This window comes from Scyliorhinus canicula, chromosome 16 (genome assembly GCF_902713615.1).
Source record: "Scyliorhinus canicula chromosome 16, sScyCan1.1, whole genome shotgun sequence".
Taxonomy (NCBI): Eukaryota; Metazoa; Chordata; class Chondrichthyes; order Carcharhiniformes; family Scyliorhinidae; genus Scyliorhinus; species Scyliorhinus canicula.
Window position 1 is genome coordinate 71,284,749 of NC_052161.1, and position 72,089 is coordinate 71,356,837.

A 72,089-nucleotide genomic window follows, 5' to 3' on the forward strand; every position below is an offset into this window, starting at 1 on the left:
CTGCAACAATTAATTGAGAGCGAGAGAAGTTTTGTAACATTCCTTGCAAAATTCAGAAAGAAACAGGCTGAGCTCAGGGTTACCTTGTTTGAAAGGGCAGAAAAGAAGTGAGGTAGTGCTAAAAACCTTGTGGCACACATTTGTGCTTATTCAAGTTTTCCCACAGTAAAACAGTGGGAGTTTTGGCACCATGGGACCGTATGATGAAAGCACCAAGCACTGGACTCATACACTAAAACATTCAAATACTTTTTCCAGGCGAACAAAATTTTGATGGGGGAAAGCTTTCACCCTCCTGCGAAGTTTGCTGCAACCAGAAAAACCAGGCTCGCAAACCTGTGGAGATATTGCAGGGCTATTTCTCACTGAAATCCTTGGTCACCGCCAAAAGAATCAGGTTCCATAAACATAACCAGCAGGAAGGTGAATCGTTCTTACTTTAAAGAAATTTGCTGAATTCTGTGAATTTAAAGATGTCTTAAATGACACCATTAGAGACAGGTATGTGCGTGGGCTAATAATCGAAGTTATCCAAAAAGGCTATTAACAGAGATACTTTGACCTAAAGGACAATTTAGAAGTCACAATCTCTATGGAACTAACAGCTAAGGAAGTGCAACAATTAAGCTCAAGCACTAAAATCCATAAAATATCAGCTGAGACCCAAAATACCAACACTGGTTCAAAATTGCCATCGCTGTGCAGAAACTGGGCACACAGCAACTGATTGCTGGAGTAAAGATGCAAAATGCAAGAATTTTGGTAAAAAGGAGCACAACGAACATGCTTGTTGGAGAAAGAAACAAGTTTCAAACAAGAATTCTAAAAAGGAAGACCCAAATACCTAAATTGAAAATCGAACAGACTGAAAAGTACCCATGTGAAATGAAAAAGCACCAAAACGGACTAGAGTCACAGTCAGATAATGAACTGTCGTTGAATGTACTGGCCATTACGGGCACAACAAACCATTACTGGGTCACTCATTTACTGGATTGACAACCAGTGAAAATAGAGGTGGACACTGGCGCAGCCGTTTATTGGTCCCAGAAACTGTTTATCAAGAGAAATTATGACATATTGCCTTGAAATCCTCAATGATAATACTAAAAACCTATATTGGAGAAGTGGTTCCTTTGACGGGCTGTATCGATGTAAATGTGCAGATAGATGGACAGACCACAGACTTGTCCCTGCACCTTGTTAAAAGTAATTATTGTGGTGAATGTATAAGCACTATTAATTCACCAGTATACTGTGTTGCATTATGCCATGCCATTAACCCTGTGGGCTCCATCTATGGGCCACTGTGTGGCTTCACCCACAGGGGGAGATGTGGAGCATGTACAGGCTCCGCCCATGGCTCCACCCCTTCTAGGAAGAACAACAGCAGCTGACCTGTGGGACCGCCTTCAGTAATGTACCAGTCGCAGGCAGGCAAAGTTGTAAGCTGATTAAAACCACTGTTTACTTCGACTCGAGTCTCCGAGTGAATTGATGATCGCATCAATTATCCAGCCCGAATGGGGAGAACCTGGCTGGAGAGAATCAAGCCAGACTGGGATGAGGTGAATCTCATGTCAGACTCCAAAGCAGGCCCAACTAAAAGCCTAAAGCAACAGAAGGTAGCAGTTGCTGAAAATGCTCTAACAGCGGCTGTAGTCAAGGCTCAGGTTCGCAGTGCTGGGACCAAAACAACAAAGGCTCAGTCTGCTGTAACAAATGTGGGTCAGGGCCGAGAAACAAAGGGTGAAGAGCTTATGGAAGATGAAGATGAATACTTTGTCAAAAATGAAAGACAAAGGTATACTGAAAAACGCAGCGAGGATATCCAGAATTAATTTGTTTTCCCTTTGTGTAGAATTTGCTAAAGCAGCACACATGGATCAGCCAGGTAGAAAACCAAGATTCTGTTTATTCACAATATTACACTCTCCATTCTCCCCAAAGGGCTTCATCCCTGACCTGCTCCCATACTAGAATGCTGAGCTCTCAGTGAAGGGGGAAATCCTGCCCCCTCGTTACCGGGGGAACTCATATTCAGAGGAGGTCACCTGAAATCTAATTGTCCTTATCTTGTGATCTCCCTGAGAGTTATAACAGCCCCCCCCACCAAGTCCAGAGATATGTCCATGCCTGTGACGTTAATGAGCAACAGCTTCAATTAGATAGTTTAGAAGCTGTTGATCCAAAAACAATACCCAAAACACGAGGGTGAATGCAGCAAGAATGAAACCTCGAGGGGTGAGACACAGGGTCTGATGGAAGCACATCACAATTTGGAGAAGGCATGGCAGAGGCTGCGCCACAAGATTTAGAGGGGCAGCAATTGGCAACGAAAGAACAGTCTCCAAAGAGACTGGAAACGGAGCTTGAGCAAAGTCAAAGAATGCCAACGCTCTCAGAATGCCAACTACAGCTTACTCCAGCTCAGGTTCATCCTGGGTGTGACACGCTCAGCAGTCTGAATGAAAGTTTAAAATGGAATGAACTGCAAAGGAATACAGACGGGAGGTAGAGAAGAAGAGGCTAATCTCTGAAGTGAAAGCACGAGAAAGCAGACGTCAGAGGTTGACCGACAACCACACAGGAATCGACGTCCTCCAAAATGTCCAAGTTATTGACTGCTGCGTTTGTTCATTGTTCATCGTGTAAGTTTTGATTGCGAATGTTATATTGTGTTTCATTGCAGGAACCTCTCTGATGTAAAGGGGGGACAGAAAGTGTTGTCTATTCATGTTTGTTCCAAGTTGGAACAAGGTCACTTTAAAAGTTCATTCACATGATGTACTGATGATGTCATTGGTAATTTGGGCAGGCGAAACCGTCAGTCTGGAGAGTAAACACCTTTCTAATAAAGCTCTTGTTTGGGTTGTGTCTTTGTGGTCTGCAAGTCTGTATTTTAAAATTACCACAGAGATCGATAGTACACACTACTGCCACTGGTGGTGGAGAAAGTGACTGAGGTGATGGTGGATGAGGAGAGTATTCCATCACGCTACTGACTTGTGCTTTGTAGACGGCGGACAGGCTTTGAGGATTCAGGAGATGAGGTACTCATTACAGAATGACCAGCCTCTGACCTGCTCTTGAAGCCACAGTATTTACATGGAGAGAATGGGGAAACTGGGAATGTGGGGCGGGATTCTCCACCCCGCCGCGCCACATTTGTTCCCCGACCCGCCGCCGGGATTCTCCATTACACCGGCCAGTCAATGGGGTTTCCCATTGTGGGGCATCCCGCGCCTTCGGGAAATCCCAGAGCGCCGGCAAAACGGAGAATCCCACCGGCGGAGAATCCTGCCCGTGCTCTATAGGGACGAAATTTAACGGAAAAGTGTCAAAATGTCGTCGCGAGCAAGAACTGCCTCAAGCCTCCAGACGCTTGACCTGGCGTTATCAAACATTAATTGGACCACTTAACAAAGCTCCATGGGCTTCACGCCACAAACGATGGTCCCGCCACTGGCTGATTTGCTGGGATTGTGCCCGCCAGCTCCTGGCCAACAAGGGGGAGCAGCACTTAAACCGATCCTGCAGAGCCAACCCCACACAGTTCGCAGCCATGCCACCGAGGAGACCAGCTCCACAATTTGGGGATGTTGACCTGGCCAGATTGTTGGACGTGGTTGAGTCGCGACGGGATGTCCTGTTTCCCCAAGGGGCTCGGAAGGTCAGGCATAGGGCATGAGTGTCGCCTGGGAGGAGGTAGCAGTGACAGTCAGCTCTCGGAGCATCACCAGGAGGACCAGCACCCAGTGTCGTAAGTAGATCAATGGCCTCCATCAGGCCACAGAGATGCCCATGCTGGCTCCCATCCCCCCATCCCCACCCCCTTATCCCCCTCTCCACCTGCGACAAACAAAGCATGCTGCTCACGATGCCCCCTCTGTGTCCGCACAGGAGAAGATGGCCCACAACAGACGGGAGAGGTCCCAGATGGGCGGAGAGTGCCAGACATCAGAGTCCTCACCCCTGTAAAGAATGGGTCCTGGAGGCCATGAGGGTGGCGAGGGCCGATCTGTCACCTATGTAGAGGTTGGCATACATTGCAGAGGCAAGGATCCACCGGCCCACACCCAGATAACCTGTCAAACCTGAGTTTTTAATGTCATACAGACTGAGCCATCCATCCCACTGACCTTATGTCCATTATCCCACAGAATCTCCATCCGACAGTGCCGGCCCATCCGGGGTGTTGTCCCTTCCCCCACTTCCCATGAGAACACCTCGGAGGGGAGCACCGAGGAGGCCACCATTTTCGCGGCACAGCTACCATCCTCACCCTCCACCAACGCAGAGGCACACACTGTGGCAACAGTCGTGGTCAGGCTTCTGGGGTACATTCTGGTGAGCACCTCACAGTTGCTGATGCATATTAGGTGCAAGCAGGAACACCCAGACGAGACAGCAGTCTGCTGGATCCCTCAGATGCTGAGCCTCTGGACCAGGTTTACCCAGAGCTGCTGCCCAAACTACCAATGCTGCAGTCGGGTGCTGCCGGCATTTTCTGAGGGGGATGTCAGCGATATTCCAGCAGGTAGGGTGCTGACCGCAGTGCAGAGCCTGGTTCAATGATGTCAGCAGCATGAGTGGAGGTGTCCAAGGTGTGGCTCAGTCAGTGACGGCCATGGCTGAGCGCCTCGACAGCATGTCCCAGTCGCCGGGCGACGTGTCCCAGTCCCAAGTGGACCTGTGTGACGTGCTGCAGACCATATCCCATTCTCAGGTGGGTATTGACAAAGCACTCCAAAGCATGTCCCAGTCGCAGGTGGGCATTGCCAGGGCGCTCTAGAGCATGTCCCAGTCACTGAGGAGCATCACCGAGCGCATCGACACTTTGCTGCAAATATCGGGGAGCTGCCAGGCTGGCAGATCTTTTGTTACTCTTTCAGAGTGTGTTTGCTTACACTACTGAACGTTGTCATAATATCCACTCATGTATATCATGAGATGCAGACAGGCAGTGATTGACACACAGGATAACCAATGAACACACACGACACAGAACAACCAATCACCAGACAGGACACAACCACTATAAAGCCCACAGGGCATTAAGGCTCTCCCTCTCTCACAGGACACGGCTGGGGAGATAGTCACAGGGCACAGGCCAATAAACATCATCACCATGTGATAGAGAGCTTGTCTGGTCAAGCAACAGCAGATTATGTACAGAAATCAACAGGTTCAGTGTGAGAGTCCTGGCCAGTGTTGGACCATGTCCTGTGTCGGACGCCTGTTTCTCGTTTTATTGCATCCAGTTGTAGTCCAGCACAGATAACACATCAAACGTAACATGTGTTACTCAATCCAGTTGCTGATGTGGTTTTCTGTATCTTGATGAAAAAGACTCGAAGTCATCCAGAAGTAATGAAAGGTTTATTGAGTAACTAAATTAACAATTGCGTGCGTTCTTTACTTTAAGATCAATATTAGTAGTAAGGTTACAAGATCTAAATACAGTACGTTTGTTTGACTACACTCATCACTCTGAGCTAAGTCTGTGTGCTCCTGCTCTCATTACAGGCCAAGCAAAAGAAGGGCGAGGAACAGCCTGCGCCTGGATTTTATACCCGTTAGTACTGCTCTCTCGTGATCTTCTGATTATACATTAACCCCTTATGTACATGCACATACAAAGATCACTACAGCAGAGAAAATGATGCAGGGGCAGCTGGGCTCGATCCAGCTGCTTCTCCATCCCGAGGTGACCCCAGAGTCCTATGGGCACCGACCGGCAGGATGCCAACCCAGAGCCACCTTATGGAGTGGCGACGACAGCCACCAGCTCCCTCGAATGGCATCCTCCTGACAATGACGCATCTCGGAGTTATGAAATGAAATGAAATGAAAATTGCTTATTGTCATGAGTCGGCTTCAAATGAAGTTACTGTGAAAAGCCCCTAGTCGCCACATTCAGGCACCTGTTCGGGGAGGCTGTTACGGGAATCGAACCGTGCTGCTGGCCTGCTTGGTCTGCTTTCAAAGCCAGCGATTTAGCACCCAGAACAGCAAGGCATGTGCCCCCAACAAGTCGGCCGGGGCCCTCCGCCCTCAGGGCCCCCCAGAGGATGCCTGCCAGGGGCATCGAAGGCCATAGGACGCGGTGTGCAGCAGGCTGCTTCCACCTCAGACGTGCATCCTGGGGTCACACTTAGATGCAGCGGTAAAGTACGGAAGGATAAGCAGGTCAATGATCCCGGGTGGCAGACCTCCGGTGGCAGCTCCTGCTTGAAGGTGTAGAAAGGAGCACTTTTTACCCAAAATTGGGTGTAACTTCAACAGAAAAGTTTAACTGAAGGTCGGAGATGTTCCCCTTGGGTGTGGCATGTCTGCTGGTTACTAAATCCGGCAGAAGAAGGTGAGAGTCCTGGCTAAAAAGAGTTGGAAGAGACCTATAGAACATAGAACATAGAACATAGAACATAGAACATAGAACAGTACAGCACAGAACAGGCCCTTCGGCCCTCAATGTTGTGCCGAGCCATGATCACCCTACTCAAACCCACGTATCCACCTATACCCGTAACCCAACAACCCCCCCCCCCAACCTTACTTTTATTAGGACACTACGGGCAATTTAGCATGGCCAATCCACCTAACCCGCACATCTTTGGACCTATGGTGCAGCAGTTAGTGGAAAGATGACAGAGGGGGAAGGGTCAGTGCAAGTTGGAAGGCCCCAGACGGAACAGTTGATGGCCTTCATCACGGAAGTGTTCAGTCATCAGCGGAAGGAGAAGCAGGAGGATCAATCGAAGGCCATCGTAGGGGCTGTGGCACCCCTGAAAGTCTCAATGGAGAGGGAGGAAAAATGTCTGGAGGCTCAGGGGTCCCAGATCCGAGAGAAGGAGAGGGTGATGTCGGAACACAGCGATAGAGTGGTGGCACTGGAGGCGGAGGTTGGGCTCTTGGGAGACCTTTGCAAGATGTTGAGAGCAAAGGTGGAGGAGCAGGAAAACAGGTTGAGAATGCAAAATCTGCGAATGGTTGGACTGCTTGAAGGAGTGAAAGGTGCGAGTGCCATGAGATATATTTCAAGGATGCTGGCGGGGCTGGAGGCGGAGTGGGTGCTGGACAAGGCCCCCCCGAGGTGGACAAAACGTACAGGTCTCTGAGGCAGAAGCTTAGAGCAGGGAAGCCACTGCGGGCGATCATCATGAGATTCCACAAGTTCGCAGAGAAAGAGAAGATCTGCAGTGGGCCAGGAAGAAATGGAACTGTGAATGGGAGGGGAACAAGGTCCGAATATACCAGAACATTGGAGCTGAACTGGCAAAACGGTGTGCGGGGTTCAACGGTGCCACAGCAGGGCTGTATCAATGGCAGACCAGGTGTCAGGTGCTCTGCCCGGAAAAGCTATGGGTGACCTATTAAAACTGGGAATATTATTTTGAGACCACAGAAGAGCCAATGACTTTATCAAGGAACATAAACTGGGGGAGAACTGAACAATTTTGAGAGATGGCGATGATGGCACTCTGGAGTAATGGAGAATACGGGTAGAGCGGCGGTTGGAAGGAGGGGGGGTTCTTTTCCTCCAACGTGAAGGGGTCTTCTTCTTTATTCCGTTGGGTTGACAAAGCAGGGGTGAAAAGTTTGTAAGGGGGCACCCACCCCACTCCCTCCTCTGCCTGTGGCTATGTTTTTTTCTTTTTGTTTGTCTTTGGGGGAGGTGACCTTGGTTTGAGATGAGCATTTGTTTGGATGGGGGAGGGGGAGGTCCATGGGCCGACTTCATCACAGAACAAAGGGGTGAGGGTGGAGGAGGGGTGGCCAGGTTGCTAGGAGAAGCCTTTGGGCAGGAGTTGCCGCGCTGGCAGGTAATGCTGATGATCGGAAGTGAGATGGAGGAGCAGGCCGAGAGAGGTGGCCATGGAGGCACGGTCGGGTTTGGGGGGGGGGGGGGGGGGGGGAGAATAGATGCGACGCAGCGAGGTTGGACAAGAAACATGGTCAGGGGCGGAGATAGGGGACATCTTGGATGGGCCAGGAACTTGGTGAAATAAACGAGGGTAGAGCTGAAATGGTGAGGAAGGCGGACGGTAGCGGGGAATGGAGGCATAAGTCCGGTATGGCTGATAACATAGAACGTGCGAGGGCTCAATGGACTGCTGAAAAGATCTCCGGGCTTTGCGTACCTAAAGAGTTTAAAAGCGGGGGTGGTCTTTCCGCAGGAGACACACATCCGCATGAAGGACCTGGTTAGGCTGAGAATCAGATAGGTGGGTCAGGTTTTCCATTCGGGGTTTGATTAAAAATCATGGGGTGTTCATTTTGATGAGCAAGAAAACAGGGTTTGTGAGCACAAAGGTAGTGAGGGACCCAGGTGGGAGATATTAATGGTGAGTGGGGGTATTAGAGGGGATGCCGAATTGGGACGATGTAGGTTTTATCAGGGGGCTGCTGGCAACGATCTCAGACTTGGACATGCACCAGTTGATTATGGGAGGAGATAGGGTGGCACGGTGGCGCAGTGGTCAGCACTGGTGCCTCACAACGCCGAGGTCCCAGGTTTGATCCCGGCTCTGGGTCACTCTCCATGTGGAGTTTCCACATTTTCCCCGTGTTTGCGTGGGCTTCGCCCCCACAACCCAAAGGTGTGCAGGCTAAATGGATTGGCCACGCTAAATTGCCCCTTAATTGGAAAAATTGAATTGGGAAGGGATTTTAATTGTGTTCTAGAGCCAAAGATAGATAGATTGAGCCCCAGGTCAATGGTGAAGATACAAATGGCAAAGGAGCTGGGTGGGTTTATGGAAAAGATGTGTATGGTGGACCCTTGGCACTTCAAGAACCCAGGGGGAAGGGAGTATTCCTTTTTATCACATATTTACAGCGTATATTCAAGAATCAACTTTTTTGTGATGAACCAGAAGGTTTTGGTTGGAATGGAGGGGGCAGAATACACAGGGATAGTTATCTCGGACCATGCATCCCACTGGCTGGAGATTCGGCTTAGATCAGGATGGGAGGAGGGGCCGGGGTGGAGGCTTGATTCAGGGTTGTTGGCAGATAGAGGGTTTTGTGACAAAGTGCGGGCTGTGATTAAAGATTATGTAGAATTGAAACAAAACGGGGAGGTGTCAGCAGCCACATTTTGGGAAGTATTCAAAGCTCATGCAGATAAGGAAAGGAGGGAGGAATATGAATGGCTAATGAATGAGATAGTTAAGGTAGATAGGGAGCGCTCGGGGGCGCCCCCATGAAGGGATCGGCGAGGAGGAAAAATTTGCAGGGGTAATTCGATAGGCTGACGAGGGGGAGGGTGGTAGGACAGCTACATAGGGCAAGGGGGGTGCAGTACAAATACAGGGATAAAACGCCTCAGCTACGAAGACAGGCCGTGTCCAGGGAAATATTGAAGATACGGACTGGGGCAAGGGATGTGGTGTCGGAGTCGGGGAAGAAAAACGAGGCGTTTAAGGAATATTATAAGGAGCTGTATAGGGCAGACCCGGGGGAGGTGAAGAGGGGGACATGGGCGGTTGTTAGACGAACTGGAGTTTCCACAGTTGAAGGAAGCAAAGAGGCAGGTGCTAAAGGGGCCCTTGGGGCAGCGGGAGGTATTGGACAGCATAAGGGGTATGAAGGCCCAGGGCCCAATGGTTACCTGGCGAAATTCCATAACGAGTTTACGACGGACCTGGCACCAGATCTCTTGGGGAAGTTTAATGAGGCGTTGGAGGAAGGGGAGCTGCCAAAGATGATGATGCAGGCAATGATCACATTGATACCAAAGAAGGGGAAAGACCCATTGGAATGTGGATTGTATAGGCCCATCTCCCTGTTAAACACAGATATGAAAGTGTTGGCTAACTTGGTGGCAGGAAGGTTGTGTCCTGGGGGTGGTTGCGGAGGTCCGAACAGGCTTCATAAAGTGCAAGCAGCTTTCTAGTAATATAGGGAGGCTGTTAAATGTGATCATGTAACAAAAAGGGTTTCCTTTACTCCACAACAGGCTGGTATTGGATGTCACAAATAACTGTGGGTGTCTCTCCTGCAGGTGTTGAAACTATTGAAACCAAGTGTCGCACTGGGACAGCTTCGCAAGAGAGAGGGGACAAGTCTCACTGTTTATATCTAACCAGTGAGGTTGTCCTTATGCCACACCACTTACCTTGACTGCCACCTACGCCTGTGTGAGCCTCTCCCCACTAGTGCAACTTCACAAGAGAGAAAGAGGGACCACTGTTTATTCCTGACCAGTAGCCTCTCTTGAGTGAGCGTGTTCGAAGCGCTCAGATCCACTTTTCTGGTCCTTGACTACGGGATTATGTCCCGGCAATTATTGTGACTTGACCAGAGTGGACAGTGAAGGGAAGGGGAGACCACAATAATGGTAGTTTTAAAAATAATTGATTTATTCAAGAGAAATTGAGTCTTCTGCAACTCAGATTAACCCACACACACAAACACCAATTATGAAATACCATGTGTAAAACAAGAGACTAAACGGCACATTGAAAAATCTTTACTTTAAACAGTTTTAGCAATGTTTTACAGGAGGTTATCCCTCACCACCCCTCCTGAACAAGCTAGCCTAATTGGGGGTTTATGTAAGCTGACAAAATATACTTACCACTTCCTAGCTGAATGGGTCCGTTTAAAAAACACACAAAATCTTCAGGCTCCCCTCTGGCTTCTTGGGTCCTAGTTCGTTACGTCTGTCTCTGCACCTGGTTCGTGGAGACTTGCTTCTCCTGTTGAGCCCGTACTTCTACCTTGTGGTGGCCGCTCCGTAGGTTTTTAGTTTCTTCTTCTTCTTCGTTTACAAATCTCCTCCAGCCCAAATTTCTGTGCCAAACATCTCAATCAGAAATTCTTAGTATCCAACCCAAGATCTCCCCCCTCACTTGTCTGTGTCCTGTATCTTTAAGCGCGCATGTATCAAAGGAGCCGGCTGGCTCCTCCCACTGATCGATTTCAAAAACAAAGGGCGAGATTCTCCGGACTCACGACGGGTCGGAGAATAGCGGGCGTCGGAAATTTTTACGGCGACGCTGTTCCGACGCCCTCCCGCTATTCTCCGAACCCCGCAAATTGTCGGAGTCGCGTTTCCCGACAAACGCCTCCATCCCGCCCCTGACACGACCAGAATCGCCACTGAGAGCCCCCCCGCTATTCACCGGCCCGGATCCATCAGGGCACCACTCTGCGCACCGCTCAGCGCACCGTTCAGCGCACCGCTCGAGTCTGGCCACAACGGGGAAGGCATCCCTGGGAACGGGAGGGGGTCCAGAACGGGGGCAGTGGGGGGGGGAGACGGGGGAGGCAGTGGGGGAGACGGAGGGGGCAGTGGGGGAGACGGAGGGGGCAGTGGGGGAGACGGAGGGGGCAGTGGGGGAGACGGGGGAGGCAGTGGGGGAGACGGGGGAGGCAGTGGGGGAGACGGAGGTGGCAGTGGGGGAGACGGAGGGGGCAGTGGGGGAGACGGAGGGGGCAGTGGGGAGACGGAGGGGGCAGTGGGGGAGACGGAGGGGGCAGTGGGGGAGACGGAGGGGGCAGTGGGGGAGACGGAGGGGGCAGTGGGGGAGACGGAGGGGGCAGTGGGGGAGACGGGGGAGGCAGTGGGGGAGACGGGGGAGGCAGTGGGGGAGACGGAGGTGGCAGTGGGGGAGACGGAGGGGGCAGTGGGGGAGACGGAGGGGGCAGTGGGGGAGACGGAGGGGGCAGTGGGGGAGACGGGGAGGCAGTGGGGGAGACGGAGGGGGCAGTGGGGGAGACGGGGGAGGCAGTGGGGGAGACGGGGGAGGCAGTGGGGGAGACGGAGGTGGCAGTGGGGGAGACGGAGGGGGCAGTGGGGGAGACGGGGGAGGCAGTGGGGGAGACGGGGGAGGCAGTGGGGGAGACGGGGGAGGCAGTGGGGGAGACGGAGGGGGCAGTGGGGGAGACGGAGGGGGCAGTGGGGGAGACGGAGGGGGCAGTGGGGGAGACGGGGGAGGCAGTGGGGGAGACGGGGGAGGCAGTGGGGGAGACGGAGGTGGCAGTGGGGGAGACGGAGGGGGCAGTGGGGAGACGGATGGGGGCAGTGGGGGAGACGGAGGGGGCAGTGGGGGAGACGGGGAGGCAGTGGGGGAGACGGAGGGGGCAGTGGGGGAGACGGGGGAGGCAGTGGGGGAGACGGGGGAGGCAGTGGGGGAGACGGAGGTGGCAGTGGGGGAGACGGAGGGGGCAGTGGGGAGACGGAGGGGGGCAGTAGGGGAGACGGAGGGGGCAGTGGGGGAGACGGGGGAGGCAGTGGGGGAGACGGAGGGGGCAGTGGGGGAGACGGGGGAGGCAGTGGGGGAGACGGGGGAGGCAGTGGGGGAGACGGGGGAGGCAGTGGGGGAGACGGGGGAGGCAGTGGGGGAGACGGGGGAGGCAGTGGGGGAGACGGGGAGGCAGTGGGGGAGACGGAGGGGGCAGTGGGGGAGACGGGGGAGGCAGTGGGGGAGACGGGGGAGGCAGTGGGGGAGACGGGGGAGGCAGAGGGGGAGACGGGGGAGGCAGTGGGGAGACGGAGGGGGCAGTGGGGGAGACGGGGGAGGCAGTGGGGGAGACGGGGGAGGCAGTGGGGGAGACGGAGGGGGCAGTGGGGGGCAACGGAGGGGGGGGTTAGGTAGAGAGTGAGCCGTCCAACCCCGTAACAAAATGTCTGCCACCATGCCATGGTGTGCAGGTGACGAGGACACGGCCGCTGGTTCCCCTGTGGCTTCCGGCCACAGGCCACTGACGCACCCGTGAGGAGGCCATAGTTTACTGGCCGTTGGATGCAGAAAGTGACCAGGGGTTAGGCTGACCGCGTGTCAGCAGCGCGACCAGGCCACCGGGACACACTGGTATCCCATGGCTGGCGGCTGCCGAGGTGTCGACTAACGTCCGTCTAACATGTCCCATTTCTCTGCCTCCTACCACCCTTCTGTAGGTTAGCACGATGCATGGGAACAGAACGGCTATGTTCTGCGCAGTGGTTGGGGCAGCTCTACTGGATTTGGAGATGCAGCAGCATCCACACCCACAACCCGCAGTGGCTGCAGGGCCAGCTGCAGCAGCAGAGGGAAGGGCCGAGGAGTTGCCAGTCGTCGAGCAGCATGGGGGGTGGGAGGAGGAGGAGGAGGAGGAGGAGGAGGAAGAGGAAGAGGAGAGAGTGAGGGTGCAGCCACGGCGCCAGAGGCGACGACCAAAGCCGAGGGTGTACCGTGTCCGGGTCTCTTTCCTAACAATGCCGGACATCACCTGCAGGAGAAGACTCCGGCTGAGTAGGCAGACGGTGATACATATCTGCGAACTCCTGTCGCACCTCGCCCCACGTGGAACGGGGGGAGGACACGCGATCCCGGTAGCCATCAAGGTGACGGTCGCTCTGAACTTCTATGCTACCGGCTCCTTCCAGTCTCCGAGCGGGGACGTCTCTGGGATCTCCCAGTCATCGGTGCACAGGTGCATCCGGGATGTGACCGACGCCCTCTATGCCATCGCGGACCGCTACATCACCTTTCCCGAGGATCCGAGCAAGTCAAGACTCACGAGTCCGTGGATTTGCCAGTGTGGCCGGGATACCGAGGGTTCAGGGGTCAATCGACTGTGTTCACGTCCCCATGCGCCCGCCTGCTGTGGACAGGGACGTGTTCACAAACAGGAGGGGGACATACTCCATTAATGTCCAGGTGGTATGCGACCCCCACATGAGGTTCATGAACGTCTGTGCAAGGTTCCCAGGGAGTGTGCATGACTCCTACATACTAGCGCAGTCGTTCATCCCTGCGATGTTTGAGGGATGTCCCCCCCGGCTGAGGGGCTGGTTGCTAGGTGACAGGGGTTATCCGCTGAGGTCTTGGCTGATGACACCTATACGGAGGCCTCAGACCAATGCGGAAACACGATACAACGAGGCCCATGCAGCAACCAGGGGTGTGGTGGAGCGCTGCCTTGGCCTCCTGAAGATGAGATTCAGGTGCCTGGACCGCTCCGGAGGGGCCCTGCAGTACCAGGCCGACAGGGTCGCTCGCATTGTAGTGGTCTGCTGTGCGCTGCACAACATCGCGATGCAGAGGGAGATGACCTGTTGCAGGAGGCGGAGGGAGAAGCTAGTGGCAGTGGTGCCAGCACAGAGGAGGAGGAGGAGGAGGAGGAGGAGGAGGACGCTGGCGGAGTGGCGGGCGCAGCACGCAGACACGACCCAGGTGCTGGTGATGTCCAGGAGGCGGCACGACGGACCCGGCAAGGACGGCGGGCACGCGACGCCATGGTGGCAGCACGGTTCACGCATCGCATGTGACGTCCCCGATGAACACCAAACCACCACCTGCATCGCTAGTCATGCAGAGGGTCACCACACAACTGCCACCACCACAACCCCCCCCCCCCCCCCCCCTCAGTGTACACTGCTCCACTTCGACATGACGCTTATCACTGGGTCCAGACGGAATGGCACAACATTGATGGCTGTGTCAGCGGGTGTGATCAGTGCCATGTGGAATGATGACAGCCCGCTCTGCGAAGAGCTGTGAGCTCAGAATCGTTTGAGAGAGTCTGACCCATGGCAATAGCTGAACCATCCACCTTGGTGGCCGCTGAGTTCGTCACTGACACTCCATCACGTGCCCGCGTGGGCTAGCTGTGGGAGGGGGGGTAGGGGCAGGGACTGCACACCCGGCACCGAGGTTTCACCACCCGTCACCCCCAGCGACACTCGGTCACCATCACGATTCCTGTGGCTGTGGAACAATCACACGGTATTACAAGTAAGGTGGAACAGTGCGTTAATATTAACAATTATTTACAGGTGCCCTAGCCCCTACAACTAAACTGTGCCCTTCACCCGTGCCAACTTACTCAGTGTCTATCTTAGTTGCCTTACGGGCCCTACCACTACGTCTAAGTGAATCCCCAGATGATACAGCAGGAGTGGAGGAGGATTGCTGCGAATCGCCCCCCTCGACTCGTTTCTCCTTGGCCAAGCGTTTCCTGGGGTGACCCGGCCTTGATGGGCCAGGCTGCTCTGCGGGCGTCTCGGGTGACATTGTGCCACCCTGCTCTGCCTGCTGCCCACCCGATGCACCAGGGATGGGACGGGGGGAGGCCGAGAATTCCGGGACGTCCCGTGATGGAGTTAATGGGACGGGCCCCGAAACCTCCTCCTCCCTCGGGGAGCCCGGTGGCCCCCGGGCCTCACTTTGGGACAGAGGTGCGAGCGGGGAGGTTCCCCGTCGCACCACCGACACCTGGCGCTGCCAGTCCTGGAGGCCTGCAACGGTATCCACCAGGATCCGAAGGTTTGCAGAGACGGAGTCCAGGGAGTTAGACATTCCCGCCAGGGACTGTGCGATCTCAACCTGTGTGTGCACGACGCCATCCAGCACATGTGTCAGGCGGTTGATGGTCTCCGCGACTGACAGCTGGGACTGTGCTATCGACAGCTGGGACTGTGCCATGGCGTGCTGCGACTGGCCAATGACCTGCTGAGACTCGGCCATGGCCCGCAGGGCGCCGGCAATGTCGGTTTGGCTTGGGCACATTGCTGCCTGTGAGAGGGCAACCCTGTCCAGGGCCGAGGATGACGCGTGCACATTAACCCCAACGTCTTGCATAACCTGACCCATTGCCTCCACCGTGGATGCCACCCGTGCGGTGTCGGACTGGGTCTCTGCCATGAGCGGCACCACTCACTGCTCTTGGACGCGGTTCGACTCCTCTAACAGCGTCTGCAGAGTCTGGAAGGAAGCCCTCATCCCGTCATTGTTTCCCTGGGTTTCCTGAGGCATCGGCTGTGCGGGTGGGTTGATAAACTCCAGGAACTCAGAAAACGTCTGGGAGCCAGCTGCATCCTGGGCCTGGTCTGGCCTCCGCGAGTCCGGGCCCTCTGTTGCTCCGACCTCCACCTGCTGTACCTGCTCATCTGTGATGTGCCAACCAGACTGTGCCCCAGGAGACTCATCACTAAATAGGCCCGCCGGGGTGTGTATCTCTGGGATGATGGATGTGGTGGGAGAAAGCAGTGCCGCAAGCCCGACGCTCTCAATGGTTAGGTCCTCGTCCATGGTGTGGGGCTGCTCAGCGACAGGAGGGTTGTCCCTGGCCATTTCTGGTGGTGGTGGTGGACTTCGAACCCTCTGTGCGTCCTGGTCCGCAGATTGGGTTGGGGCGGATAGGGCTGCCCGCTGATCGGGCACCCTCTGTTGTGAGGCCCCGGGTGAGGTGGCGGCAGATTCCTGTCTCCGTCTGCAGCCAGACGGCCCTGGTCGTTCGGCATCACGTCCTAGGGAAGAGAATGAGATGGGTTATTTCGATTTGCTCGGCAGGCCGCTGGACGGTCCCAGTGGGCAGGGTGTGTGAAGGGACAGAGGATGGGGAGGTGTCCCAGTGGGCAGGGTGTGTGAAGGGACAGAGGATGGGGAGGTGTCCCAGTGGGCATGGTGTGTGAAGGGACAGAGGATGGGGAGGTGTCCCAGTGGGCAGGGTGTGTGAAGGGACAGAGGATGGGGGGGGGGGGGTGTTTGTCCCCCTCCAGTCTTGTGCCGCTCACGGTGGTTATGACCGGCCTTGGCCTGTTGGGGGAGGGAACATAGGTAGATCATTACAAAACGGCAGGTATCAGCAGTCCGTTCAGATACTGGCACAGTTTGGGGGGGGCAAGTTGTCATCAGATGATTGCATCTCTCCTCGGGGCCAGAGCGCTGGGTCTGTGACAACTTTGTGAACCACCCTCAAATAACTCTGCCCCAATCCCTCTCCCCCCCCCCCCCCCCCCCCCCGGGCAGTTAAGGGGGAGGGATGGTTGTGACTAGGGGGCACCCTCATGGCACTTACCCTGGCAGACCTGGTGAGGTCGTGTAGCTTCTTTCGGCACTGCTCTGCTGAGCGAGGGGTCTGCCCCACAGCACTGACGGCAGCAGCCACGTCACGCCAGGCCTGGCGTACCGTGCTGGCAGGTTGGCGATGCCCTCTCCGCGGGCGGATGATGCCCCTCCTCTGCTCCACGGCATCGAGCAGCGCCTCGACGTCTGCATCAATAAAGCGAGGAGCAGCTCGCCTAGGCTCCGACATCCTGCCCGACAGATTCTGTGGTCGCCCGCGCCTTTTTACGGCGTTGGGCGGCGTCACATGGGCGGGTTTGTGTCGACGTCGCGTTCCGTTGTCATCACGCACGTAATTGACGCGGCCGCGCTGCTAGCCCATTTCCAGGAAGTGAATCGGTCGGGAAATGAAGCCTTCGCGACCGTTGTAAAACGGTCCCGATTTTTACGACCGTTTGCCGACTTTCCGCGGGTGCGGAGAATTTCGCCCAAAGGGCGAGATTCTCCCAAAACGGGAGAAATCGTAAAGCTGCCGTAAAACCCGGGCGGGTTTTACGGCAGCGCGCCCCTTCCCGACGGGGGACCGATTCTGGTCCCCGGTCGGGGCTAGCAACCCAACGCCGTAGGCTCCGGCAAGACGGGCTTAACGAAAATCGTTAAGCCCGCTTACCGGAGTTAGTGCCGGCTGACGCGTCATATGACGTCAGCCGCGCATACGCAGTTTGGAAGACTCCAACCCGCGCATGCGCGGGTGACGTCATCGCGTTTTTGCGCGAAACCCGCGCATGCGCGGGCCGGGTTGCCCCTCAGCCGCCCCGCGAAGGGATACTGCGGGGCGGCGGAAGGACAAGTAGTGCGCGGGCATCGGGCCCGCTGCCCGCGATCGGTGCCCACCGATCGCGGGCCCATGGCACCCTTGGCACGGCCGTGGTACTGCCGTGCCAATCGGTGCCATGGTTATAAAAAGCGAGTTTGTGACGCCGTTTTTACGAACGGCAAGACCAGGTGTGTTTGCCGTTCGTGAAAACGGCGGAAAGGGCTGGGACTTCGGCCCATCTAACAGCTGAGAATCGCTGCCGGCCGTAAAAAAACGGCGGCAGCGATTCGGGTCGGGACTTCGGCGGGGGGGTGGGAGAATAGCGGGAGGGCGGGAAAAATGTCGGGAAGGCCCTCCCGCTATTCTCCCACCCGTCGTGGGGGACGGAGAATTTCGCCCAAAAGACCCGCTAATCACTCTCAGGAAGAGGTTAACCTGATCAGCTTCTTCACAATAGCTGATGAAGTCACCAGAGCTTGCCTTATTGCTGGCAAATAGCTTCCAGGGGGATACTGGGACAGTTTGAATTGGTTTGCTATTAGTGGAATAGGTTTCTGTCTGGTTTGGGCAGAAACTCATTTCCATCGTCATTGTCTTCCTCAGCTCACTCTGAGCCATCCACATTCCTGGTATAATGTTTCAGTTGGCCTGGCCCATTGTCCTTCTCTGGGATGATTTTGTGATGTGTATATCTCTGTCTGGCTGCTTCCAGCATATCTTGCCCTGGACAAATCTGTGATTATTACGTATCGGGGTCCAGACTGAGGCCCCCTCCACCCCCCCTGTGCCTTCTCCACTGGCCCCAGATCTTTAATGCCGCCACCACCACCGGACAAGAGGAGCAGCGGGCCGGCGAGAACGGCAGAGGTGACGTTACAAGTGGCCCTAGGCTGGTACCTTTGCATGAGGCCGCCTCTAACTGCCCCCACATCGACCCCTCCTCCAATACCCATTTCCTAATCATGGCTATGTTAGCCGCCCAATAGTAGCTGCAAAAGTTCGGCAGCGCCAGTCCGAACTCAGTTAGTTTGTACCTCGAGAAATTGCCAAAGTCCCTCAGAATCTGCATGGCCTCCCCCATCCCCTCTCGTGGGTCCGAAATGTACAGGAGCAGATCATCCGCATAAAGCGAGACCAGATGCTCCTCCCCACACCCCCCCCCCCCCCAACCAACCCCTGCCAGTTCTTTGAAGTCCGCAGCGCTATAGCCAGCGGCTCGATCGCAAGGGCGAATAATAACGGGGAGAGGGGGCACCCCTGCCTCGTCCCCCGGTGGAGCCTAAATTATTCCGACTTCACCCTGTTCATGCACACACTTGCCAAGGGGGCCTGGTAGAGTAGCTGGACCCAACCTATGAACCCCTCACTGAATCCGAACCTTCTTAGCGCTTCCCCCAGGTACTCCCATTCCACCCGGTCAAAGGCTTTCTCCGCGTCCAATGCCGCCACCACTTCTGCCTCCCCTCCCTCTGAGAGCATCATAATGATGTTGAGGAACCTCCGTACATTGGAGTTCAATTGCCTGCCCTTGACAAAGCCTGTCTGATCCTACCCTATCACACCAGGGCCACAGTCCTCAATCCTAGCAGCCAAGATCTTGGCCAGCAGTTTGGCGTCTACATTCAGAAGCGAAATCGGTCTATAAGACCCACACTGTAGCGAATCTTTCTCTCGCCTGAGGATGAGTGAAATTGAAGCCTGTGACATTGTTGGGGGGAGGGTCCCTCTCTCTCTGGCCTCATCAAAGGTCCTTAGTAGGAGTGGGCACAGCAGTTCCGAAAATTTCTTGTAGAATTCTACAGGGTAGCCGGCCGGCCCCGGGACTTTGCCCGACTGCATGATCCCTAAACCCTTTACCATCTCCTCCAACTCTATCGGGGCCCCCAGTCCCTCTTCCACCTTTGGGAACCTCAGTTGGTCCATGAATTGCTTCATCCCCTCTCCCCCCGACGGGGGCTCTGACTCACACAATTTACCGTAAAACGCCCTAAAGACTTTGTTCACCCCCTCTGAGTCTATGACCGTGTTGCCCTCCTTATCCTGTACTTCCCCAATTTCCCTGGCCGCCTCCCTCTTGCGAAGTTTGTGCGCCAGCGTTGTACTCGCTTTCTCCCCATATTCGTAGACAGCCCCTTTGGCCTTCCTCAGCAGTGCTGCCGCCTTCCCAGTGGTCAGCAGGTCGAATTCCGTCTGCAGTCTCCAGCGCTCTTTCAGTAGCCCCATCTCGAGGGTCTCCGCGTATCTCCTGTCTACTCTGAGTATCTCCCCAACTAGCCTTTCTCCCTCCGCTCTTTCTTTCTTCTCTCTATGAGAGCTGATAGAGATCAACTCCCCTCTGATAACTGCCTTCAGGGCATCCCATACCGTGGACACCGCTACCTCCCCCATATCTTTATTTTCCAGGTAATTCTTGATGTTCTTCCTTATCCGCCCACAAACCTCGTCATCTGCCAGCAGCCCCACATCTAGTCTCCATAGTGGAGGCTGACCTCCCTCCTCCCCAAGACGCAAATCCACCCAGTGTGGAGCATGATCGGAGACTGCAATGGCCAAGTATTCTGTCCTCACCACCCTGGGGATCAATGCCCTGCTCATCACAAAGAAATCTATACGGGAGTAAACTTCGTGGACATTGGAAAAGAAAGAGAACTCCTTCACCCTCGGTCGGGCGAATCTCCGCGGGTCTACGTCCCCCACCTGTTCCATGAATCCCCTCAGTTCTTTAGCCGCCGCTGGTCGCTTCCCCGACCTGGGGTTTGACTGGTCCAGTACACCAGTGTTCTTCAAACTTTTTTTCAGGGGACCCATTTTTACCAACCGGCCAACCTTCAGGACCCAACCCGGCCGACCTTCGCGACCCACGCCGGCCGACCCATCATTTTCTCTTACCTTGTTTGCTGCTGACAAAAATGGAGGAAATGGTTTTGGTTCCCTTTGGCCCTCGTACACGTTCCTCCAATGGAACCTGTTGGATGAAGGTGAAGCCTTCCGGTGTCGGAAAGTATGGAGTCTCCATCTATCCAAAGTTCTGAATTTTTTTCCTGTAAAATTTTATCAAATAAACCCCCCCCCCCCGCCCCCCCCCCACCCCGAACTTGTAAAAAAAAATAAAATGAGTAAGATAAATGAAAAAATGAATAAAATCCCCCCTGAACTTATAAAAAAAACTAAATGAATAAGATAAATGAATAAATGAATAAAAACCACTACAGAACTTGTAAAACAAAAAACTGCAACCCTTTAAAAAAATAGCGGCCGCACTATGCATGTGTGCCCGATTATCCGGGCTCATGCGCATTTGAGTATGCGTGCCCGATCATCGTGCGCGCATTCGCAATGCGGCAGAATTTTTTTTTAACATGTTCATGGCCGCTTGCAGCTGGCGTTATGAAAAGCGGCTGCTGCGTGGGGATTTGCGAGATCGGGAGCGCTGCAGACAACGGCTCCGCGACCCTCCCAACACCCACCCACGAGTCGCGCCCCCGACTTTGAAGAACACTGCAGTACAGGGTCTATAACTGTTAAAGTCACCCCCCCCATAATCAAATTGTGTGAGTCTGAGTCTGGAATTTTACCCAGCGTGCCTCTCATTAATTCCACGTCGTCCCAGTTCGGGCTGTAAACGTTCACTAGCACCACCTGAGCCCCCTGCAGTTTCCCGCTAACCATTATGTATCTGCCCCCTTGTCAGCTACAATATTCTCTGCCTCAAAAGCCACCAGTTTGCTGACCAGGATCGCTACTCCTCTGGTCTTTGAATCCAGCCCCGAAGAGAACACTGGCCCACCCATCCTTTTCTCAATCTTGTTTGGTCCGCAAGTTTTAGGTGTGTCTCCTGTAGACTGGCTACGTCTGCCTTTAACCCTTTTAGGTGTGAGAACACGTGAGCCTTCTTGACCGGCCCATTTAGGCCCCGCACATTCCATGTGATCAGCCTGGATGGGGGGCTGACCCCCCCCCCCCCCCCCCCCCCCCCTCGCTGACTAGCCATCTCCCTTTTCGGCCAGCCACGAGCCCGTGTGCCCCGCTTATTCGAGCCCTCCCATTGAAGGCCCCCCCCCCCCGACTCTTCCTCTGTTCCCCCATGTTGGTATGTTTTCTGTCTGCCAAGCAGCATCCCACCCCCCCCTCACACCCCCCCCCCCAGCAACCCCGTGATCCCAAACCCCCAAGTCAAGCTCCCGCTTGACACTGGCTCCCCCCCCCCCATTCTGCTTCCGTGAGTCAGCTGACCCATGCTGACCCCGGCCGCTCCCGCCTCTGTCTCCGATTACTCAGGTGCCTCATTTTGCGGGCCCTTCCCTCCCATGGAAAGCCCAACTTATCTGCTTCAGCGGCCCGCAAAGAACATTTTCCACCCCCTCCCCCCAGCAAAACAAACAGCAAACCCCGGGCGCAAACCCGGCCCCATCAAAGAAACGGCTCCAGCTGCCAGGAGAGCAGCCCTACGTGTAGGGCCCCCCCCCCCCCTCCTCCCTCTGCGGCCGAGTTCTGCAAAAGCCGAAAACATGGCCAAAGAAACAGGGAACAAACAAAAATAAGAGGGAACACCATAATGTCGCTGCTTCCGGCTACTCGGCAATTACCATCCCCACCAGAGTAACTTGTCCTTTAGTTCGAGTCCAACTTTTCTTGCTTAATGAAATTCCACGCCTCGTCCGGTGTATCAAAGTAATGGTGCCGATCTTGCTACATGACCCACAGCCTCGCCGGATGCAGCAGCCCGAACTTCACCCCTTTGCTGTGGAGGGCCGCCTTGCTCGGTTGAATCCTGCGCGCCTCTTGGCCAGTTCTGCTCCCAGGTCCTGGTAGATGCGGATTATGCTGTTCTCCCACCTGCTGCTCCGCTCCTTTTTAGCCCATCGCAGGACTCGTTCCTTATCTGAGAAGCGGTGGAACCGTACCACAATGGCCCTCGGCGGTTCATTCGTTTTTGGCTTCCTTGCAAGGACTCTGCGCGCCCCATCCAGTTCCAGCATTTCCGTTTTCAGGTCAGCAAAGCAGCTTCTAAGGAACTCCCGCTGTTCCCGCGACCACTGGGCCCACGCTGCCTGATCCAAGCCGGCCGCCATTTTCTGATCCCGTGCCCATTCCTGCCACTTCTTGCTGGTCGATTGTTTGGCCTTCCTGCTCCCGGTCCCCTCCATAAACTGCTGTGCGGAGCCTCCTCGCGCCGTTTGCCTGCCGGTTTGCATTGAAAAGGGACCATCAAAGCTCCTTGAAAGGGCCCGTTAGCGGCGGGAGCTGCCGGAAACGCGACCTACCTGCGCGTGGTTGCCACCGGAAGTCGGTAGACGATCCTCTAGCCAGGTCCCGCCTTGATGGACCATGTCCGTTTCATGCCGGCGGAACTGTCCGAAAACGCAAGACATGAGGGAGAAGCTGGCCAGACTAGATTGGAAAGGTAGCCTAGCAGAAAAGTGGAGCAGCAATGGCAGGGATATTTGAGGGTTATTTGGGAGGTAAAATAGAAATTCAACCCAAGGAGGAGGAAACATGGTGAGGGGAGGATGAGGCAACCGTGGCTGATGAGGGAAGTCAAGGACAGCATAAAAGCAAAAGAAAGTTTTTTCAATATATAAAAGGGAAGAAAGAGGCAAAAATAGACATTGGACCACTGGAAAATGAGGCTGGAGAAGTAATAATAGGAAACAAAGAAATGGCAGAGGGACTCAATCATTAGTTCCACGGTGGAAGACACCAGTGGGATGTCAGAGCTCCAGGAGAATCAGGGGGCAGAGGTGAGTGTCGTGGCCATTACAAAAGAGAAGGTTCTGGGGAAACAGAAAGGTCTGAAGGTGGATAAATCACCTGGACCAGATGAACTACACCCCAGGGTTCTAAAAGAGATAGCTCAGGAAATTGTGGAGGCATTGGTGGTGATCTTTCAGGAATCACTGGAGGCAGGAAGGGTCCCAGAGGACTGGAAAGTGGCTAATGTAGAAACCATGTTTAAGAAGGGAGGGAGGCAGAAGACGGAAAATTATGGGCTGGTTAGCCTGACTTCGGTCATTGGTAAGATTTTGAAGTCCATTATGAAAGATGAGATTGTGGAGTACTTGGAAGTACTTGAAAAATGTCCATAAGATGGCGCCGGAGCAAGGTGACTCTCTGCGAACTCTCCCCAACAGATCTACCTTTTACTTAACTTATACTCATTCTAATCTTTTAAAATTTAATTCTAAGACTAAGATTATTACTAACCTCTCTCTTTTATCTTTTCCTGCAGGCTTGAACATCCTCCGCACCCGTGGAGACCTTTTGACCCTACCCGACCTAACCTCCATGACCTGGCAGTGGATCGGACCCAAACCGGAAGTGAAGCCCCAACCTCGATTTGGAGCCGCCCCGGACCTCGGAGCTCCCAATCCGGCCTAACAACCGACACCAGCTCGCGGATCGCCCGGCCCAGTCCCCGGAGCTCCCGACCTGACCCCCGCAACGAGACCCGGCCCAACTTGACCCTGAGAGACCCGCCCAGTGACCCGACCCGGAGAGGCCCGCCCAGCAACGCAACCTACCTGGAGATGGAAGAAAGAAAAATCCACGTGGCCGCCCGACCGGGCCTACTTCAAGGCCCGACCCCAGGAGCGCCCAGGGAGGGAACAGACCACGGGACTCAGCTCAACATGTCTCAGGAAGCCCCTGCCCATGACCCATGACCCCCGAAATGGCGGAGACCCTGTGCGAGGACCCGAACACGCTGCAAGGTATTCACATGGCCGCAGAACGTTGGGACCCATCCGGATCGCAAACATGCCCCCCTAGCAACCCCTCTATCTCAACCAGCGCCCAGGACCCTGCCAGACTCGATCCCGGAAACGTAACCAGCGCCCTGGTCCCTGCCAGTGCCCTGAACCCTGCCAGACGCAACCACCTACCTTCCACAAGGTCAGACATCTCCCATCGGATCCCAGAATCATCCAGCCACAGTCGCTGACCGAGAAAGCGAGGGAAACGCGGTTGTCTGCAGGTTAGACTGAAGCAACGCGATTTCAATACCCTCTCCACAGCATACTCCTGGCGATCGAAAACAAGCTGGCTGAACTTAACGCCAGACTTACCTCTCAGAGGGAAGTAAGAGACTGCTGTGTGCTCTGTTTCACAGAGACATGGCTCACCCCCGCCTCACCGGACTGTGCCATACAACCTGAAGGCTTCGCAATTCACCAGGCAGACCGCACGGCATCTTCAGGCAAAGTGAAGGGTGGAGGGGTTTGCCTCCTCATCAACTCCTCCTGGTGCTTGGATGTGGTGACCCTGGTGACCTACTGCTCCCCGGACCTGGAATACCTGACCATGAAGTGCCGCCCATATTATCTTCCACGTGAGTTCACTTCAGCCATTATTACAGCGGTCTACATCCCACCCCAGGCAGAAGTGAGGAAGGCGCTGGATGAACTGTACACAGTTATAAACAACTACAAAACAGAACACCCGGAGGCCTTGTTAATCATGGCCGGAGACTTCAACAAGGCCAACCTCAAGAGTGTACTGCCAAAATTCCACCAGTACATCTCCTGTCCCACCAGGGGCGACAACACTCTTGACCACTGCTACTCAAAAATCAAGGGCGCCTATCCTTCCATCACCCGACCACACTTTGGGAAATTTGTCAAGAGGAGGTCATGTCTGACAAATCTGTTAGAGTTCTTTGAGGAGGTAGCAAGGAAGTTAAACAAAGGAGAACCAGTGGACTTGATTTATTTAGATTTCCAGAAAGCCTTTGACAAGGTGCCTCATAGGAGACTGTTAAATAAGTTAAGAGCCCATGGTGTTACGGGTAAGATCCTGGCATGGATAGAGGATTGTCTGACTGGCAGAAGGCAGACGGTGGGATAAAGGGGGCTTTTTCAGGATGACAGCTGATGACTAGTGGTGTGCCTCAGGGGTCTGTGCTGGGACCACAACGTTTCACAATATACATTAATGATCTGGAAGAAGGAACTGATGTCACTGTTTCTAGGTTTGCAGATAATACAAAGGTATGTAGAGGGACAGGTAGTATTAAGGAAGCAAGGGGGCTGCAGAAGGACTTGAACAGGCTAGGAGAGTGGGCAAAGACGTGGCAGATGGAATTCAATCAGGAAAATTGTAAGGTTATGCACTTTGGAAAGAGGAATTTAGGCATAGACTATTTTATAAATAGGGAAATGCTTAGGAAATCAGAAGCACAAAGGGACTTGGGAGTCCTTGTTCAAGATTCTCTTAAGGTTAATGTGCAAGTTCAGTCGGCAGTTAGGAAGGCAAATGCAATGTTAGCATTCATGTCGAGTGGGCTAGAATACAAGAGCATGGATGTACTTCTGAGGCTGTATAAGGCTCTGGTCAGGCCCCATTTGGAGTATTATGAGTAGTTTTGGGCCCCGTATCTAAGGAAGGATACACTGGCCTTGGAAAGGGGCCAGAAGAGGTTCACAAGAATAAGCCCTGGATGAAGAGCTTGTCGTATGAAGAACGGTTGAGGACTCTGGGGCTGTACTCGTTGGAGTTTAGAAGGATGAGGGGGGAATCTTATTAAAACATACAGGATACTGCGTGGCTTGGATAGAGTGGACGTGGAGGGAATGTTTCCACTTGTAGAAGAAACTAGAAGCAGAGGACACAATCTCAGACTAAAGGGCCGATGCTTTAAAACATAGATGAACAGGAATTTCTTCAGCCAGAGGGTGGTGAATCTGTGGAACTCTTTACCGCAGAAGGCTGTGGAGGCCAAATCACTGAGTGTCTTTAAGACAGAGATAGATAGGTTCTTGATTAATAAGGGGATCAGGGGTTAAAACAGTGCAGAAGGAGCCCTCACTTCCAAACCTGTCCCCCTAACCCAATAACCGCTCCTAACGTTTTGGACACTAAGCGCAATTTAGCATGTCCAATCCACCTAATCTGCACGTCTTTGGACTGCGGGAGGAAAACAAAGTACCCAGAGGAAACCACGCAGACGCGGGGAGAACGTGCAGACTCCGCACAGTGACCCAGCGGGGAATTGAACATGGGACTGTGAAGCCACAGTACTAACCACTATGCTACCGTGCTGCCCTCATGGGGAGAATGGGGATGAGAAAAATATCAGCCATGATTAAATGGCGGAGCAGACTCGATAGGCCAAGTGGCCTAATTCTGCTCCTATGTCTTATGGCTCAACAGATCAGATGGTCTTTCCGTCTCTGCCTATTTTCATCTTTGTTAGCATTCATATCAAGAGGCCTAGAATACAAGAGCAGGGATATACTTCTGAGGCTATATAAGGCTCTGGTCAGACCCTATTTGGAGTTTTGTGAGCTGTTTTGGGCCCTGTATCAAAGGAAGGATACGCTGGCCTTGGAAAGGGTCCAGAAGAGGTTCACAAGAATGATCCCAGGAATGAAGAACTTGCCGTATGAAGAACGGTTGAGGACTCTGGGTCTGTACTCGGAGTTTAGAAGGATGGGGGGAATCTTATTGAAACATACAGGATACTGTGAGGCCTGGATAGAGTAGACGTGGAGAGGATGTTTCCACTTGTAGGAGAAACTAGAAGCAGAGGACACAATCTCAGACTAAAGGGCTGATCCTTTAAAACAGAGATGAGGGGGAATTTCTTCAGCCAGAGGGTGGTGAATCTATGGAACTCTTTGCTGCGGAAGGCTGTGGAGGCCAAATCACTGAATGTCTTTAAGACAGAGATAGATAGGTTCTTGACTAATGAGGTGATCAGGGCTTATGGGGAGAAGGCAGGAGAATGGGGATGAGAAAATTATCAGCCATGATTAAATGGTGGAGCAGATTCAATAGGCCGAGTGGCCTAATTCTGCTCCTATGTCTTATGGCTCAACAGATCAGATGGTCTTACCGTCCCTGCCAATTTTCATCTTTGTTTACAACCGCGATGGGCGGTTATGAGAATCTACAACATGTTGTGTTATGCTGTTTCGTGTAGCATAAGCTGCTTCCTTGATGTATGCTTTGACAAAGGCAGCTCCAGACTATCAAATCAGTTCAACGTGTTTATTGAACTATTAACACAGTTCTTAAATGAGTTTGACTCTCTGCTAATCTAGCTGTAGTAACTCAGTCTATCTTTACCAGCCTGCTCTAAGCCACGTGCTGGGTGTGATGCTGTTGATCAACCCTGATGTACTCTCTCGATGTCTGTCTGTGGAAAGAGGCAGAGCATGTGTGCACCGTCCTTTTATATGAGTTGTGAAGTGCCCCCTTGTGCTAATGCCACCTCTGGGTGTCCTGATTACCCATTGGTTGTGTCCTGTTGTAATGACCCATTGGCTGTATGTCTGCATGTCATGGCATCTCTGGTGCTCCCTCTAGTGGTTACTTAGTTGTAGTGTATTCACATTAGCCCCTTGTGTATATACGGTGATGCATATCACCCCACTACAGACGATTCTCTTAAAAACAATTCATCCCAGTGAGAACTGCCATCCCTTTGATTTCATTCACAGCCGCGAGGGGAAATGATGAACCTTCGCTTGAGACATTATAGTTTGGCGGAGATCAGCAGTTCACTGAGAGGAGGAAGAGACTGAACTGGGGTTTATTGCTTCACTGCTGTTTATCAAATCGCCTTTTGTTACTGGAGAAAAAAAATCATAGCATTGTTTCAAAGTTTGTTTCTTCTCCTCAGAACACACACCGAGTTGACAGAAGAAATACTGCATGTTTCATAACATTCACAAAACGCACAACACATTCTATTATTAAATGACAGACTTGTTTCGATCTAATCATTGCTTTGGAATGTGAGGAGGCACAAAATGTGACATTTATTCTGCTAATACAAGTCTGTCTTTCTTGTCTCAGCTTCTTCTCTGAGCACCAATCATGTATGAATATATTTTTGTTTTCTTTTTGCGTTTCCTGACAAAGTAATAATGATTCTCAATTCAAAATCTTCAGAATGAGGTATCCCAGAGCATACTTTGTAATAGTCTATAAGATACCTTAAACAGGATAAAACAAACTGGATATAATACATTCGAACTGAAGTCAGAAGACAGTGGATTCAATACGCATTCCAGAAACCTGAGCACAAAATCTACACTGATACCCCCAGGGCTGTAATGAGGGAATGAATCCACGTGCTGACACTCCATCTCAATCCTCATTCCCATGCAGCGGCACAGCTACTCAACAATGTCATCCATCTCGGTGGCACACACGGAGACATTGACTTCAGTGGTGGTCTGTTGCTGCTCCTTACACGGCTGCCGCATTTCCAAATAGATCAGGGTAAGCCGGTAAAGCTGTAGTGTTAGTACCAAAGCATTCTTGATTGTGAAGAACAACAGCATCTGGTGAACAATCCCTTTATGGAACATGAGGAACAAGCGGAAAATGAAGAAGGGTCCGTCTTGTATCAATACACTTATGGTAATATTCCAGAGATCTGCGCTATTTCTGAACAGATGCGCTTTTCTACCTGAAGTGTTCCCATGTGGAAGTTGTCCTTCAGTTTTCTGCAGCACTGCAATTTAATAAGCAAACATAAATTTTAGAACTTCTTTCAAATTAATGTGCTTTTTGAGTTGTTGGGCGTGATTTTGGTGGGGTGATTTGCGCCGGGTTTTTTGGTGCAATCCAGACCGGTATTCACCAACACTTAAGTCATTTATTTGGAGCTTGGGAAGTTTCTCATCAGTAAATCCCAAAACCGCCTCCAAAAAGGGTGCCTTGATCTCAAAGTGAAGTTGAGGGTTCCTCAGCCATGGACGGAGAGACCCCCGGCAGACATGGACAACAACCCCAACGCTCAGTCACCCTATTCTTACATTCAAGTAATTCCTCAATAACACTTGAACTTTCTTAAAAAGCAGAGTTATGTGAAATTTTCATAACTAAAGGAAGGGTTATTGATTTCAGAATGCATTTAAAGTTTATAGTTGGGGCATCTGGAAAATTCTCACCTATTTCCTTTCAAATCCTGGAACAGAAACCATCTGATTCTGGGAATGTGTCACTCTTTAGTGCAATTAGATTCTTCATTGTTGTTACTTGGTTCACATTAATTCTTGTGAGCCCCCATCCCTGATTCAATATTAGATCCCTTGGGATGCTTGGAATGACGTCCCTTAACCCCACTGTAGCTACTGACACAAAGCCATCAGTCAACATGTTCATCATTTATTTATTTTCATTGACAGTATCTCTACGCCCAATTTTAAAGGGGTTCCAATTGCTCCCGGACAATTTTCGAATATAACTGTGAGCATTTTTAGTGTTCATTTTGGTATCCCTTGCATATCATATCTTTATCATATTCCCTTTTCATAGCTGTTTCTTTGTACCTCTCCCTGTCTCCAGGGACCGCTACGTCTTAGGCATAAACTATTTTTGAAATGGGGAAATGCTTAGGAAATCAGAAGCACAAAGGGACTTGGGAGTCCTTGTTCACGATCTCTTAAGGTTAATGTGCAGGTTCAGTCGGCAGTTAGGAAGGCAAATGCAATGTTAGCATTCATGTCAAGAGGGCTAGAATACAAGAGCAAGGATGTACTTCTGAGGCTGTATAAGGCTCTGGTCCAATTCCATTTGGAGTATCTAAGGAAGGATGTGTTGGCCTTGGAAAGGGTCCAGAGGAGGTTCACAAGAATGATCCCTGGAATGAAGAACTTGTGTACGAGCAACGGTTGAGGACTCAGGGTCTGTACTCGTTGGAGTTTAGAAAGGTGAGGGGGGATCTTAGTGAACCTTGCAGGATACTGCAAGACCTGGATAGCGTGGATGTAGAGAGGATGTTTCCACTTGTAGGAGAAACTAGAATCAGAGGACACAATCTCAGACTAAAGGGACGATCCTTTAAATCAGAGAGGAGGAGGAATTCTTTCAGCCAGAGGGTGGTGAATCTGTGGAACTCTTTTTTTTTCTTAATTTTTTTTTTTCCAATTAAGGGGCAATTTACCGTGGCCAATCCACCTACCCTGCACATCTTTGGGTTGTGGGGGCGAAACCCACGCAGACACGGGGAGAATGTGCAAACTCCACACAGACACTGACCCAGAGCCGGGATTGAACCTGGGACCTCGGCGCCGTGAGGCAGCAGGGCTAACCCACTGCGCCACCGTGCTGCCCTGAATCTGTGGAACTCTTTACCGCAGAAGGCTGTGGAGGCCAAATCACTGAGTGTCTTTACGACAGAGATAGGTCCTTGATTAATAAGGGAATCAGGGGTTATGGGGAGAAGGCAGGGGAAGCATGGTAGCATTGTGGATAGCACAATCGTTTCACAGTTCCAGGGTCCCAGGTTCGATTCCGGCTTGGGTCACTGTTTGTGCAGAGTCTGCACATCCTCCCCGTGTGTGCGTGGGTTTCCTCCGGGTGCTCCGGTTTCCTCCCACAGTCCAAATATGTGCAGGTTAGGTGGATTGGCCATGATGAATTGCCCTTGGTGTCCAGGATTGCCCTTGATGTTGGGTGGGGTTACTGGGTTGTGGGGATAGGGGGAGGTGTTAACCTTGGTATGGTGCTCTTTCCAAGAGCCGGTGCAGACTCGATGAGCCGAATGGCCTCCTTCTGCACTGTAAATTCTAGTCTATGAATGGGGATTAGAAAATATCAGCCATTATTGAATGGCGGAGCAGACTCGATGGGCCGAGATGCCTAATTCTGCTCCTATGTCTTATGGTCTTGATTTTTTCCAAGGATTTTTCTTTGGTTTATGTTGCCTCTTACCGCTTTTCTCAGTTTTGGCTTTTCTTGGAAAGTGGGTTCTGTATTAGGTTAAATTCTATTTTCAATACCTTGCACTTACCTCCTGTCATTTTTCCCATTGACAGATTTGCCCATTTTATTGTGGATAGTTTCTTGCTACAAGGTGTCGCAATCAGCATTCTGGATGCACATCCCACACTCCTTATTCTTATCCACTCACTGTACTTGTTACATTCGATCAGTTTCTCATTTCTCGATCTTACTCTATACTCTGTTGGTGACACCAATCCAGCTCCGAGCATGGACATCCACGTCGCTCCTTATTGCATGAACTAACGCAAAGCAATAATGTCCCCACCACACCTTATTCCATGAACCAAGCCCACAAATAACATGCTCCATCACGCTGCACTGCATGAACCAAGACCACAGCATGTTATACTCTTGAAAAAACAAATAAAAGCATTTTCCAAAACACAAAATATACATGAAAATGATCATTGCAAACAAATACAAAATATTCAGAGAGAATAGAGAGCATTGTTAAAATTTACCTGTAAGATCCAAGGGAAACTGTAGCATACTCCATGTCCAAATAGCTAGAATGGTATATACCAGCTTAGGATGGCACCTGAAATCACCATTACAGCTAGTTAGTTAATGATGCATAACTCCAATCACACTGATGCTATTTTTTGCTCTGTACAAAGCCCACCTGACCGCCTTCTCCGACAGGGTTTCACTCTTGAACTCCAGTATATCGGCAGCAATCCCGACAAATGTCAGAAGGAGCTGGGATAATTGGTCTCGGTTGACCCCAACGCCCATAGGAAGTATCCATTTCCCTATTATCAGCAGGATCAGGAGTGTCTGGTGAAAGCTTAGAGTCCAGTCGAGTGAGGAAGTCAAAAAGTTGATGACCTGAAAAATGATTTAAGCCAAGAATTGAGATGAGAGAATGCAAGGAATTTAAAGGGCTCTGGGGTGAATTCTCCGCCGACGGAATTCTCCACACCCCTGCCCACAGGTTTCCCAGTGGCCTGGGGTGGCTACAATGGGAAATCCCACTGACCAGAGGCGGGAACGGAGAATCCCATTGCTAACGACGATGTGCCATCAAGAAACACATGGCTAGGGAGGCGGAGAATTCTCTATAATTGAAATGACATTGTATGTTCGCAGAACTGAGATCGAGTCGATTTAAGGAACAATGGGCGGGATTCTGCGGAAATCGGCAGGGTGGGCAACAACGGCGCAAAGGAATGGGGTGAACCACTCCGGCGTTGGGCCGCCCCAAAGATGCGGAATCCTCCGCACCTTCAGGGGCTAGGCCAGTGCCGGAGTGGATTGCGCCGCACCGGCCGGGGCGGAAGGGGCTTGGCACCACGCCAACCGGCGCTGAAGTGCCTACGCCGGCCGGCACGGGTTGGTGAATGCGCGGGAGCGCCAGCGTGTGCTGGCGTCATCCCAGCGCATGAGAAGAGGGGCAATGGCGGACTAGTACAGCTGCCGGTGCGGAGGAATAGAGTGCCGTCATGGCACAGGCCCACCTGTGGATCGGTGGGCCAGGCCACCGTGGGGGCACCCCCCGAGGCCAGATCCCCCCCGGGACCGGCGTAAAATGGGCCGCCGCTCGGCCCATCATGGGCCGGAGAATCGCCGGGTGGGCCGCTGCCAACGGTCCCTGACCGGTGCGGCACGATTTCCGCCCCCGCCAAATCCCCGGCGCCAGAGAATTCGGCAGCCAGTGGGGGTGGGATTCACGCTGCCCCCTGCCGATTCTCCGACCCGGAGGGGGTTTGGAGAATCCCGCCCAATATCGCACAGAAATCTGAGATCTCAAGTAGAGTTATGTTTGTGCACATGTTTTTACTGGGATGATTGTTGAAATATTTAATTGTTTATTGGAAAAAGGGGAAAAATGAAGCAAGGTGAAATTCGTAATCAGCATTGGTGTTTTATGCAGAAACATATAAAGCGAAAACAAATAGATTTACCACAGCAATTGAATTACTCGAATTCTCTGGTCTTTTCATAGGTGGCTCTTCAGTTGAAAGATTGAAGGAGATTTGATCAGTTGAATGGACAAAATGCTGTAAATGAATTTTCATACGTTAACGGCATTGTCTGGGTCTTTAGAAAGCCACACATTGCAGAACTCTAGAATTAGTGATCATTCAATAATCTCTTGGTGTGTGGGTCAGAAAGTAAGTGGATAAGCCACACAAACCACCAAATTGAGGGCTCCTTCAGCAGCTCAGCCCTGGCATTTGGACCTCACAAGACCAGCCTGTTGCCTTCATTGCCACCCTGCGTGGTGTCCTGCCTACTCACTGTCCTGTCCTTCTTGCCAACTTGTCAACCTTCCCTGTTCTTTCCAAACTGACCGCCAAATGACAAACAATTAAGCTGGGCATTTCTGGGCACCCCTGGTCTGGGGTGGCTCCCCCATGTCTGAGGGGAGTGTGATATTTGTGAGAGCAGTCAGTGGCATATTGCCCAAGGTTGAAGACCTTTTGCAATCTTCAGCTCCAAGCCATCAGATAAACTGCACTCCCACACACTACCCTCCAACATTGCTGCCCCCCACTCAATGTCAGGAAAGCAGATTGATTATCTGCTTATTTACCAGAAAATTCCTGATAGAAAAATACCGAGTGTAATGCTGGAATACCTTTACAACACTCTGGTTAAGCCATAACCAGAGCATTGCATCCAGTGGGGTCATCTCACTTGAGGAAGAATGAGAAAGTCATCGAGAGGGTGCAGAAGAGATTTGTCAGATTGGCTTGAGAGGTGGGGATTTTAGTTCCAAGGTTTGATTGGGGTTGTTCGCCTTAAGCAGTGGAGATTGAGAGGAAATTTGATAGAGGTGTACAAGGTTATTACAGATAAGATAGACAAATAGAGAATATGTTCCCATTAGCAGAATGTACAAGGACTAGGGGGACAGATGTGAAGTTTTCATGAAAACATACGGTGGTGGGGAAGGTTGGGAGGGGGGCGGATTGTGAAATCTTTTACGCATCAAGTGGTAATGACCTGGAACTCACTATCTATGAACCGATGGAAGTGAAGACGATTAATCATTTTCAAAGGCAATTAGATGGGCATTTGAGGGAAATAAACTTGCAGAGCGATGGAGATTGATGGCAAGAATGGGACTAATTTGGTTGCTCTACAGAGAGCCAGCATGGACTCGATCGGCCAAGTGGCCTCCTTCTGTGCCAACATAACTCTGTAATTCATAAAGTAGGGTTAAAATCTGGTTGAAGGCTCTAATTTACACCTTTGGTCCAAGGCAGAGTTTTGAGGCCTTTTACCTTGTGCTGTAGTAGTAATAATAATCTTTATTGTCACAAGTAGGCTTACATTAACACCGCAATTAGTTACTGTGAATAGCCCCTAGTCATCACATTCTGGCGCCTGTTCGGGTACACGAAGGGAGAATTCAGAAAGTCCAATTCACCTAACAGCACGACTTTTGGGACTTGTGGGAGGAAACTGGAGCACCCAGAGGAAACTCACGCAGACACGGGGAGAACGTGCAGACTCTGCACGGAAAATAACCCAAGCCAGGAATCGAACCTGGGACCCTGGTGCTGTGAAGCAACAGTGCTACCCACTGTGCTACTGTGCCGCCCGAATCTGCCTGTTCCTTAGTCAGAGCAGCTATATGACAGAGAACCACTTTGAATCAATCATGTTAAAACCCTAATGTAACGCTGTGTGCATTTAAACTCCTGTAACAACTATTAATGCCATTCTGGGTCTTTGCTGGAGGTGATGATGAACATCTCAAATGGTACAGTAACGAATGCACGAATGACAAGAGGAGCAAAGACAGACAACTGCAAAATTTCTTCTGTAGCTTGTGAAATCTGAGTAGGGTACAAGATTTGTTTGCTAAGTACACGTGATTGAAATCAGTGTCAAGGACAAGAGTGGTTTGAGGACAAGGCATCAATAAATTGTCAGGAAGGCAGGAATCAGTCCTTCAGCTTGAAAAATTGTCATGTCACCATGCTATTTAATAAAGGTGAGAGGGAAACCAGGAAATTAAAGTATAGACCGACGAATGAAACATCTGTTTTCAAACTTTGCTGGAGTCTATAATTAAAGATCAGGGCGGGGTTTTCCCGTCCGCCAGCCACGTTTCCTGTCTGGCGCCCCCACCAGCAGCGGGATTCTCCGTTCCCACAGCTGAACAATGGGTTTCCCATTGTGGCCACCCCATGTCGTCGGAAACCCACAGCATGGGTGTACTGCCAGTAGACTGGAGGATCCGACCAACAGAGAATTCCGCAGCAGATGACTGCACACCTTGAAAATTTTCAGCTGATCAGAGGGAGCCAGCATGGATTTATAAATAAATACATAAATGCTTATTGTCACAAGTAGGTTACTGTGAAAAGCCTCCAGGCACCACATTCCGGCGCCTGGTCGGGAGGCTGGCAAGGGAAGTGAACCCGCACTGCTGGTCTTGATCTGCATTACAAGGCAGCTGTTTAGTTCACTGTGCTAAACCAGGCCTCTGGTGTTGCAAAGGTAGGTAATGCCTGATGAGCGTAATTGAATTTTTTGAAGGGATGAATAAAGCAGTGGAAAGGGGTGTGTGTGCAAATATAATTTATATTGACTTCCAGAAGGCATTTGATAAAGTCCCTCGTAGAAACATAGAAATAGGAGCAGGAGGAGGCCATTTGGCCCTTCGAGCCTGCTCCACCATTCAGTATGATCATGGCTGATCATTCAACTCAATAGCCTGATCCCACTGCCTGCCACCACCCCCCCCCCCCTCCATATCCTTTGATCCCCTTCACCACAAGAGCCATATCTAACTCCTTCTTGATAACATTCAAAGTTTTGACCTCAACTGTTTCTTGTGGTGCCAAATTCCACAGGCTTGCCACTCTCCGAGTGAAGCAGCGTCTCCTCACCTCAGGCCTAAAAGCTTTACCTCGTATCCTGAGACTATGACCACTGATTTCAGACAACACCATCATCGGGAACATCCTTCCTGCATCTACCCTGTCCGAATTTTATAGGTTTCTTGTATATTTCATAGCAATCTATCGCCATTCAGATAATAATCTGCCTTCTTACTTTTGCTACCAAAGTGCATAACTTCACATGCATCCACATTATACTGCATCTGCCATACAATTGCCCACTGACTCAGCTTGTCCAAATCACACTGAAGCATCTCTCCATCCTCCTCACAGCTCACCCTCCCACCCAGCTTTGTGTCATCTGCAAATTTGGAGATATTGCATTTTGTTCCCGTATCAAATTCATTGATATATATTGTGAATAGAATGGGGTCCCAGCACTGATCCCTGTGGTACTGCACTCGTCACTGCCTGCCATTCGGAAAAATACCCATTTATTCTTACTCTTTGTTTCCTGCCTGACAACCAGATTTCTATCCATCTCAATAACTACCCCCAACCCATGCACTTTAATTTTACACACTAATCTCTGTAGTGATCTGTACATCTGTACATACATCTGCACATACACCAGGGACTGCAGACAGATGTAACAGCCACAGCATCACTAGAGGGCATCAGAGACGGGTATAAAGGGTCCAGCCCAAGGGAGCACAGGGTTAGTGAGCAGCAGCAGACAGAGACAGCTCAGCATAGGCAGCTTACCTTAGCTTCACTGGTCATACCTCTTGACTGTATTATATCTAGTTAAGCTCTGGAAACAGAACAAACCCATTGAATAAAGTATTTGTGTTAACTGGAAGTCTACAATCTTTATTCAGACTTAGAGAATAACATATGATACCAGGAGTGATTTCAGAAAGCAAGCTAGACACCAGCAAGAGAAGAAAAACTTAAGCCGGATATTCAACTGTGGAAGACTTCGCAGCAAATGGATCCTCAACGACTAACAGATTCAATGGAACTTGTTGGAACTCCATGGCAGCTGGAAACTGCTGGTAATTTAAGTTATAACTGGAAAATGTTTGATCAGTAGTTCCAAATATTTATTACAGCTAATGATTTAAGCACAGCCTCTGACGCAATGAAAATAGCCCTACTACTCTCAACAGGAGAGCATGAGGCTAGATAAATCTATAATTGCTTTAATTACTTAGAAGGTGAGGACAACACCAAATTAGAAGTTGCACTCAAAAAATTTGATGAACGTTGTAACAGTCGGTCTAGTGAGATGCTGGAAAGATTTAACTCTTGTCAGAAAAACGGAGGGCCCATCTCTGATTTTATTACAAATCTCAAATTAATACCACAAGGCTGTGATTATGCTGATTCCAGAGACGCTGTGCTAATGCATCAATTAATTCCTGGACTATCTGATAAAAATCTGAGGGAACAACTTTCACAAAATAAGTAAAATGCCTTGCTTATGAACAAAAACAAAATCAATAATTTGAGTCTCTAGAAACACAGAATCATCATTTAGAAAACAAAATCGGTAAAAATGGCGCCAACGCTCACCACGAGGCGGAGGCAGGGTTGAATCGGAGAAAGATGGAGGTTCTGAGCAGCAGCCATCTTGAGAAAGGAGCCGCACATGCTCGGTTCCGAAAAGAGGGCACAATACAGGAAACTCGGTGTTCGCATGGGTAATCGAGTCCTACGCATGGCGTCACGAGCGTCATGACGTCAGAGGACCAGGACCACGCCCACTTAAAAGCGAAATGCACGAAAATTAACAAAAATAAATTTAAAGCTGAAAAACCCAATTTTCTTGCCTCAAAAGACGGAACAATGCCAGAACTTACACCAGCAGTTGAAAATAACTTTTGCAACACCCTGGAACAAGCAGTTAGCACTGCTTTAGAAGATGATATGACGTTCCTCGCCACACAACACCAGACAGTACTCTTGATGACATCAAATCATCATCCCTACTACCACCGTTAAGACGCTCCAGCAGAACATAGAACAGTACAGCACAGAACAGGCCCTTCGGCCCTCGATGTTGTGCCAAGTAATGATCACCCTACTCAAACCCATGTATCCACCCTATACCCGTAACTCAACAACCCCCCCTTAACCTTACTTTTAGGACACTACGGGCAATTTAGCATGGCCAATCCACCTAACCCGCACATCTTTGGACTGTGGGAGGAAACCGGAGCACCCGGAGGAAACCCACGCACCCACGGGGAGGACGTGCAGACTCCACACAGACAGTGACCCAGCCGGGAATCGAACCTGGGACCCTGGAGCTGTGAAGCATTTATGCTAACCACCATGCTACCGTGCTGCCCACGTTAGGCACCCGACCGGCTAGATTTGTGACGACACTTCAACACACACACAAGACGAATATGGACATTTCTCACGATGGACTCACAACACAGTTAATTGGTTCTGCATTACTTTTATCATTTTCACAGTATGCAGATTTGCATATTCTCACCACTTGTTATGTACAGTTTTCTTGAGGCCAGTCTAGAAAACATGTCAAATAAAAGTGGGGGGGGGGGGGATGTAGTGATCTGTACATCTGTGCATACATCTGCACATACACCAGGGACTACAGACAGATGTAACAGCCACAGCATCACTAGAGGGCATCAGAGACGGGTATAAAGGGTCCAGCCCAAGGGAGCACAGGGTTAGTGAGCAGCAGCAGACAGAGACAGCTCAGCATAGGCAGTTTACCTTAGCTTCACTGGTCATACCTCCTGACTGTATTATATCTAGTTAAGCTCTGGATACAGAACGAACCCATTGAATAAAGTATTTGTGTTAACTGGAAGTCTACAATCTTTATTCAAACTTAGAGAATAACATCATTTCTATGTAGGACTTTGTTGAAAACCTCCTGAAAGTCCAAATAAACTACTGGCTCCCTGTCATCAACTAGTTACACTCTTGAAGAATTACAATAGATTTGTCAAGTATGATTTCCCTTTGTAAATCCATGCTGACTGTCCGATCCTGCCACTGTTTTTCCAAGTGCTCTACTATTAAATATTTTATAATGGACTCTGGAACTTTTCCCACTGCTGACTGATCTATAATTCCCTGTTTTTTTCTCTACCTGGCTGTTTAAATAGTGGGGTTATTTTTGCTACCCTCCAATCTGCAGGAACTGTTCCAGAGCCTATAGAATCTTGGAAGATGACCACCAATACATCCACTATTTCTAGGGCCACTTCCTTAAGTACTCTGTGATGTAGATTATCAGCCATGGGGATTTATCAGCCTTCAATCCCATCAATGTCCCCAACATCGTTTCTCTACGAATACTGATTCCTTCAGTTTTTCCTCTCACTGAACCCTGTGTTCCCCAACATTTCTGCCACGTTCTTTGTGTCTTCCTTTGTGAAGACAGAACAAAAGCATGTATTTAGTTGGTCAGCCATTTCTTTGTTCCCCTGTCACTGACTGTAAGTAACCTACATTTGTGTTCAGTATTTTTCTCTTCAGGTGTCTACAGAGGATTTTACAATCATTTCCTATGTTCCCTGCAAACTTGCTCTCATATTCTATTTTCCCCTTCTTAATCAATCCCTTGGTCCTCCTTTGTGGAATTCTAAACTGCTCCAAATCCTCAGGTCTCTTGTTTTCCCTGGCCAATTTGTATGAAAATGAAAATCGCTTATTGCTACGAGTAGGCTTCAATGAAGTTACTGTGAAAAGCCTCCAGTCACCACATTCCGGCGCCTGTCCAGGGAGGCTGGTACGGGAATCAAACCGTGCTGCTGGCCTGCTTTAAAAGCCAGCGATTTAGCCCAGTGAGCTAAACCAGCCCCTATGCCTCTCCCTTCTCTAATTTCCCTCATAAGCCATGGTTTGGCCACCTTTCCTGTTTTACTCTTCACAGGCTGAAGCTGCGGTTCATGGGATTAAAGGCAAATTGTTGATCTGGATAGTATATTGATTGAAAGATAGGAAACAATGACCCATTCCTAGCTTCCTAAATTCCTAAGTGTGAATAGGGTAGATTGTGATGGGCGTCTCATGTACATTTACACATGTGGGATACAAAGCATTGTGGTTGTGTCACTAGACAAGTAGCCTGTGTTACACAGAAAACCAAAGCTCAAAACCGACTTTGGCATTTTGGGAATTTAAATTCTGCTTTAAAAAAAATTGTGCCCAGGGGCTGTCGCGGCCGCGCTGTGGAGGGCATCCCCTCCCGTGCTGAGTCGGCTGCAGCCAGCAATTTGCATCACAGCTGCTCGATCACTTGCAAGCCAACCAGTAGCGGTGAGTGGCTCTGTGTGACGGAAGACTTTCTGTTCCAAAGTGAAGTACTTCACTGTGAAGATTGACGGCAAAAGTATCGTCATCACAGGATGTGACATGGATTTGGATTTTCCATGGCACAGCACCTGCATGCAAAAGGATTCAAAATATCTGCAGGATGCCTGTTAAAGGATAAAGGTGGGGAAGGAACAAAGAAGTTGGAGGATATGAAGAGCGATCGAATGATTGTCGTCCAGTTAGATGTTTGCAAAGATGAGGAAGTAGCAAGCGCAGTGGAGTTTGTGAAAGAACATTTAACAGATACAGAAAAAGGTCTTTGGGGCCTGATTAACAACGCTGGTATCTCAACCTTTGGGGAAGTGGAGTTCACCACCATGGATACCTATAAGCAGGTTGCAGAGGTCAACCTGTGGGGAACTATCCGTGTGAACAAAGGTTTCCTTCCATATATTTGTAGAGCAAAAGGTTGTGTGGTTAACATCACAAGTATGCTGGGACGGATGGCCAATCCTTCTCGTTCCCCTTATTGTGACACTAAGTTTGGAGTGGAGGCATTCTCAGACTGCTTGCGTTACGAAATGCACCGCTGGGGCGTTAACGTTAGTGTCGTTGAACCTGGAAATTTCATAGGTGCCACCAATCTTTACACTCCTGAACTTTTCAAGATAATCACGGAAAAAATGTGGAATGAGCTGCCAGACATTGTCCGGAAGGATTATGGGAAGGAATACTTTGATGAGCAGATTTCAAAGATGGAATCTTATGTTGGGGGTGGCGCGGCGGACGCGTCAACGGTTATTACCGATGTCGCACATGCACTGACCTCAGCATCCCCATACACCCGCTACAATCCAATGGATTACTATTGGCGGTTGAGGATGCAGATTATGACCCACTTTCCAGCTGCTATATCTGATCGAATATACATTCGTTAAAGTGATTGTAAACAGATAACTTTTATTTTTTAAATGCACTATGCCTTCTTACTAATCAAATTAATTCTGTATGATGATTATGGCAGTGTCTAAACATAACATTTACACAATGGAATCCCTGACCAGAATGCACTGTTCTATAAACACTTGTTAGGGCAGCACGATCGCACAGTGGTTAGCACAGTTGCTTCACAGCTCCAGGGTCCCAGATTAGATTCCCAGCTTGGGTCACTGTCTGCGTGGAGTCTGCCCTTTCTCCCAGTGTCTGCGTGGGTTTCCTCCGGGTGCTCCGGTTTCCTTGCACAGTTCAAAGATCTGCAGGTTAGGTGGATTGGCCATGATAAATTGCTCTTAGTGTCCAAAAAGGTTGGGTTACTAGGTTACAGGGACAGGGTGGAGGCGTGGGCATAAGTGGGGTGCTCTTTCCAAGGGCCGGTGCAGACTTAATGAGTTGAATGGCCTCCTGCACTATAAATTCTATGATTATCAAGAGTTGAATATTTCCTGTTCTAACCAATTCTAATAGTGGTTGTGGCCAGGTTTGAAAACCTGTTTCGTAACGATACAGAAGGGACAATACAAGCCCCGATCCAGCTTCAGGATGCAAGTCTTGTCATCTACTCAGGGAATCTGTCTCATAACTCATATCCCCAAAAATGAATGGAAAGCAGAATTAGGTTTCGCTCAAAAAATGTCAGGGGACATGCTAGGATCCCAAAGAAGGTCCTACAAAAAACAAAATCCAGGGGGGGGCTAGCCCTCCCAAACCTACAATTCTACCACTGGGCGGCAACAGCCGAGCGAGTAAGGGGATGGATCCAGGAGCCAGAGGCCGAGTGGGTGCGCGCGGAGGAGGCCTCCTGCAGGGACCTCCCTCCGGGCCCTCGCCACGGCAGCACTCTCATCCCCACCCAAAAAACACTCCAGCAGCCCAGTGGTGACAGCCACCCTCCAATCCTGGAACCAACTGCGGCAGCAATTTGGCCTGACCAAAATGTCGGACAAGGCTCCCATCTGCAACAACCATAGGTTCACACCAGCACTGACTGACGCCACCTTCAAAAGGTGACCCAGGACAGCCACTGCGGCCGCGGGTCCGAGCTCCCTGTCGGGTGGAACCATGTTAGAACCTCGCTGGCAGGAACTCGGCCGGTCGACCACAGAGAATCGCCGCGGGGGCCACTTTCAACGGCCCCCGACCGGCGCCGCATCGATCGCGCGTGTGCGGCTGGCGGCAATTCACCGGTCGCCGGAGAATCGCGTCCCGCCGCCAATTCTTAGAGCCGGCGCGGGCTCGGAGAATCCGGCCCAGGTCTTGTAATTGTCTTCTTTCACATTGGACTGGACACATACTGCTGTGGAAACTTCCCTGAACATGCTCTAGGGACTCTTCCCTCTTTGCCCTTTACACTACCACTGTTCCAGTCTTTATTTGAATAATTAAAGTCCCTCATCAAAACAAATTTTTGCATCACTCTGTAATTTCCTTGCAGATTTCTTCTACATCCTTCCCACGAGTTGGTGACCTATGTAATTGCACCATTTTTGTTCCTTATCTAAATCCATTCTGTCCTTGACCCCTCTGGGACATGCTCGTCTTCAGCACTACAACTTTCCTTAATCAATTTGGCTACCCCTCACATTTTTCTTTTTTCCCTACCTTTCCTGAGCCCCTTGTATCCAGGAACATTTAATCCACAGTACCACCCTTCCCTGAACCAGGTCTCTGTTCGAGCCAGAACACCATAATTCCACATGATAATCTGTGCCTGTAACTCACCAATCTTATTTATTACACTCAATCACATACCTGCATTCTAATCCTGATTTTGAACCTATTATTTTCTCCCTATCCTGACCCCACCTTTTATTTACTGTTATCTATTTGAGAATCTGTCTCTCCCAGAATTTTGTGCATCCTGGTATACCACTCCTTGTTTGTTCCTGATATCTGCTCCCGGTTACCATACTCCTGACGAGTCATTTAAAATCTCCCCAACAGCACAACATGCAGGTATAAACAATGCTGAACTGCCAGATGATGTTTTCGAAGGACAGCGTTTGCATGGGGAAGAAAAGTGTGGGATGGGGGGGGGGGGGAGAGAGAGAGAGAGAGAGAGAGAGAGAGAGAGAGGGAGGGGAGGATGGATCCTTGTGGGACATGAGAGAGAGAGAGAGAGAGAGAGAGGGAGGGGAGGATGGATCCTTGTGGGACATGAGAGAGAGAGAGAGAGAGAGAGAGGGGAGGATGGATCCTTGTGGGACATAAAAGGTAACAGTGTGGCCCACCCAGGGCAATGTTGTCAAATGTTGTGGACGGTGAGGAGCGGTAACTTACCTTTGTAACAGTCACATAAGTGTTTTATATCTTTGATAAGATTTGTTTCAGTACTGTAGCAGAGGCAGAAACCTGATTGGAGGGATTCAAACATCGGGGGGCAGGATTCTCCGCCGGCGGGATTCACAGTTTTGCCGGTGCCCTGGGGTTTCCCGATGGCGTGGGGCTGCTCCACAATAGGAAACCCCACTGACCTGTCGGCGTAACGGAGAATCCCGCCAGTGGAACGGGCCAGAAATTTGGCGGAGCGGAGAATCCAGCCCCGGGTTCTGGGAAATACCGCACCATATTTGGGAGCCACCAATACGTTCCAAGGAGTTAGCAGATAGGGTTGGAGTTTGGAGATAGGGTGGTAATTTACAAGGTTGGTGCAGTCAGGTTTTGGTTTTTTGAGGAGAGGGTCTGCATTGAACTGCGCACATGTGGTACCATAAATTGCTGTCCGATTTGGTCTTTAAGACCAGCAAGTACTGAGAGCCTCACAGCTATTCTGAGAGCAAAATCTGGGCCAATATATTATAAATATCAATGGTAGATTAGACCATAAGATGTGGGAGCAAAAGTAGGCAATTCAGTCCATCAAGTCTACTCTGCCATTCAATGAGATCACGACTGATATGCTGTGACAATCCTTCATTCCATTTTCCTGCCTTATCCCCATGAGCCTTGATTCCCTTACTGATTAAATCTTTGCTATCTTAGCCTGGAACATACTTAATGACCCAACCTCTACAGCCCTCTGCAGTAAAGAATTCCACAGATTCACTACCCTCAAAGAAGAAATTCCTCCTCATCTCCGTCTTAAATGGGTGACCCCCTTACTGAGATTATGCCCTCTGGTCCTCATTCCTCCCCCCCCCCCCCCCCCCCCCACACACACACACACATGAGGAAACAACCTCTCAGCTTCTACCCTGTCAAGCCCTCTGAGAATCCTATATGTCTCAATAAGGTCACCTCACATTCTTCTAAACTCCACTAAGTACAGGCTCAACCTAATCAGAAAATTCCACCATACCCGTGATTAACCCGGTGAACCTTCTCTGGATTGCCTCCAATGCCAGTATATCTTTCCTGAGATAGGGGTACCACAACTGTTCACAGCATTCCAGGTGTGGTCGACATAGCATAGTTTTAGCAAGTCTTCCTTAATTGTAAAATCCATTCCCTTTGAAATAAAGGCCAACAATCCTTTTGCCTTCCCAATTACGTGCTGACTAGTTTTTTTGTGATTTCTGCACCAGGAACCCCAAGTCCCTCTGAGCTGCAGCTTTCTGAAGTCTTTCTCCAGTTAAATAATATTCAGTTCCTTTATTCTTCCTACCAAAATGTATAACTTCACATTTTCCTGCTTTATATTTCATCTGGCAAGTTTTTGTTCACTCACTTAACCTGTCTATATCCCTATGTTTGTGTCATCCATAAACGTGGCAACAGTACATTCATTTCCCTCACCCAAGTCATTAATATATATTGTGAATAATTGTGGCACCAGCAGGGATCCCTGAGGCAGTCCACTAGCTACAGGTTGCCATCCCTAAAATGCCCCTCTTATCCTAACCCTTTGTCTTCTATCAGTTAGCCAATCCTCTATCAATGCGAATAAACTACCTCCAACACCATGGGCTCTTATCTTATTAAGTAGCCTTTTGTGCAGCACCTTATCAAAAGTTTTTTGGAAATCAGAGTTTAGTACATCTACTGGGTCCCCTTTATCTATCCTGTTCATTATCTCCCCAAAGAATTCTAATAAATCTGTGAGGCATGATTGCCCTTCATGAAGCCATGCTGATTCTGCTTGATTATATTATGTATTTTTAAATGCTCTGTTATGTCATCCTTTATAATGGACTCTAACATTTTCCCAATGACAGATGTTCAGCCAACAGGCTCAGAGCTACCTGTTTATTTGTTTCCCTTCCATTTTTAAAAATAGATTTAGAGTTCCCAATTAATTTTTTCCAATTAAGGGGCAATTTAGCGTGGCCAATCCACCTAACCTGCACATCTTTGAGTTGTGGGGGCGAAACCCACACAAACATGGGGAGAATGTGCAAACTCCACACGGACAGTGACCCAGGGCCAGGATTGAACCTGGGACCTCGGCGCCATGAGGCAGCAGTGCTAATCACTGCGCCACTGTGCTGCCCCTTCCTTTTTAAATAAGGGTGTTATGTTGACAGTTATCCAATCCTCATGGGCTTTCCCAGAATTTAAGGACTCTTGGAAGATTACTACCAGTCTATCCACTATCTCTGTAGCTACTTTGTTTAATATCCTGGGATGTAACCCATCAAGTGACTTACTGGCCTTTAGTCCCATTAGTTTCCCTCATACTTTTTCTCTCGTGATAGTTAGTGCATTTATTTCCTCTCCCACTTTATCCAGACTTAAAGCTGAAGCGTTGCTCCATTGGTGCTGTCAAACTTGCCCATTTGATTTTAATTATATACCTGTTGTGATTGTCCTTGGTTAGCTGACTGCTTTGTATCTAATACTTTTTGGAAGGTAAGATGCTGCAGTGATAAGATGGTAACTCACTTCACAGTAAAATAAATGCACGAAATGATGCATTGAAAATGGGCTGCATAACATGAATAAAAATAGCATTCATTTGCAACAGGGTCAACAAGGAAACGTGCAGGCCAAAGGAATTTTTATCTTGATAGCCATTCAATATCAGTATCAAATTCAGTTAGCGAAACATCAGTATTTGTCATAAAATAAGTAGGAAAAACATACCGTGCACTTATTAGAGGAATTTGTTGAACAGTCTGAGCTGCGTATCCGGATATCAAGCTGATACAGTTCAAGGAGCCACACTGAAGGTATTATATTGATTAGATAAAAAAACAGTGCTGGAGAAAATCTGTTCAAGTGAGTACAGAAATATATTAGATTACAGTAAGAGAATCAATAATTATTCCTGTTTTTTCAGTGCTAATTTTCAGGCATATTTCTTACTAATGTTTAATGTAAGCACCATATTTAACATGTATGGTAGAATCCAACTTATCAAGTTAAGTGAAGATTTTTCAGCTCTGAAATGGAACTTCAATACATTCATGGCAAACATTTCCAGTTCTGCTCAGTTGATGAGATTCAATATTTTAGTTCAAATCAGTCATATCTTCAGTATCCTTAGCTCTATGTTCTTCTGGAATTCCCTCCCTAAATCTCTATCAATCCATCCCACTCTCTCCTCCGTCAAGACGCTCCTTAAATACTTACCTCTTTCACCAGGCTTTTTGACATCTGTCCTAATGTCATTTATGTGGCTCAATAAGAAATGTGTTTGATAATGCTCCTGTCAAGCACCTTGAAACATTTTACTATCACAGAATTGCTACGGTGCAGAAGAAGACCTTGGGTCCATGGAGTCTGCACTGGCTTTCTGAATGAGCAATTCCCATAGTGCCATCCCCCCCCCCCCCCCCCACCTTTCTCCCCATAAAACAGCATATTCTTCCTTTTACATAGAATTTTTACAGTGCAGAAGGAGGCCATTCGGCCCATCGAGTCTGCACCCTACCCAAGATTAGCACCTCCACCCTATCCCCATAACCCAGCAACCCCACCCAACACTAAGGGCAATTTTGGACACTAAGGGCAATTTATCATGGCCAATCCACCTAACCTGCACATCTTTGGACTGTGGGAGGAAACCGGAGCACCTGGAGGAAACCCACGCACACACGGGGAGGATGCACAGACTCCGCACAGACAGTGACCCAAGCCGGAATCGAACCTGGGACCCTGGAGCTGTGAAGCGATTGTGCTATCCACAATGCTACCGTGCTGCCCCATTAGACTTTTCAGATAAGTCTAATTTATTTTTGTATGCTACCATCCAGCCTGCCACCACCACACTCTCCAGCAGTACATTCCAGACCTCAGCCACTCGCTGTTTGAAAAGTTTTTCCTCATATCACTTTTTGCTTCTTTTAGCAATTACCAAGGTACTTTAAATCTGTGCACTCTTGTCCTCAACCCTTTCATAAGTGGGAATAGTTTTTCCCAATATCCGCTGTCCAGACTCCTCATGATTTTGAATCCCTCTGTCAAATCGCCTTTGAGCCTCCACATCTCCAAGGAAAACAACTTCAACTTCTCTTCATAACTTCTCTGGAGCCATTCTCGTGAATATTTACTGTACACTCTCCGATGCCTTCATATCCTTACAAAAGGGCAGAGTCCAAAACGGAATACTCTGGCGGAGGCTGAACTTGCAACTTATACAAGTTCAACATAACTTTCTTGTTTTTGTTCTCTGTGTCCTTACTAAAAACTAATGCTTTATTAGGCTCCCTCTTTGTCCTGCAGCACCGGAAGTGTCAGCATCAGAACCAAAGGCATCTCGTTCCTCATGAAGTCCCTCACCTGCAGATACCTGAACCCATTCCCCTTCAGCACATGATATGTCACGTCCAGCTCCTCCAGGTCTGCAAAGCTGGCTCAAACAAATAAATCCCTAAAGTATTCTATCGCCACCTGCCGCCACCCCCGGAATCTCACATTCGACCTGGATGGGGCAAACCTATGATTTTCGCAGATCGGCGCCCACAGGGACATACCTTCCAATCTAAAATGCTGCCAGCACTGGTTCTACATCCTCAATGCTGATACCACCACCAGGCTTGTGGAGTACCTGGCCGGCGAGAATGGAAGGTGTGCCAGGACCCTCAAACTTATCCCTTTACATGAGGCTGCCTCCATCCGCTCTTCCACTGTCCATTTCCTAACCATTGCAATGCTTGCTGCTCAATAATAGCTTTGCAAGATCGGCAACACTAACCACTGCACCCCTCACCCCCCCCCCCCCCCCCCCCCTCCCCTCTCCAAGAATACTATCCTAGCCTGCAGAGCCTTAGCCGCCCACAAGAGCATCAAAATCATTCCAGTAACCTTCCTGAAAAAGGATTTGGGCACAAAGATTGGGAGGTTCTTAAACACAAACAAAAACTTCAGCAACAATGTCATCTTTCCCGTATGGACCTGACCAGCCAACGACAATGGCTCACATCCCACCTCTTAAAGTCCAACTTCAGTCCCTCCACCCTCCTCGCTAAATTCAACATATGCAGCTGAGCTCATTATCCCAAGATAACGAAAACTTGCCCCTATCAACCGAAGCGGCAGCACCTCCCAAACTCCTCCCCTGCCCCGGACATTAACTGGGAATATCTCACCTTTCCCATGTTGAGCTTATACCCTGAAAAGAGGCCAAACTCCCCCAGAATCTCCATGATCCTGACCGGGTCCAAAATATACAGCAGGAGATCACCGTGTGCAAAGAAACTCCACTCCACACCCTTGAAAACCTAATCACTGTTGCAAGGGCTCAATTGCCAGGGCAAAGAGCAGCGGGGAGAGCGCGTATCCCTGTCTCATCCCCTGGTGCAATCCATAGTACCCCGAGCTGACCCTGTTAGTCCAAACACTCGCTCCAAGGGCATCATAACGACATTCACTAACCTCTGAACATTTGTCAACAGCTGCCGCCCCTTCACAAATCCCATCTGGTCCTCACCTATCATCCCCGGCACATAATACTCTATCTGCATCACCAGTACATTCTGCAACAGCTTCGCATTTACATTCAACAGCGAGAATAGGCGGTACGACCAACACTGCTCCAGGTCCTTGTCTTTCTTTAAAGCTACCTCCAGTGGGTGGACCTCTTCTTGATTCCTTCCCTGTTCCTCTCAAGCTCTCCTCTCTCTGGGTGGCTATCCCTATCACCCCCTTTCTGTACCCCCCTCCTCTCCTCCTTTTAAAAATAAATTTCAAGTGTCCAATTCTTTTCTTTCCAATTAAGGGGCAATTTAGCGTAGCCAACTCACCTACTCTGCACATCTTTGGGTTGTGGGGGTGAGACCCACGCAGACATGAGGAGAACGTGCAAACTCCACACGGACAGTGACCTGGGGCCAGTATCAAACCTGGGTACACGGCGCTGTGAGGCATCAGTGCTAACCACTGGATTTTCATATTCTACGCACTCTTCCCCCCCGCCCCACCAGGCGAAGGTCATGATTAATTTGTCAACCTTAATGAAGAAGGATTTGGGGATGAAGATCGGAGTGATCTAAATATGAAGAGGAACCTTGGCAGTACATTTTGATCGTCCGTACCCTTCCAGCTAGCGAAAGAGGGAGTGAGTCCCATCTTTGCAGGTCCTCATCTCCTCCACGGGCTGGAGAGATTCCATTTGTGCAGCCTTCTCTAGGTGTGGGCTACTTGGATCCCCAGCTACCTGAACTTGATTTGGGTTATTTCAAACGGCTGTTCCTCCAGCTCCATTTACCCAAAGATTTCACGCTTTCCCAGGTTGAGTTTGTAACCTGAGAAGGCGGCAAACTCCCTGTGGAGTCTGGTTATCTTTCCCATACTGGTTAGGGGGTCCAACACGTAGAGGAGCAGGTGTCGCGCGCAGAGTGTAACTTAATGCTCTTTGCCCCTCTTCGGATGCCCTTCCACTAAACCGCCGATCTAAGGGCGACAATCAGCAACTCAATTGTGAGTGCGAACAGGAGCGGGCATAATGGGCACCCCTGCTTCGTTCCCCTGTGCAGCTGGTGGCATTTGTCTGTACACTTGCCATTGGAGCGCTGTATAGTAGCTTCACCCACGTGGTGAATCCCTCTCCGAACCCAAACCGTTCAACACCGCCATGAGGCACCTCCATTCTACTCGGTCAAAACCTTTCTCAGCGTCCAGGGAAATGTTCATCGGGCGTCTGACGTTCGCTATCTGCCCTTAACAAACCTGGTTTGATCTTCCGCGATCACATCTGGCAGGCAGCTCTCCATTCGCCTTGCCAGAACTTGCGCTAGGATTTTCCCACCAGTGTTTAAGAGAGAGATGAGTCTGTATGATCCACACGCTTTTGCAGCCTTGTCTTTCTTGGGAATCAGTGAGATTGAGGCCTGGGTCAGAATGAGCGGCAGGGCCCCCTTAGATAGTGAGTCATTAAACATCTCCCGCAGCTGCGGGCCAACGCTGCTGAGAATGTTTTGTAAAAGTCTGCCAAGAACCCATACGTCCCAGCACTTTCCCTGGAGTTGATGCACTCCACAATTTCGCCCAGCCCTAGCGGTGCTCCCAGTGCCTGTATTTTGTCCTCCCCCATCACCGGTATGTCCAGCCTGTCGAGCAACTGTTTAATCTCCGAGGTCCCCTCCAGTTTGGAGGTGTTTGGTAAAAGTTTGGTAAAAGTTCATAAAGGCATTATTGACCTCGTTAGGATCTGCTGCCATCCTATCGTTACTGTCCTTGATCTGGGCTATCTCTTCCGTGGAAACCTGTTTTCTTAGCCGGTCCACCAGCATCCAGCTGGCTTTGTCTCCATGTTCGTAAAAGGCTCCCCTTGCCTGGCTGAGCTGGTGGACTGCTTTCCATGTGAAGAGCAAGTCAAATTCCATCTGCAGCTTTTTCCTTCCACCAGCAATTTCACGATTGGGGCTGTGGAGTACCGCTGATCCTCCTCCAGTATGGGGTCTACCTGCCGCTGCCTGGCTTCCCTTTCTTCCCTGTCCCCAAGAGCCCTATAAGCTATAATTCCCCCCCTGATCACCGCCTTCAGTGCCTCCCAGAACGTGGAGAGTGGACCTCCCCATTCGGGTTGCAGGATACATGTTCGTAGATGGCTTGTGATATTTTAGTGTTAGCGGCGGGGAGAGCTGCAGCCAACCTCCATACGGCGTGCTAGGCCTGCCCCTTCTCCAACCACACGACAATGTAATGTGACTCATGGTCGGTCATCACAATCGTGGAGTATTCCGCCTTTGTTACTCCTGGAAGGACCCTCTTCCCTACCACAAAAAAGTCTGTCCGTGAGTAGGCCTTATGCATTGGGAGGAGAATGTTTTTTCCCCAGGGTGGTGGAACCTCCACAGGTCTCCCCCCCCCCCCCCCCCCCCCCCTCCTCCCTCCATCTGCTCCATGAAGGTGGTCAGTTTGAATGCCTTGCCAGTCACGTTACCTGTCCTGGGGATGGATCTGTCTAACGTTAGGTCTTGTACACAGTTAAAAAGCCACCCTCTTATTGATCAGCACTGCTTCATATCCAATCCTGAATGGGACTACCAGAATGCAGGTCCTTGCCTGGGCCGGCTTTACAGAGACAGGTAACGAGCCTCAGCTGGGTGGGCCTTTGCCCTCTCCAGGGAAGCTCGTATTCCACGGAAATCGATTTGTGAAAATCTATGGGCCTCATAAGGGTTATTACACATATCTAAGACTATATTTGTTTCTCGGCCTTTTGGCTAACATCAAGCCGGAGATCAGGTGTAATGCCTGTTCTTGTCAGCTTGGATTGTGCATTGTCGGCTTATGGAGACCATCAATTGGATTCAATGTGCATTTGAATTGTTCTTTGTCGCAATAAAGGAGATAGATTTAGGGCTTGCCCCGTCCACTCTGCACTTTGGCCTTGTAATTTTGAGAAAGGAACAACATTTAAAAAAAAAACTATTTCAGGAGGAAACTAATCAGAGGCAAAGAGGCCCAGCAAAGATATATTTAAATGACTTTTGAAGAGCTTGGAGGAGCAAGAGTGGCTCCTTGTTGCGCCTTGCTGCTCCTGTGTGTTGGTTTCCATAAATAAATCCGACTACTAAATTTAGCTTTTACACCTTTGTCTAACAGAGTGGTATATTGAGCTTCTGAAACAAACAGGAGAGTCAGAGAGTCATAGAGTTGTACAACACAGAAAGAGGCCCTTCGGCCCATCGTGTTTGCGCCGGCCATGAGACATCTATCCACTCTAATCCCGTTTTCCAGCACTTGGTCCGTAGCCTGATATGCTATGACATCTCAAGTGCTCATCAAAACGCTTCTTAAATGTTGTGAGGGTTGCTGCTTCTACCACCCTTTCAGGCAGTGAGTTCCAGATTCCCACCACCCTCTGGGTGAAAATTATTTTCCTCAAATCCCTTCAAAATCTCCTGCCCTTTCTTTAAATCTATGCCCCTGGTTATTAACCCATCTACTAAGGGTAAAGGTTTCTTTCTATCTACCTGAGCTATGTTCCCTTGCCTTGTTCGCCCACCCAAAATACATCACCTCACACTTTTCAATGGTAAGAGAATGCAGCAAAATCGGAAATGTACTTTATATAATAATAAGGGCGTATCAACTGTGGGCATACTCAGGGTCCAGATTTCAGATGTGGTCTGCTAGCGGAAACTGTCTTTTTACTGTTTTAGATTTGGTGGTTTGGCCATAATAACATTTCCCCTTAGTGTCCAGGGATGTGCAGGCTAGGTGGGGTTACAGTCTTGCGGGAACAGGGCGGGGAGTTGAGTAAGGTCCTCTTTCAGAGGGTCGGTGCAGGCTTGATAGGTCGAATGGTCTCCTTTTTCACTGTAAGATTCTAAGTTCTACGTACTCTGCGGCAGCCTAAAAAGAGAGTCAACTTATTAAAAAAGCAGTAAACAACATTTGTTGAAACATGTAACACCATATCCCTTGGAGATTAATCTATTTAATCAAGCCAACTTTATATTTTAGGAACATTTCTTCACTAATTCGGAATGTCTATGCTAGTCATAACACGAAGTGCTGTTGAAACATGTCAAACTTAAGTTGCCATTGTTGATGTACAAGAAACATCAGAAATTCTTTGTCCTCACTGAAAGATCCTTTTTTGTCAAACACACATTTGGGCATTTAAAACTGATCAAACTCTGCAATGATATGCCGTTTTGTCAGTTTAAATCCAGTTGAAACCTAAAAACGGTGGCCATACAAAAGTCAGATGTGTTATTCCGGTCTTCGGTTTGCTGACCATTCCCTATAATTGAATGAAAAGGAAGCACCATATTTTGTCAGGTCAATATCCTGTGAACTGGTAGTCTTAACTACATAAGAACATAAGAAATAAGAGCAAGAGTAGGTTGTTTGGGCCCTCGAGCCTGCTCCACCATTCATACGATCGTGGTTGATCTGACCGTGTTCAAATTCCACTAGCCTACCTGTCCCCATAACCCTTGGCTCCCATGTACATCAAAAATCTGCTCAATTCAGCCTTGAATATATCCATTGACCCAGCCTCCACTGGTCTCAGCGGAAGAGAATTCCAAAGACTAAAGCCTTCTGAGAGAAGAAATTTAGCCTAATCTCCGTCTCAATCGGAAGATCCCTTATTGTGAAACTGTGTCCCTAATTCCAGATTCTCCCATGAGCAGAGACATCCTGTCAGAATCTACTCTTTAAAAGCCCATCTGAATTTAAGTAAGAGCACCTCCCATTCTTCTAAAGATGAATTAGTGCAAACCCAACTTCCTCAAACTTCCCTCACAAGACAACCCAGCATTCCAGGAATCGACCTGGTGACCTTTCTCTGAGCTGCCTCCAATGCAAGGATGTGCGTCCTTAGATAATGAGACTAAAACTTTCGTTGCAGTCTCAGCAATTCTCTGCACAGATGTAGAAATACTTCCTTCCTTTAAGGCTAACATTCCATTTGCCTTCCTAATTACGTGTTGCATCTGCATTTTAACGTTTTGTGATTCATGTGCGGGGACACTCGGATCCCTCTGTACTATAACTCTCCATTTAAATAACATTCTGCTTTCCTACTCTTTCTACCAAAGTAGACAACCTCACATATTCCCACATTATGCTCCATCTACCAAATTTTGCCCACTCATTTAACTGATCCATATCCCTTTGCAGACTCTTCGTATCCTCCTCACAACTTGCTTTCCTCCCCATCTTTATATTATCAGCAAATTTGGCTACAATACATAATATACATACATAGATACATAGAAGATAGGAGCAGGAGGAGGCCCTTTGGCCCTTCGAGCCTGATCCGTCATTCATCACGATCATGACTGATCATCCAACTCAATAGCCTAATCCTGCTTTCTCCCCATAGCCTTTGATCCCATTCTCCCCAAGTGCTATATTCAGCCGCCTCTTGAATATATTCAGCGTTTTTTATAAAAGATGTAGGAAGAGGATCTGTAAGGGAGAGATTCATCATGCTCCTGCACCATTTTGGGAAAAACCATTTTTAAATCTTTAAAATCCAAAGCCAGTCAGGAAAATCATAGAATTTACAGTTCAGAAGAAGGCCATTTGGCCCATCGAGTCTGCATCAGCCCTTGGAAAGAGCACCCTACTTAAGCCCACACCTCCACCATATCCCCGCAACCCAGTAACCCCACCTAACCTTGTTGGACACTAAGGGCAATTTATCATGGTCAATCCACCTAACCTGCACATCTTTGGACTGTGGGTGGAAACCCACGCAGACAAGGGGAGAACGTGCAGACTTCGCACAGAAGTGACCCAAGCCTGGAATTGAACCTGGGACTCTGGAGCTGTGAAGCAAATGTGTTAACCACTGCGCTCCCTTAAAGGAAGAGCTGGTCCGAATTCCCTTGTAGTTTTGTGACCCAGCCAGCGACACCCATATCCTTGAATGGATTTTTAAAAACCTGTATTTCAAATTCATCACTTGTAGCTAGCGGTTAACATATTGGACAACTCTGCTTTAGGAATCACTTAATTAGGTGAGTGTGACTTGAGCTATTATCTGTATCGAATTTCTCATATAAACATTCTGTTATTTCGCACAATAAGCTGCAAAACACGCAGACTTGGGGAGAACGTGCAGACTGTGACCCAGCGGGGAATCGAACCTGGGACCCTGGCACTGTGAAGCCACAGTGCTATCCACTTGTGCTACCGTGCTGCCCATACTAGCCCAGCTAGCTAGCTGCCTGCTGACTTTCGCAGTGCCACATTAACTGTTCCCCAGCGATCCCTCCACTCTTTTGCATCATTCTGATCCCTCTACACATTCTTCACGAGTTGCTCCCGACGTTGCTGGCCAGGTCCCACGCTGGAGTTTTCTCTCAATGACAGGCTGGTTACAGGATGTAAGTTCATACCGATCGAAATGAAATGCACTATCGCTTTATCTCCAGATAAAGCTTGACCGTCCAACTTGAGCTGTACAAGTTACAAGTTGCCGATGATTGATGCTTCTGCTTTTTAGCCCAGACTCTGAATTAAGTACATGCAGTACTGTATTTGGAAAGCTGAATGTTGGCTTTGGCAGGAGCCCAGTGCAGTCTGAGATATGGATCATTCAATTTAACTCTTGTTCGAATGGAGTTAGTCGACTGCACTTAAACTGCACCGGGTTGCTAGTTACAATTTGTAAACAAGTTACTGACTTTAAGCAAATTCAAAATAATGCATATTTTTTCGCACATGAAGCACTTTCGATATTTATACGTGTACAAACAAAACGAGCATTTAATTTAGAGTCGCTCTTACCCTTTGTAATCTTTCCCTTTCTGGATGGTTAGAGTCACTATCATCTCGACAAGGGTTAGTAAAATCAAAAGCAACAGAAGCCAGTACATGGGATTGTCTCTCACTAAAGTTACTCGCCAGACTGCCAACAAGGTGTGTAACGCAAACACGAGCCGAGGAACAACAGCGCTCAGATAGACAAACGAAACCATGCTCTTCCCCAGCCAGTCCCCGGAGTCAGGTCCAACAGGCTCCTCGTCCACAGTCGACTGAAGAAAAGGGAGGGGGCGGGCTGCCTGGCTGGGTGAAACCTCCGCCCCTCGGAGCACTGTCCTCGTCTGCGCTCCTCCCCGCTGAAGCCGTCTTAGCCACAGCAGATTGCAAAGGAAAGGGCAACGGGAAAGGTCACTAAACTGCAAAACACGATCAGTAGCAAGATCTTAAGTTGTTTTCAATTGGTAAGGTTCAAAGATGACAGGCTCTCTTCCACAAACGGCAATTGGCGCTGAAGTTGTTAATTTCAAATCTGAGATTGATAATTTAAAATATATGTATTTTTATTAAGGCATTTATAATTTTAACAATTTTAACCACAAGGTATCAAAACAGCAAGATGAACAACACACACCCAACCAACATCAAAACCTAGCCAACATGGCTTACATAAACCACTCCCCAATCCCAATTCCCTACTCACCTGACCAGGATACATTGACTCGCCTCAGGGTGTCCTCCCACAACCCAGCCTCCAACTCCCCACCCAACTCTTCATCCCACTTCCTCTTCACCTCCCCTATTGAGGCTCTCTCCCACTCCATCAGCTCCTTATAAATCTCTGATACCTTCCCCTCCCCCACTCCTGCTCTCGACACCACCTTATCCTGTAGTTCCTGGGGCAGCAGGTGCGGGAAAGCCGAAACCTGCCTCCGCACAAAGTCCCTCACCTGTAGGTAACAGAACCTATTCCCACCGGGCAGCGCAAACCCCTCCTCCAAATCTTCCAAACACAGAAAGACCCCATTTATAAACAAATATAAGTTTGCGGATGATACGACGGTGAGGGGATGTATCTCAAACAACGACAAGTCAGACTACAGAAGGGAGATAAATCATTTGGTTACATGATGGACCGATAACAACCTCTCTCTAAATGTCGGAAAGACCAAGGAATTGATCATCGACTTCAGGAAGCGTAGCACGATACACTCTCCCCTCTGCATCAATGGCTCCAAAGTGGAGATGGTTGATAGCTTAAAGGGGGTCACCATCACCAACAGTCTGTCCTGGTCCACTCATGTTGATGCAACAATCAAGAAAGCCCAACAACGTCTCTACTTCTTACGAAAGCTAAATAAATTTGGCATGTCTGCATCGACTCTCACAAACTTCTACAGATATGTGATAGAGAGCATCCTATCCGGCTGCATCACAGCCTGGTATGGCAACTGCTCGGCCCAAGATTGCAAGAAACTGCAGAGTGTGGTGAACTCAACCCAACACATCACACAGCTTGCCACCCTCCCATTGATTCTGCCTTCCTCAGGAAGGCAGACAGCATTATCAGAGACCCCTCCCACCCATGCATTGCCTTCTTCCAGACCCTTCCATCAGGCAAAAGGTAGAGAAGTCTGAAGACCCGCACATCCAGACATAGGAACAGCATCTTCCCGACAGCTACTAGACTCCTCAACGACTCCCCCTTGGACCGATCTGTTCCCTGTAAGGACACTATTATTGACGCCCTATGCTGCTCATGCTCATGTATTTGCTTTGTTTGGCCCCTTGTTCCGCACTGTAACCAGTCACTGTTTGTCAATGTACCATTTGTCAATGTTCTCTGTTGATTATTCTTTTTGTCTACTATGTACGTACTGTGTACGTTCTCTCGGCCGCAGAAAAATACTTTCCATCGCACTTCATTACATGTGACAATAAATCAAATTTAAAACAAATTTAAAAATCAATCCGCAAACCACTCGCTCCCCACCCACTGTCACCTCTGAAACCTCTATCCAGCCCCCCCGGAGCAAACTGGTGGTTGCCACATATCGGTACCCACACCGACGCCCCCTCCAGCCCCATGTACTGCTGCCACTGTCTCCACACCCTCAGGGCTGCCACGATCGGGCTTGTGGAGTACCCAGATGGCGAGAATGGCAGATGCGCCGTTAACAGTGCCCCCAAACTCTTGTCCCTCCATGAGACCGCCGCCACCCGCTCCCATACCGACCCGTCCCATACTACCCACTTCCTGACCATCGCTATCTTTGCTGCCCAATAATAATTTATAAAGTTCGAAAGGGCCAGCCACCCCTCCTCCCCCCCCCCACCATGCCCCCCCACCCCCCACCCCCTCGGCCCCACTCCAGCAGCGCCTTCTTCACCTGCGGGGTATTACCCGCCCACACAAACCCTGAAAACACCGGATTCACCTTCTTGAAAAACGCCTTGGGGATAAAAATTGGAAGGCTATGGAAGACAACAAGAACCTCAGGAGTACGGTCATCTGGTTTAGCACAATGGGCTAAACAGCTGGCTTGTAAAGCAGAACAAGGCGGGTGGAATTCCCGTACCAGCCTCCCTGAACAGGCACCGGAATGAGGTGACGAGGGGCTTTTCACAGTAACTTTATTTGAAGCCTACTTGTGACAACAACCGATTTTCATTTTTCATTTCACCTTCACTGTCTGCACATTCCCCGCCAATGACAACGGGAGCGCATCCCACCTTCTAAAGTCCCCCTTCATCTGCTCCACAAACTGAGCCAGATTCAGTTTATGCAGCTGCTCCCACTCCTGCACCACCTGGATGCCCAAATACCGAAAGCTCCCCCCCACCACCTTGAAAGGCATTTCCCCCAATCTCTTCCCTTGCCCCCTCACCTGGATCAGAAAGACCTCGCTTTTACCCATATTTAATTTATATCCTGAAAACCGTCTGAATTCCTCTAGGATCCCCATAATCCCTCCAATCACACCCAGCGGGTCCGAAATGTACAAAGCAGGTCGTCTGCGTATAGCAAGACCCTACGTTCCATCCCTGCCAGCCCTTTGATGCTCTCAGCACTATTGCCAATGGCTCTATAGCCAAGGCAAAAAGCAGTGCGGAGAATGAACACCCCTGCCTCATCCCCTAGTGCAGCCTAAAATAATCCAAGCTCACTTTCTTCGTCCGCACATCGCCAGCAGTGCCTGGCACAACAACCGAGCCCAGTCCACAAACCCTGCCCAAGCCCAAAGTGCCCTAGGACCTCCCACAAATAGTCCCACTCCAGCCGACCGAAGGCCTGCTCCATGTCCATGGTGACCACTACCTCCACCTCTCGTCCCTCGGAGGGCACCATTATGACATTTAACGACCTCCTAATACTCGCCACCAGATGCCTCCCTTTAACCAACCCCATCTGGTCCTCCCCACACAGTCCTCTATTCTTGAGGCCAAGATCTTGGCCAATAACTTGGCATCCACATTTAACAGGGAGATCGGCCTGTACGACCCACATTGCTCCAGATCCTTTACCCTCTTCAGGAATGAGAGAGATCGAGGCCTGCAGCAGCGTCGGGAGGAGTACCCCCCACTCCCTTGCCTTGTTAAACACCCTCACCAACAAGGGCCCCAGCACTCCGAAGAATTTTTTATAAAACTCCACTGGTTACCATGGGCCGTGCCCGATTTGCATCGCCTCCAGCCCCTCCACCACTTCTATAACCCAATTGTGGCCCCCAGGCCCTCCACCAGCTCCTCCTCCACCCTCGGAAACTCCAACCCCTCTAAAAACCACCTCATCCCTTCCACCCCAGTTGGGGGCCCGACACATATAGCCTACAAATCCCTAAACACCCCAAGACCATGTTCCCCCATTTGCCCTGCACTTTCGTGATCTCCCTCATTGCCTCCTGCTTCCTCAACTGGTGCACCAGCATCCTGCTTGCCTTTTCACCATATTCATACACCGCCCCTCTCTCCCGTCACAACTGCGCCACTGCCTTCCGTTATAGAACATATAGAACAGTACAGCACAGAACAGGCCCTTCGGCCCTCAATGTTGTGCCGAGCCATGATCACCCTACTCAAACCCACGTATCCACCCTATACCCGTAACCCAACAACCCCCCCCCCCCTTACCTTACTTTTATTAGGACACTACGGGCAATTTAGCATGGCCAATCCACCTAACCCGCACATCTTTGGACTGTGGGAAGAAACCGGAGCACCCGGAGGAAACCCACGCACACAGGGGGAGGACGTGCAGACTCCACACAGATAGTGACCCAGCCGGGAATCGAACGTTATGGGCCAGGGTTTAGAGAATCCCAAAGTGTATCATGGAGTTCACCTGACCCACAACTTTTAATAGATTGTGGTATGGGGAGCACACGGCCCACTCTACAGGTGTGGTACAGCAGAAATTGAAAAGTATTTTTTAAAGCAAAACAATGTTTATTCTATGAACTCAAGTTAACCTTTTTAAAACAAACAGTGAACATCTTAGCAACCATTAATTCAAATACAACCCCCAAAGAATACAACGCTAAGTAATCCTTTAAGCTTTCCTTTTAACATCCATAAGACTGAAAACACCTTTTACCAGAAGCACATCAGGTTAAAGTCACTACTGTTATTAGTTTTAAAGCACCAGGATCGATTTACAGTCTTTAGATTACAGAGAGAGACTCCAATACCCCTTCTGGCTGTGACTGCAGCTATCCAGCTCAGAAATGAAACTAAAACACACCCTGCAGCAAACAGCCTAAAACAAAAGTAAAAAGCTGACAGACAGCCCAGCTCCACCAACTCTCTGGCATCACTGCAGTAATAAACACCCATTTCCTAAAGGTACTCTCACTACAGATATTTATATACATACCCATTTCTAAACACCCATTTCTTAAAGGTACTTTCACATGACACCTGCCCCCAAGAAACAAAATAAATCATCAACTTCAAGATGGTTTCATTTTTCACCTTTTCACTATCTTTTAAGAAATGCACACAGTAAATATACTCTTTTATTTCAAAAATCAACACACGCAAACAGATATAATAATATTGTCCGTTTTTCTTCTGTTTTTCTTCCTCCAACTGAAATCATCGATTGACAGTCTCTTTGACAAGAGGTTCTCTGCACGATCCGTCCATTTCTCTACGCCTCAGCATTTCTCTTTAAAGTCAGATACTTTAGTTCAATGTGATCACAGAGTCCCTTGCAATTCTCCAACACAGGAACATTGGCTATCACAGCTTTCAGGCAATGAAATGCATGTTGAAACTCCGCTGTCAACTGAAATTTTCAACATTTCATCAGCAAGTCCATCAGTGGAGCAATCACGCTGCAAAATATTTGCACAAATGTTCGATCAAATCCACTCATGCCAAGAACTCGCATTATTTCCCTTCATCTTGAGGGTATTGAAAACTCCTCAATAACTGCTGGTTTCACATCCCGTGTGACCATTTGAACCTGTCCGATTGTATGACCAAGGAAAGTGATTTGGGCTTTTCTAAATTCACTTTTGGCTAGTTTTATCACCAAACCCGCCTCCTGAAGTCGATCGAATAACTCCATCAGATTTTTTAAATGTTCTGTCCATGTCTGGCTGAAATTACCAGATCGTCGATGTATACCGCACAATTGGGTAATCCTGAAACAACTTTGTTCATTAACCGTTGAAATGTGGCTGAGGCATTCTTATGAATTTCAGACAAGTTCTCCCACCAAGTATGCCCTATACTCCCGGGACCTGTCTCCCCATTCTGTGAACCTCCTGTGTCCCAGAGTAATTCTATGGGCTTTCCCCGAATTTTCGCTGTGACTACCGGTCGTCCGGATCTGTCCCAGAGGGTGTCACAGAAACAAGTGGGGGAGCCCGAACACAGTCAGTCCATTCCGTCCACATTGGTCTGTCCTGACTGCGTCTCTATACTGTGAATAGGCTTCGCTCTGTTCCTGTTCAGAGTGCCTGTCTGCTGGCCTCTCTGAGATTTCGGCGGGGCGTTGAATTCCCTAGCAAAATGCCCTAACTGTCCGCAGTTAAAACATTCCTGTGACTTCTGTGGGGGGCTGTTCTGTCCCTCATTTACCCATGCGGGGTTTTGTTGCATTCTTACAGCTTGGATATCTACCTCCGTTTGCGCCTCTTTGGGCTTCTTAAATGCTGTCTTATTGTGCACAGATTGCTCCCAAGCGCGGGACAATCTTTTCAAGACCCATTTTTCATTATGGGCCTCTTCTGAGGGGTCGTAATTAGAGCAGGCTTTCTGTCCTGCCTCTGTGGCGTGGGAGATAATAGTGCGGGTCCATTTAACCATTTAACCATGTTATCTTGGGTCAAATGTGTGCGGTCTAATTCACCGAAACCTGCAGAGAAGTGAATCCAGAGTCTTCCTGCAAATGCTGTGGGGTGTTCGGTCTTTTTCTGCCTACATCTGTTTAGGCCTTCGACTGGGTCTCCTCTGTTGTACCCTATCGCATCCAAAATAGCTGTATGCATTTCTTCGACGGTGCCTCCTCCAACATTCTGTGGGTCGGTGGGGCTGCTACTACTGATGAGTCTAAACTCAAAACTGTGAGCTTAACCTGCTCTCGTGCATCAAGGCCGTACATGGTCGCCTGTTGCTTAACTCTTGCAAGGAATTGGTGGGGGTCTGAAGTGGGGAGGAACGGGGTGATTTTCTTACACGCGTCCCTTAGTTGGGTCACGGTTAAGGGGGTGGTGTAGGTGATGTTGGGTGCGCCGTCTGCGGTTGCTTTTTGTTGGGTGGTGACTGGGTTCATTGGTGCGGGTGCTATCTGATCTGTGGGGGGTTGGGGCGCTTTCCTTTTCTGCTGCGTTTCTAGCGCACATGTTCCCTGAACATATCGCTGCGCTGTCTTGCTTAACTCCTGCCAATCTGGTGCATTCTCTTCCTCTAATTGCGTTCCAAAGATTTCTTGGAAGCCATTCTGCACAGAAAGCAGAGATTGCAGCTCCGCAATCTGCTTCCTACACTTAGCATAGTCCACTGTGCTTTGCCTTTGCTCAGTGGTGGCAGCATGGAGTGCCCTTAAAGCTGCCTTCAGGTCGCGACACTGCTCATTCAGTGTCTCTACTTGCTTCTCTGATTCTTGTCTTATCAAGACTGCACGCTGCACATCCTGATAGGCTTTTTCGTATTGTACCTGGGAGCTGCTCGGATGGGCTAGACAAGACTGGTGTGCCCTCTTGGCATCATCCACCTCTCTATCCTTATCTGCCAACTTTTGCCTTAATTCTGAATTCTCTCTCTCGATTTCCCTGATATCCACTTTGCTCATTCTATTTCTCTCCTCTAACTCTGCTCGGAGCGTCCTGTGCCTCGCAATTGTGCCAAGCAGGACACAATTGCCATCGGCTTACGTGCTTTACTCAAACCTTTCTTATGAATTTCAGACACGTTCTCCCACCAAGTATGCCCTATACTCCCGGGACCTGTCTCCCCATTCAAACAAAACTCACTCCAATGGGGCCATCCTTTCCCTTTGAGGTATTTCCTGAGTTCCAGCTCCCATACGGGAGACTGACCTACTCTGCTGCTGTTGGTCGCTGTGACCACGAACTGCTCTGGGTTCATGAGGCGTTCCATTGCCTGCATGGCCATTTCTTCTATCTTATGCTCACTTTTAAATTTGGAACGAGGGATAATAAGGCAATGCTATAAAATACGGGTACGGCTTTCACTATTTTCCAAATGATAAACCCCTGACAGTTTGTCGCAACAAAAATCTCTCGGTTTTACCTTATAACCCTGTTAGTTACGCATGCAAAAACACACTTCCGAATTACGAGGATTGATTTGAACTACTTGAACATTTGTGGGTTTTCCTTTTCCCAATTGGATTTCTGATTCAAATTGCTGGGTTCTCTCGGAGTGGTGGGGGGGGGGGGGCACTTCTAGTCTGCTACTAAATGTTGCTCATTCTGGGTGAGTGTGCTTTACACTCAATTTGGCTCTGTTTTATTCCTTAGCTCTAGAGTCGCCAGGTATCGTTAAGATACTGCCACAAGATGCAAGTTCAAGTTCAGACCAATAACTCAATACACCAGTTAGTAAGTTCAAACAAGACACGTTAATTATAATAGTTATCTACTACTTATGCATATAAAACTAAAAGACTAGGCTATTCCTACCACTAACAGGCCAATACTGATCTGGAATAAGGGAACTGCCGGATCAGGGAACAATGGCCTCTTGCTTTGTCCTGGATCCGCAGGCTTCCAGTTGGTGTGGACTAAAGGCGTCAGGAGTGTCTACTCTCGTAGCGTGCGTTGTATGACACTTACTTGATGGCAACTGCTGACCAGGCCTCTCCTTCTCAAGGTTCTTCTACTGCAAAGGTGTTCTGCTGGGAGGGCCGGCTGGTCAAGAAGAGCGCAGGGAGGCTGGTCAAGGAGAGCGAATCAGTCCTGGGACCTGACTTTTATAGGTCCCAGGGGCTTTGCATCCTTCTGGGCGGACCCTCTATAAACCTGCAATCGATTGGGTCTCTTCCCAATCAATTGATTTGAATTTCCCCAATAACGGGGCCGTTCCTCGATCTCCGGGTGGTTCCTTACACCTTATTGGTGTCCTTTGTCTTAGACTCCACTGGTGGCGGAATGTCTGACCATTCCATATGTTTCAATTGCAGTTAACTGTTGTGCCCATTGTGCCTGGGAATCACCGTGAATCGCTCACTTAATATGCGCAGCTCGTTAGTTATAATTTTGTCGGGTTTCTGTAGCAGCTAGAATACAGGGGATTCTGCAGACTGCTTGTTTCTTTGTCAATGTCAATTTTACCCTGAAATCTTTGCGTTCTTCCATTTTGTGTGAGGAAGTGGCCAACCCAGGTAGCTACAGTGACTCATTGGTGTGTTCCTTGGCGAGGGAGGGTGTGGAGTATGCAAAAGCCTGTAGTCATCAACCTCCGCTTCCAGAACATAAGCCATGTGTGGGTGGATAGGGGGGCATGGAAAACCTCTCATTCGTCTAAACTCCAGAGAGTACAGATGCATTCTACTCAGTTTTCCCTCTTAGGACAAATCTCCCATTCCAGGAACGTGTTTAATGAACCTTGGCCGGACCGTTGACTGAATGTTGACATACAAAAAACATCTGAGCAAGACAGCAGCAAAGATCAAAACATCAAACAACTTCCTTGATTAACTTGCCGGCTCTTCATGGGGTGGGGTGCCCAAAGCTTAATGACCTCAGCTATTGCCACCTTATACTCGACTGCAGAGTACTGTGCATCAGTATGGTACAACTCATCCCACACCAGCCTTATAAATACCCAGCTCCGCACAACAATGTGTATCATCTCGGGTACCCTCCAATCAACTCAACTCCCCTGGCTCCCAGCCCTGAACAACATACGGTTCCCTCAGGGAAGCCGATTGCACTAAAAAAACTCCTGGAGAAGGTTTACCTCAACCCAAGCCTGCTGCTACACAAGGATCTTACCAATACCCTGCTGCTTGCCTCCTATCACCCCAGCCTGTAAGGCAGACAAGCGTGCCGAGGAATAAAACCAGAAGCTTTAAGGCAGCAGGAAGGGAACCAACACGTCAACGTTAAAAAAAAACACTTCCTCATGACAGATCTCACAGCTGCCCACCAAGCCTCACTCTGCCATGCCAATATTGGACACTCCTCAACAGTTTCCGCACTGGCCAAGGCCTTTGTGCAGCTAGTGGGTACAAATGGGGCCTTGCAGAAAACCCAGACTGGAGCTGTGGAATGCGCCAAACAATGGCTCACATCATTGAAGACTGACCCCTGACAAAATTTAGCAGCGGCCTCATAGAGCTCCATTCAGCCCTGTGGAAGCTAATACCTGGCTTGGTGATCATTGCACATGCTAAAATAAAACCTCAATGGCAACTATATTCTTCAATCGGTAAAGGGCCCAAAACTGGGGGAGGCATTGGTGTAATGGTATTGTCACCGGACTAGTAATCCAATGACAGTAATGCTCTGGGGATCCGGGTTCAAATCCCATCAGGACAGATGATAGAATTTGAATTCAATAAAAATCTGGACTTAAAAGTCTAACGATGACCATGAAACCATTGTTGTAAAACCCATCTGGTTCACAAATGTCCTTTAGAGAAGAAATATGACATCCTTACCATGTGACTCCAGACCGCAATGTGGCTGATTCTTAAATACCCTCAGGGATAGGCAATACATGCTGGCCCACCCAGCAACACCTGCATCCCTTGAATGAATTAAAAATAATTGGACTATTCCAGGCGTGGTCTCACCAAAACCTTGTATTAAAGCAAAGCCTCTTTACTCTTGTATTCCAACTCTCCAGCAATATAAAGGCCAACATACCATATGCCTTTCTAACTGTTTCCTGCACCATCATGTTTACTTTCTGTATAGCATGTACAATGGTAACCAAATCCCTTGGAATATAACTTTTAATAGTTTTGCACCATCTAAAAATATTCTGCTTTTCATTAGGGCAGCATGGTGGCACACTGGTTAGCACTTTTGCCTCACAGTGCCAGGGACCTGGGTTCAATTCCAACTTTGGGTTAATGTCTGTGTAGAGTTTGCACATTCTCCCCGTGTTTCTGTGGTTTCCTCTGGGTGCTCCAGTTTCCTCCCACAGTCCAAAGATGTGCAGATTAGGTGGATTAGCCATGTTAAATTGCACCTTAGTGTCCAAAGGTTTAGGTGAGGTTAGGGTGGGAGTGTGGTCCTGGGTGGTCGGCAGGTCGGTGCAGACTCGATGGGCTGAATGGCCTCCTTCTGCACTGTAGGGATTCAATGATTCAATTCTTCCTGTAAAGGTGAATAACCTCATGTATCCCCACATTATATTCCATCTGCCATTTATTGCCTAGTCACTACCCGTGTCTCTATCCTTTAGTCCTCACAGTTTCCTGTCCTACTGATTTTGTATCATTAGCCAACCTGGATATATTAACTGCAGTGGGGGCTGGATGGCACCGAATATGTAGTCCAACAGCTTCCCTGTCTGGGCTGGTGGTGGGTAAAAAGGAGGCACCCCACGCCCCCCAAGGTCTTCCCACTTCAGTGTTTTAACTCCATGCCTGCTTTTCTCCCCCCCAGACTCCTGCCCCACTCATAAGAATATAAGAACATAAGAACTAGGAGCAGGAGTAGGCCATCTGGCCCCTCGAGCCTGCTCCGCCATTCAATGAGATCATGGCTGATCTTTTGTGGACTCAGCTCCACTTTCCGGACCGAACACCATAACCCTTAATCCCTTTATTCTTCAAAAAACTATCTATCTTTACCTTAAAAACATTTAATGAAGGAGCCTCAACTGCTTCACTGGGCAAGGAATTCCATAGATTCACAACCCTTTGGGTGAAGAAGGTCCTCCTAAACTCAGTCCTAAATCTACTTCCCCTTATTTTGAGGCTGTGCCCCCTAGTTCTGCTTTCACCCGCCAGTGGAAACAACCTGCCCGCATCTATCCCCTTCATAATTTTAAATGTTTCTATAAGATCCCCCTCATCCTTCTAAATTCCAACGAGTACAGTCCCAGTCTACTCAACCTCTCCTCATAATCTAACCCCTTCAGCTCTGGAATTAACCTAGTGAATCTCCTCTGCACACCCTCCAGTGCCAGTACGTCCTTTCTCAGGTAAGGAGACCAAAACTGAACACAATACTCCAGGTGTGGCCTCACTAACACCTTATACAACTGCAACATAACCTCCCACTTCTCATGTTCATCATGGGGTTGCCAACTTGGCTTCAGTGAGATCCCCTCCATTTAGATTCACATCCAGCTCCATCAATGATCGCCATTGGAGATTGGATGCAGTTCCAGCAATGGCCATAACTCCAGGTGGCACTACTTGGACCAGAGAACTGCCAACCATTTGATGAGTCAAGAGGTGACAAAACACATCGGGACCCCTGGCCTTGGGGAAGTCAGCAGCAGCTGAGATATGTCATTCTGCCTCCATGGACCCCTGGATCAGCCTGTTCGGCGGCATGTCACATTGAGCTCTCTGTCAGGGAGGAGTCAGACATTTCGCAGAGGTTAAGATGAGCATCGCTCTGTCCTTACTGCAAGCCATCATCATTCTCCTGTTGTGTCCAGTCAGTCACTTTAGTGCCCTCCCCATGAACGGAGTGACCATGTCCATAACCTTCCACAAACACACAGTAGTGAAAAGTATGAGACCCCATGTTGGGAGAGGTCTTCACACCCTATTCCTGGTGGTCATCAAACTGAGAGTCAATGAAGGCATCCGTCGCCCTGCTCCCATGCGGGCCCTAGCCATCGCCTGAGTTCTTTCGTCCTTATCCTCCTCCGTGGGTTTCCCGTTGCTGTCCTCCTTGTTTGACATCCTCCTCATCTGAGGACATGTGATTCACCTCCATCTCCTCCTGGTCCAGCTGCTCTCCCTGCTGCAGTGCCAGGTTCTGTAGAGCACAGCAGATCATCATAATCTGGGACACTTTTGGGAGCTGTACTGGAGGGTTGCTTCCGACCTCTCAGGCACTGGAACCTGCCAAGGCCAATTGCCTGTTCAACCTGCACAAGCATTGACGCATGAGCCCCATTGTAGCGAATCTCAGTGGATGATTGTGGCCTCCACAGTGATGTCATCAGCCACCTCCTGAATGGGTAACCTTTGCCCCCGAGGAGCCTTCCATCCAGCTGCTGCCCTCTCTCAAAACCGGCTGGGATCTGCGAGCGTTCCAAGATGTAAATATCATGGATGCTCCGCGGGAAGTGGGCACACACCTGCATGATGCGCATCGCATGGTCACAGATGGTCTAGACTTTGAAGGAGTGGTAACCCTTGGGGTTCAAAAATGACGCCCCATGCCGCCATGGGGAGAGCAGAGCCATGTAATAATAATAATCGCTTATTGTCACAAGTCGGCTTCAATTAATTTATTGTGAAAAGCCCCTAGGGATGCAGTCGATTACTTCTTGCAGCTAAGGCATGCCTACTACGTGGGCAAAGTCCATGGCCCTGCTGTCCTGGCTTGCCTGGCCCCAGTCCAGGTTGATATACATGTGGGCCCTCACAAATGACGCATCTGTGACCCCCCCCCCCCCCAACCATCATATGCACTTGTGCATTTCTGACTGCCCCCCCCCCTCCCCCCATCATATTCACTTGTGCATTGCTGACTGGGAGATGCTGCATAGGTCACCCGTGTAGCCCTGGAATGAACCACTGGCATTTAAGTTCAGAGTGACAGTAACGTTCTGGGCACAGGCAAAGGATGACACTCTCAGCCCATGTGATGCCAATTCTTGTATCATAGAACATAGAACAGTACAGCACAGAACAGGCCCTTCGGCCCTCAATGTTGTGCCGAACAATGATCACCCTACTTAAACCCACGTAACCCGTATACCCATAACCCAACAATCCCCCCATTAACCTTACACTACGGGCAATTTAGCATGGCCAATCCACCTAACCCGCACATCTTTGGACTGTGGGAGGAAACCGGAGCACCCGGAGGAAACCCACGCACATGTACAGATCCACCATCCCCCTGGCCAAATGCAGTCTTCCGCGGCAATGGTGCTCTGATATCTGGAGGTAGGAGGAGGTTCTACATTGGAACCCCAGTGGCCGGTAGTGTCTCCTCCGACGCTCCGCCATCTGTGTCCCTGGTACCTGAAGGTCAATGGGCCCTGCTTCCCCCTCCTCTGAAGATTGCTGGTCTTGGCTGTGTGCAGCGGCACATCAATGTTGTTGCTGCTGGTTGATCACATTCAAAATTATTATCAGCTCGAATGGCTCTATCATTTTCCCAAATCAAAAACTGAAATGCATTCTTGGACACATTCATCTCCATCAAGGATGGTCACCTCAGCACTTCGCTTTACCGCAAGCCCACGGAAAACCTCATGATGCTCCACTTCTCCAGTTTCCACCCTAAACACATTAAAAAAGCCATCCCCTATGGACAAGCCCTCCGTATACACAGGATCTGCTCAGACAAGGAGGAGCATAACAGACATCTGCAGACGCTGAAAAATGCCCTCGTACGAACGGGATGTGGCGCTCAATTCATCGATTGACAGTACCAACGCGCCACAGCAAAAAACCGCACCGACCTCCTCAGATGACAAACATGGGACACAACTGACAGAGTACCCTTCGCCGTCCAGAACTTCCCAGGAGCGGAGAAACTACAACATCTTCTTCACCGCCTTCAACATATCATCGATGAAGACCAACATCTTGCCAAGGTAATCCCCACATCCCCACTACTTGCCTTCAAACAACCGCGCAACCTCAAACAAACCAATGTTTGCAACAAACTACCCAGCCTTCAGAACAGCGATCACGACACCACACAACCCTGCTATGGCAATTTCTGCAAGACGTGCCAGATCATCGCCATTGGAACCACCATTACACGTGAGAACACCACCCACCAGGTACGCGGTACATACTCGTGCGACTCGGCCGACGTTGTCTACCTCATACGCTGCAGGAAAGGATGTCCCGAAGCGTGGTGCATTGGCGAGACCATGCAGACGCTGCGACAATGAATGAACGGACATCGCGCGACAATCGCCAGGCAGAAATGTTCCCTTCCAGTCGGGGAACATTTCAGCAGTCAAGGGCATTCAGCTTCTGATCTCCGGGTAAGCGTTCTCCAAGGCAGCCTTCAGGATGCATGACAAAGTAGAATCACCGAGCAGAAACTTATAGCCAAGTTCCGCATACACGGCCTCAACCAGGACCTGGACTCATGTCACTTTACATTCAGCCCCCACCATCTGCCCTGGGCTTCCAAAATCCTACCAACTGTCATGGCTTGAGACAATTCACACCTCTTTAACCTGGGATTATCCCTCTCTCCAGTTGCTCCGCCTGGACCTGTAAAGACTTAATTACCTGCAAAGACTTGCGTTCAAAGTATCGTATTGCATCTTTGACTTTGTCTATATATAATTATATGTTTCTGGATTCACCTCTTCATTCATCTGAGAAAGGAGCAGTGCTCTGAAAGCTAGTGATTCGAAACAAGCCTGTTGGACTTTAACCTGGTGTTGTAAGGCTTCTTACTCTGCTCACCCCAGTCCAACACCAGCATCTCCACATCAAAAACTGAAAAGAAGAGAACATTAAAGTGAGTGATGAGAAGTCCTGACAATGCTCTGACCCTCAGCCCTCTCAGGACCTGGGACATCCACCCATGTACACCCCCACTATATGAGCGCCTTTTCACTGAGCCTCACTCCCTCCCTGTCACACGATAGCCTATTCACCACCGTTGCCCCTTTAAAACTCAACTTGAATGAAGTGCTTCAACCCTTGAAAGCCTCATCAGTCTGCATGCCCCCCCAAAGGTGAGGAGTGAGGGATGTTGACTGCATTCAATAGACCTGCTTTTGTGAGGGCCACGAAGAGTCCAGCACGAGTTTTCAGGATACAAAGAAATAACATTTATTTACAATAATATATATATATACAAAAGCAGCAGCAACTTCCCTTGCTGGTCACTCCTCTCTCTCTGCTGGTTCCAAACTGGCCAGCTCTATTTATGCAGGGAGTCTGCTAATGATTTCTCCGCCCCCCTCATTGGGGAAGCTCATACTCCCACAGGATTTTGGGATTGTCATTAGTCCCCAGCCAATGGTAAGCAAGCAGGTTATAACATCCCTCCCCCCCAAAGTCCAAGGAATCCACCGAAGACCCTGGCGAAGGAGGGCGTCGGACCTGTTTTGCCTCAGGCCGGACACCATTTGCACAAGGTGCTGGATCGGGCGGCGTGTAACGAGATGGAGACCAGCGCTTCCGTGATGAACGGCGCAACGGTTGTCCATCCACAACCCGTGGGCCCGAGGATTCCCCCTCCGAGGTGTCTTGTGTCTCCATCTCGGAGTCAGAGTCTGCTGCCTCCGTCATCTCGGCGTCTTTATCTCCACTTTCTGTCTCCATGTTCTGTCACGACCTGCGCAGGCTTTGAGTGAGGCACCAGAGGAAGATTGTGAGGAATACTTTCCATTGTGTCTGGTCTCTGTGGCTGTAGAAATGAGCTCCTGGGGCGGGGAATCTTTGGAAGGGATAATCTTCTGGACCGAACATGGTCTACATGTTTGGGCTGGAGATGACCCTGGGCT

General features: G+C 49.6%; 2 protein-coding genes across 3 annotated transcripts; one reads left to right on the forward strand and one right to left on the reverse strand.

The window, feature by feature from the left end:
- Nucleotides 1-28,079: 28,079 nt before the first annotated feature.
- On the reverse strand, nucleotides 28,080-56,256 carry tmem26a (transmembrane protein 26a). Of its 2 annotated transcripts, XM_038773233.1 has the most exons (7): nucleotides 56,013-56,256; nucleotides 46,458-46,584; nucleotides 33,240-33,335; nucleotides 31,958-32,163; nucleotides 31,797-31,873; nucleotides 29,015-29,059; nucleotides 28,080-28,900 (listed from the first exon to the last, which is right to left on the reverse strand). In XM_038773233.1, exons 1-7 carry the CDS (start codon nucleotides 56,201-56,203, stop codon nucleotides 28,719-28,721), a joined length of 924 nt encoding a protein of 307 aa, XP_038629161.1. In that variant the 5' UTR covers nucleotides 56,204-56,256; the 3' UTR covers nucleotides 28,080-28,718. The 2 variants fall into 2 exon arrangements, with proteins under 2 accessions (XP_038629161.1, XP_038629160.1); XM_038773232.1 differs by having other exon boundaries at nucleotides 28,080-29,059.
- Nucleotides 40,021-41,377, forward strand: LOC119979650 (D-beta-hydroxybutyrate dehydrogenase, mitochondrial-like). The gene is given in 4 exon segments (XM_038822179.1): nucleotides 40,021-40,084; nucleotides 40,336-40,442; nucleotides 40,503-40,536; nucleotides 40,539-41,377. Coding segments are annotated over 4 exon segments (1,044 nt in total).
- Nucleotides 56,257-72,089: the final 15,833 nt, after the last annotated feature.

Coding starts and splice junctions, on each gene's coding strand:
- tmem26a (XM_038773232.1), bottom strand. CDS start 56,203: ATGGTTTCGTTTGTCTATCTGAGCGCTGTTGTTCCTCGGCTCGTGTTT. Junction 46,585..56,012: donor AAAGGGAAAGATTACAAAGG/GTAAGAGCGACT, acceptor TCACTTGAACAG/ATTTTCTCCAGCACTGTTTT. Junction 29,060..31,796: donor GTTTCCCTTGGATCTTACAG/GTAAATTTTAAC, acceptor ATTAAATTGCAG/TGCTGCAGAAAACTGAAGGA.